This window comes from Trifolium pratense, linkage group LG6 (assembly GCF_020283565.1).
Source record: "Trifolium pratense cultivar HEN17-A07 linkage group LG6, ARS_RC_1.1, whole genome shotgun sequence".
NCBI lineage: Eukaryota > Viridiplantae > Streptophyta > Magnoliopsida > Fabales > Fabaceae > Trifolium > Trifolium pratense.
Window position 1 is genome coordinate 3427945 of NC_060064.1, and position 70465 is coordinate 3498409.

General features: G+C 32.8%; 10 protein-coding genes across 16 annotated transcripts; 2 read left to right on the forward strand and 8 right to left on the reverse strand.

Moving 5' to 3' along the window:
* Window positions 1-3369: 3369 nt before the first annotated feature.
* On the forward strand, window positions 3370-9564 carry LOC123891063 (squamosa promoter-binding-like protein 1). Of its 2 annotated transcripts, XM_045940849.1 has the most exons (11): window positions 3507-3695; window positions 3904-4519; window positions 4637-4818; window positions 5051-5637; window positions 5836-5910; window positions 5998-6105; window positions 6207-6324; window positions 6670-6811; window positions 6953-7097; window positions 8003-8638; window positions 8863-9564. In XM_045940849.1, the coding sequence occupies exons 2-11, from the start codon at window positions 3966-3968 to the stop codon at window positions 9304-9306; spliced, it is 2991 nt and encodes a 996-aa protein (XP_045796805.1). In that variant the 5' UTR covers window positions 3507-3695; window positions 3904-3965; the 3' UTR covers window positions 9307-9564. The 2 variants fall into 2 exon arrangements, with proteins under 2 accessions (XP_045796804.1, XP_045796805.1); XM_045940848.1 differs by having other exon boundaries at window positions 3370-4519.
* A 3000-nt stretch (window positions 9565-12564) lies between these two features.
* Window positions 12565-15132, reverse strand: LOC123891065 (S-adenosylmethionine synthase). The gene is made up of 2 exons (XM_045940850.1): window positions 14770-15132; window positions 12565-13923 (listed from the first exon to the last, which is right to left on the reverse strand). The coding sequence occupies exon 2, from the start codon at window positions 13913-13915 to the stop codon at window positions 12734-12736; it is 1182 nt and encodes a 393-aa protein (XP_045796806.1). The 5' UTR covers window positions 13916-13923; window positions 14770-15132; the 3' UTR covers window positions 12565-12733.
* An 8538-nt stretch (window positions 15133-23670) lies between these two features.
* On the reverse strand, window positions 23671-36928 carry LOC123891066. 3 transcript variants are annotated; one of them, XM_045940851.1, is made up of 20 exons: window positions 36756-36928; window positions 36422-36672; window positions 35602-35719; window positions 35435-35517; window positions 33177-33385; window positions 32974-33088; window positions 32215-32297; window positions 31446-31646; window positions 30939-31298; window positions 29913-30084; window positions 29444-29635; window positions 29076-29282; window positions 28895-28987; window positions 27027-27241; window positions 26387-26944; window positions 26191-26271; window positions 26005-26090; window positions 24672-25379; window positions 24151-24301; window positions 23671-24063 (listed from the first exon to the last, which is right to left on the reverse strand). In XM_045940851.1, exons 1-20 carry the CDS (start codon window positions 36910-36912, stop codon window positions 24000-24002), a joined length of 4104 nt encoding a protein of 1367 aa, XP_045796807.1. In that variant the 5' UTR covers window positions 36913-36928; the 3' UTR covers window positions 23671-23999. The 3 variants fall into 3 exon arrangements, with proteins under 3 accessions (XP_045796807.1, XP_045796808.1, XP_045796809.1); XM_045940852.1 differs by lacking the exon at window positions 36756-36928 and having other exon boundaries at window positions 35602-35722; window positions 36422-36555; XM_045940853.1 differs by lacking the exon at window positions 36756-36928 and having other exon boundaries at window positions 33177-33401; window positions 35602-35722; window positions 36422-36555.
* Window positions 36929-40413: 3485 nt separating this feature from the next.
* On the reverse strand, window positions 40414-42130 carry LOC123891067. Its single transcript, XM_045940855.1, has one exon. It carries the CDS (start codon window positions 42084-42086, stop codon window positions 40473-40475), a length of 1614 nt encoding a protein of 537 aa, XP_045796811.1. The 5' UTR covers window positions 42087-42130; the 3' UTR covers window positions 40414-40472.
* A 1661-nt stretch (window positions 42131-43791) lies between these two features.
* Window positions 43792-44879, forward strand: LOC123891069 (leghemoglobin-1-like). Its single transcript, XM_045940857.1, has 4 exons — window positions 43792-43950; window positions 44084-44195; window positions 44367-44474; window positions 44653-44879. The coding sequence occupies exons 1-4, from the start codon at window positions 43856-43858 to the stop codon at window positions 44779-44781; spliced, it is 444 nt and encodes a 147-aa protein (XP_045796813.1). The 5' UTR covers window positions 43792-43855; the 3' UTR covers window positions 44782-44879.
* Window positions 44652-50295, reverse strand: LOC123891068. The gene is made up of 8 exons (XM_045940856.1): window positions 50156-50295; window positions 49832-50015; window positions 48556-48855; window positions 48246-48454; window positions 48090-48138; window positions 47884-47973; window positions 47595-47657; window positions 44652-47453 (listed from the first exon to the last, which is right to left on the reverse strand). The coding sequence occupies exons 2-8, from the start codon at window positions 49997-49999 to the stop codon at window positions 45750-45752; spliced, it is 2583 nt and encodes an 860-aa protein (XP_045796812.1). The 5' UTR covers window positions 50000-50015; window positions 50156-50295; the 3' UTR covers window positions 44652-45749.
* Window positions 50296-54851: 4556 nt separating this feature from the next.
* Window positions 54852-56049, reverse strand: LOC123891070 (short-chain dehydrogenase reductase 3b-like). The gene is made up of 3 exons (XM_045940858.1): window positions 55910-56049; window positions 55558-55826; window positions 54852-55468 (listed from the first exon to the last, which is right to left on the reverse strand). Exons 1-3 carry the CDS (start codon window positions 55921-55923, stop codon window positions 54957-54959), a joined length of 795 nt encoding a protein of 264 aa, XP_045796814.1. The 5' UTR covers window positions 55924-56049; the 3' UTR covers window positions 54852-54956.
* A 6511-nt stretch (window positions 56050-62560) lies between these two features.
* Window positions 62561-64119, reverse strand: LOC123891071 (short-chain dehydrogenase reductase 3b-like). Of its 2 annotated transcripts, XM_045940859.1 has the most exons (2): window positions 63830-64119; window positions 62561-63692 (listed from the first exon to the last, which is right to left on the reverse strand). In XM_045940859.1, the coding sequence occupies exons 1-2, from the start codon at window positions 63841-63843 to the stop codon at window positions 62930-62932; spliced, it is 777 nt and encodes a 258-aa protein (XP_045796815.1). In that variant the 5' UTR covers window positions 63844-64119; the 3' UTR covers window positions 62561-62929. The 2 variants fall into 2 exon arrangements, with proteins under 2 accessions (XP_045796815.1, XP_045796816.1); XM_045940860.1 differs by lacking the exon at window positions 63830-64119 and having other exon boundaries at window positions 62568-63706.
* A 747-nt stretch (window positions 64120-64866) lies between these two features.
* On the reverse strand, window positions 64867-66296 carry LOC123891072 (short-chain dehydrogenase reductase 3b-like). Of its 2 annotated transcripts, none has more exons than XM_045940862.1 (2): window positions 66234-66291; window positions 64867-66135 (listed from the first exon to the last, which is right to left on the reverse strand). In XM_045940862.1, exons 1-2 carry the CDS (start codon window positions 66245-66247, stop codon window positions 65355-65357), a joined length of 795 nt encoding a protein of 264 aa, XP_045796818.1. In that variant the 5' UTR covers window positions 66248-66291; the 3' UTR covers window positions 64867-65354. The 2 variants fall into 2 exon arrangements, with proteins under 2 accessions (XP_045796818.1, XP_045796817.1); XM_045940861.1 differs by having other exon boundaries at window positions 64896-66138; window positions 66234-66296.
* A 1673-nt stretch (window positions 66297-67969) lies between these two features.
* On the reverse strand, window positions 67970-69610 carry LOC123891074 (short-chain dehydrogenase reductase 3b-like). 2 transcript variants are annotated; one of them, XM_045940864.1, is made up of 2 exons: window positions 69459-69610; window positions 67970-68932 (listed from the first exon to the last, which is right to left on the reverse strand). In XM_045940864.1, exons 1-2 carry the CDS (start codon window positions 69470-69472, stop codon window positions 68152-68154), a joined length of 795 nt encoding a protein of 264 aa, XP_045796820.1. In that variant the 5' UTR covers window positions 69473-69610; the 3' UTR covers window positions 67970-68151. The 2 variants fall into 2 exon arrangements, with proteins under 2 accessions (XP_045796820.1, XP_045796819.1); XM_045940863.1 differs by lacking the exon at window positions 69459-69610 and adding an exon at window positions 69236-69445.
* Window positions 69611-70465: the final 855 nt, after the last annotated feature.

Sequence of the window (70465 nt, forward strand, 5' to 3'; positions counted from 1 at the left end):
TTCATCTGTTACTTCAATCTGTCTCTTCATTCTCTGCTCTTGCACAATCAAACTACTCTGCAGGCTATCAATGGACATAGCTGTAACATCATTTGATTCCTCTATAGAGCAAACCACATAATTGAACTTTGAAGACAAAGATCGCAGGATCTTTTCAACAACTTCAACTTCTTGCAGTGTTTGACCTTGAGCACTCATGCGATTTGCAATTGCAAGAGTTCTTGAGAAGTATTGTTCAACTGTTTCATTATCTTTCATTTCAAGAACTTCAAATTCTCGTTTCAATGCTTGCAGATGAGCACGTTTCACCTTTGCGGATCCTTGATACTTGTGTTTCATAGCATCCCAAATATCTTTTGATGTGTTGCGAACAAGAATCGTTTCCATAATGGAACGCTCAATAGATTGAAAGAGATAGTTCTTTACCTTTAAGTCTTTCAATTTGAGCGCTTCAATTGCTTGCAATTGCTCAGCTGTAGCATCAGGTGGCGCCACCGTGATGCCTTGTTCAATTAAGCTCCATAGCTCCTTCGATCGAATGAGATTCTCCATTAGCATTGCCCAATGCTCGTAATAGCCATCAAATTTAGGAACTTTTGTGTGATTATACTTCGTTTCTTCCGCCATTGATGAAGAAAGAAAGCTTCAGATGAGAAAGAACAAAGAAGAATCTAACTGAAAACGGTTGCTAAAACGGATTTTGGTTAGAAATTGCAATTTCTCTCTCCTCAGGTCCCTAGAATAGGAGAACCTGATACCAATTGTTGTTGTTAGGGAGTAATCAGCTAGTTTATTCATTCACAATGTGGCCTTTTATAGGCAAGGTACAATAGATTGCAATCCAAGCCAACCAGTTGGCTAGCAAGCCTGCAGGCAAGGCAAGGCAGGCCAGGCCAAGGCACGCGCGCGCACATCTGCAGGCCAGCAGGCTTGGCTTGGCTTAGGCTGCAACTAGTTACTTAACATACAAGCTAACGAATCCTAACAATTAGTCGATTTATATATTTTATTTTATTAGGCCTTATGGCTCGCACATGTATTTGAGTTGAACAATCAACCCCTATATTTTTATTTCAGGCAAAAGATATATTTATCGAAAAATGCTTGTTAGCACGAAAAGAAAAGCAAGAATGATAATCATGACCCTTAAATTTATATCACAACTGCAACTTGATTTTCGCTACATCCAAACCTTATGTGTCGGTTCTTTTTATTGTTTTTTTTAATGCCTAATTCTTGCCTTTCGTTTACCAATCCTTCGTACTAAATAGCATAGCTGATATTTATCTTTAGTCCCTTAGTTTAATTTCATGTAACAATTTAATGTTTCATTTTTATGTTGTTTTTCTTGTTTTTGATCCTTCATCCATGTTTGTATATAATTTTTTAAACTTTAAATCTATAATTTTCTTTTACGACATAAAATATAATATATTTATAATTGAAAACAAAAATAAGAATATGAAGCTTGCAATCCATCCATGAAAAAAGACTAAGATGTTATCTTGTCTCAATTAACCAATTAAAAATATAAATATTAACTATTTTTAAGATCTCTACCTATATGATCGAGATTTACTGTCGTGAAAAACCACAGTTTTCACGCAGTATTAAATCATAGCCGTTAATCATAAATCTGACGGTTCAGATTAATACAGTAATAAGTTGATATAATCAAGTTGGACCACACGTTTTAGATCAGACGACTCTGATCTAACACAGTTTGATAACTATGTGGATTTCAACGGCATGCATGAAATCATGTTCCCAACACATATGCTTTTAAAACACATACTATTAACGTTTTGTTTTAGTATTACGTATCCAAACCGCCTAATCTGATTCGAAAATCATTTATGACATCAAATAATTTTAGCTTCCTCCCGATCATAGTTACGAGGATGAAATCGTAACTATGTTTCTTCCTTTGAAGTTTCAGCTTCAATCAAATCACCAATGTACCAAGTATGATAAACACATATTAACATTATCTAACATTTTAGCTTCCACATTGCAAGGCCATAATAATGACGGTCAATCTCTGAGTCAAAAATAATGACGGTCAATCTAAAAGGTTAAGAAAAGAAAATTGAATACGAGGAAGGTGCGTTGAAAAATTGAAAAAGTAAACTAGTGTTGGTGGTGTTAAGGAAGATTCATTTGATTTCACACGTGTGTGAGGCTACATATGATCTTGGATGGTGACACGTGTTGAAGAAAAACAAAAAGTACTAGAGTGAAAATGTGACGTTTTTACTCTCAAAGACAAAGAAGACAAAATAGTCCAACAGCAATAGAGTAAAGAATCAACCACTCACAACAACATGATTATTTGATTAGGAAACCAAAAGCATCTTTAATCTTATCTTATTTGTACTACGTTCAAAATGTAACAACGTGAATGTGAGAAACAACCAACACATGTGTCCCACCACCACTTTGCTGGTGGAGGATGGATGTACTGTTCCCATTTCCCACCACCACCTTCCTGTTCCTGCCTTCATTTCCTAAACTGGTGTACTATTTTTTTTTTCTTTCTCTATAGAGTAATGAGAATAGATTCCCTCTGTCAATTTTCTTCATGTGGTAATTTCCACTCTTAATTTTTCATCTCCCCTTATTTTAACATTATATTTTTATTGAAAATAACTAATGTATTTAATCTATAATATAACCAAATACATTAATTATTGAATGAACCTGAAAAGTCAAAAGTTTAAACTATTTTTCAGATTCATTAAATAATTGATGTATTTGGTATATAATATTGACCAAATATATTACTTATTCAATGAACATGAAAAATGATTTTTGTTTATAATTAAGAATAAATGAATTATAAATTATTACATTATTATTATTATTATTATTTAATGGAAAATGTTAACATGTGCACCAAGGGCACATGTTAAAAATACAAATGTAGTAATATTCTCTTGTAACTTGTGCATTATACTTTTTAAACATTAAATTCTTTTATGTTATTAAAAGTATATTTCTATTTTTAGATACCTTAACATGTACCTTTGGTGCACATGTTAACATGACCCTTATTTAATTACATTTTTTTGGACCTATATAAACAAGATACTATCAAATATCATTAAACTTACACCCATTTCGATGTTCATGTTTGTAGTCCAACTAAAGACGTACAACTCAACAATACCAATCGGTATCCACAGTTTTTTTTTTCTGTACAATAATATCGATATTGACAGTTTTTTTAGTTGAAAAGTATTGATATTAAGAGTTTTTTTTTCAAGACATCGGTTAAACTCTCATTTATGGACATTGTTTTTTTTGTTAAGTATTTATGGACATTTTAAATTACTTAATATATTATTATAATAATTAATATTTTTTCTTACAATATTATTATTCTATCATTTTGTGCGTACACCATAACATAGAATAGAATATCACATGATTGTACTACCATTAGCATAGCATAGCATAGCATCCATTAGCTTAGCTAGCAGCAACATAACATAACATAGCATAGATAGAGAGAGTCTTTTGTTTTTCTTGTCACGCAAAGAAAGAAAGAAAGAAAGAAAAAAAGAATTCACATTTCATTTCATTTCGTTCCATCTCCATCACACATATCATTTTCCTCCCTTCTTCCCTCTTCCACCCAACCGTACTTCCCGCACTTTCCCAATTTCACTCACACCACTCATCAATCATCAAAGGTTCAATTCAACAAAACTTCTTTTCTTTCTCTTAATTACTAGATAGATTCTTTGCAACAAAATTTCATACTCTACTTCACTTATCATGCTTAATTTTACTCTTTCTTGATCTATGGGTAACAACAACATATTCTATCTTAATTTCACTTAATTTTATAATTACCTTACTTCTCTGTTTCTTTCAAATTCTCAATTTTTATTATGGAAGCTTTTCAACTGTACGGTAATGGTACTGGTACTGGTGGTGGTGGTTCCTCTGATTTAAGGCCTATGGAGAAAAGATCAGACTGGGATTTGAATAATTGGAATTGGGATGGTCATCTTTTTTTAGCTACTAGTAAATTGACTCCTGTTCCAGAACATAGACAGTTTTTACCTCTTCCTGTTGGTGGTGGTGGTGGTGGTGGTGGCGGTGGTTCGTCTAATTCGAATAGTTCATCTTCTTGTTCTGAACAGTTAGATCTTGGGATTTGTCAAGGGAACAAGGAAGGTGAGAGGAAGAGGAGGGTTATTGTTGTGGAGGATGATGAACTTGGTTTGAATAAGGAAGGTGCTAGTTTAAGTTTGAATCTTGGTGGTGGTGGTGGTAGTGGTAGTGGTGTTCAGGTGGCTGCTACATGGGAAGGAAATATTGGGAAGAAAAGTAGAGTAGCAGCTGGTGGAGGTAGTTCTAGTAGAGCATTTTGTCAGGTGGAGGATTGTCGCGCAGATCTCAACAACGGGAAAGATTATCATAGACGTCATAAAGTTTGTGAGATACACTCCAAGGCTAGTAAGGCACTTGTCGGAAATGCTATGCAGAGGTTCTGCCAACAATGTAGTAGGTTAGTTCTTGATTTACCAGATAGCATATAGCTGAAAAGTATGTGTTTTTAGCTGTTTTAAAAGTTTGGACTTTAGATTGGATCAAGATTCATGGTATTCTTTTATTTTTTCGACAGGTTTCACTTGCTTCAAGAGTTTGATGAAGGAAAGAGAAGCTGTCGGAGACGTTTGGCTGGCCATAATAAAAGAAGGAGAAAAACAAATCAGGATGCTGTTCCTAATGGAAGTTCACCGAACGATGATCAGACTAGTAGTTATCTGTTGATAAGTTTATTGAAGATACTTTCAAATATGCAGCGTAAGTATCTCTTTAGTCTAATCTCTAAGCAGAGCTTAGTTTGTTTCTTATTCATATATGATGTTGATTAGTGCTTGTTTCTTTTGTTTGAAATGATCAAAAGCCTTGGTATTGATTTAAACTACTTTTGTAATATTCTCTTATCTGTTTCTCTAATTGGTATTTCTGCTATGAACAATATTATGACAAAGGTAATTGAAGGATGAGTAATGATATTTTTTATGAATTATAGCTGACAGGTCAAATCAGACCGCAGATCAGGATCTGCTTACTCATCTTTTAAGGAGTCTTGCCAATCAGAATGGTGGACAAGGGGGAAGGAACTTGTCTAACCTTTTACGGGAACCTGAGAATCTGTTGAAAGAAGGGTCTTCATCTGGGAAGTCTGAGATGGTTTCTACTTTATTAACGAATGGTTCTCAAGGTTCTCCAACTGTTACAGTACAGAATCAAGCAGTTTCTATTAGTGAAATTCAGCATCAAGTGGTGCATACACATGATGCTAGGGCTGCTGATCAACAAACCACATCCTCTGCAAAGCCCGGTGTTTCAAACAGCCCTCCGACTTACTCAGAAGCAAGAGACAGTACTGCTGGACAGGCCAAGATGAATGATTTTGATCTGAATGACATCTATATTGACTCAGATGATGGCATAGAGGATATAGAAAGGTTGCCTGTCACTGCAAATATTATTACTAGTTCTCTTGATTACCCATGGATGCAACAGGATTCACATCAGTCAAGTCCACCTCAAACAAGTGGAAATTCAGATTCTGCATCTGCTCAGTCCCCCTCTAGCTCCACTGGCGAAGCTCAGGTACTTATACTCACCCCTCATGATTGGGATTTTATGACTTTCTGTAGAAATTGTGGGTATTTTTTGGAAACTACAAATGTTTTAGTTGCGGTTCTAGTTCCTAATGTTTGCTTGGGTGACACCCTTATATATGTTAAATTTATACTATCTTGAGATTGTCATTATTCAACAGCTAATTTGTTGGTTTCCTCCATTTAGAATCGCACGGATCGGATTGTTTTTAAACTCTTCGGTAAAGAACCAAGCGATTTTCCTCTTGTAATCAGAGCACAGGTACGTTAAGCTTTTCAAAGCATCTAGGACTAACAGTTACTATTATTTTTCTTTGAAATATAATAATACTAAGGTTTTGCACTCCAGATTCTTGACTGGTTATCCCACAGTCCAACTGATATTGAAGGCTATATACGGCCTGGTTGTATCGTTTTGACTATTTATCTGCGTCAGGCTGAGGATGTGTGGGAGGAGGTAAGCAATGTCCTTCTAAAACTACTATCTGGTCTGTATGTGGTTATTTCTGCAATCAGGGGATACTCTTGACCTTACAAGTCTTATTTGTTCTTTTACAGCTTTGCTTAGATCTGACTTCCAGTTTGAATAGCCTTCTGGATGTCTCAGATGATGATTTTTGGAGAACTGGATGGGTTCACATCCGGGTGCAGCATCAGATGGCCTTCATTTTCAACGGTTTGTTGCTATGTTTCTATTGCTTTTCCTATTTGTCAAGAAAAACAGGAGTTGGAATTTATTACAGTATTCAATTAAATCCATCAACCAGTATTTTGCTCAGTAAATTTTCATCAAATGTTTAAAGGTTAAATCATCTACATCAAGGACTTGTATTGACATCTAATTCAAGCTACTGCCTCATATTAACTTGGTTTGATGGACTTTTATTGAATTTGATCTTATGTTAAAATGGTCTTCTGATGTCCACATTGTTGTCATTGTTATTATATTTTTATACATGTCAAAATCAGTAAGTAGTACTTTTTAAGGACTAGGTATCTAACTGCAAATTTTCTGCTGCAGGCCAGGTTGTCATCGATACATCCCTACCTTTCAGGTGTAACAATTATAGTAAAATTTTGAGTGTTAGCCCAATTGCTGTACCAGCATCAAAGACAGCTCAGTTTTCTGTGAAGGGTATCAACCTGACTCGTCCTGCCACTAGGTATTCTTTACTTGTTACCCTGTTAATTGCAATAACATTGCATGTTGAAAGTTAGATGCAAATTTTGAAAGTTTCTTAGATATACATGTGTGGATGTGTATATTTCATTATTGCATATGAACGTTGTTCTTATTATTTCAGGTTATTGTGTGCCTTAGAAGGGGATTACTTGGTCTGTGAAGATACTCATGAGTCTATGGATCAGTGCTCCAAGGATCTTGATGAGCTTCAGTGCGTCCAATTTTCATGTTCTGTCCCTGCGATGAATGGGCGAGGATTTATTGAGGTGCTCTTTCTTTGCTCTCACAAATTAGTTTAAATTATCACAATAAGCCCTTACCAAGGCTTGTGATGGGCCTTGTCCTCGGAAAAGGGAAAGTTCCTATGCCTAAACATTTTTGTAGCAAAAATGAGTAATTATAATCAATAAATTGTTAACCACTCCCTCCGGTCCCTATTATAAGAAAAAATTTACTTTTTAGGTTCATGGAATAACTGATGTATCTGATCTATAATATAGACCAGATACATCAGTTATTCAATGAACCTAAAAAGTGAAAATTTTCTTATAATAAGGACCGCATGGAGTATTAACATTCATATAATACTGACTAAAGAATAGATTCTCATTATGTAATGTTCTTGGATTTTATGCATGAAATATAATGAAGTATGTGTGATCTTTTCTTTTGGGTGGGGAGAAAGCGTGTTTTGTATATATTATTGTCATTAGATTGGTTATCTGAATTATAATCTCAATATACTGGACCTACTGAAAAATGAAAATATATACATTTTCGGCTGCTTAGTTTCATAATTTTAGCAATCGAATAAGATCCTGACTGGGGTTAGTTTTGAGGATGAGAGTCAGTTGTTACATATCTTTTATTGGTGGTTTGAACTATCTCTTTTAATTATTGATCTTTTAGATTTCTTTGCTATTAGGATGTTGCTGCATTTCACCTATATTATGATATTTAAGTATAGTCTGAAATTAGTCCCAAAAAAAAAGTATAGTCTGAAATGATAAACATCGGCCAACATTTATTCACTGTCCTAGTCCATAATTAAATTGTCATTGGATCGTTATTGCCATTTATATGCTTCCTTACAAATTGTCATAACCATCCATGTCTGCATCAATATTATATATCTGAGCTTTTTATTTTATAATTTTTGTGAATATGCCAGATTGAGGACCAGGGTTTGAGCAGCAGTTTTTTTCCTTTCATAGTTGTGGAGGAGGATGTTTGCTCTGAAATCTGTGTGCTTGAGCCTTTATTGGAATCAAGTGATACTTATCCAGATGTGGAAGGGGCTGGAAAAATTCAAGCAAAAAATCAAGCCATGGATTTCATTCATGAAATGGGTTGGCTTCTCCACAGAAGCCAGATAAAATCTAGGACGGTTCACTTGAATTCTAGTGTGGATCTGTTTCCATTAGATCGATTCAAATGGCTCGTGGAGTTTTCTGTGGACCATGATTGGTGTGCAGTAGTTAAAAAGCTATTGAACCTCATGCTTGAGGGAACTGTGAGTACAGGAGACCACACGTCCCTCTATCTTGCACTTTCAGAGTTGGGTCTCCTTCACAGAGCTGTGAGGAGAAATAGCAGGCAGTTGGTGGAGCTTCTTTTGAGATATGTCCCTCAAAATGTTTCAGATAAACTAGGACCTGAAGACAAGGCGCTGGTTAATGGAGGGAATAAAAACTTCTTGTTTAGACCTGATGCTGCCGGTCCTGCTGGTCTGACACCACTCCATATTGCAGCCGGGAAAGATGGTTCTGAGGATGTACTTGATGCTTTGACTAATGATCCTTGCATGGTAAGAATTCTTCTATCTTAAATTGAGAACAGAGGGTGATATTGTTCCATATGGATCTTCACTGCATTTTCTTGCGCAGATTGAATCCCGTTATGCCTAAATTATGCATTACAACTGTTATTTATACTGTTTTCACCTTTCACCCTTCCTGTTGGAAACCACAAGCATTGTGTTAAGGTTAGCAATATTTAGTATTTGATGATAACCTGGGCCTTTTAATTCAGGTGGGAATTGAAGCGTGGAATAGTGTTCGTGACAGCACGGGTTCAACACCTGAGGATTATGCACGTTTACGTGGTCATTACACTTATATTCACTTGGTGCAGAAGAAAATCAACAAGAGACAAGGAGGGGCTCATGTGGCGGTTGACATTCCTAGCAATCTGACAATGTTTGATACAAGTCAGAAGAAAGATGAATCATCCACCACCTTTGAAATTGGAAATGCTGATGTTAGAAGTCTCCAAAAGAACTGCAAACTTTGTGATCGTAAGTTATCGTGTAGAACTGCTGTAAGGAAGTCTTTCGCATACAGACCTGCAATGCTGTCAATGGTGGCCATAGCTGCGGTCTGTGTCTGTGTGGCTCTTCTGTTCAAAAGCTCGCCCGAAGTTCTGTATATATTCCGACCTTTCAGGTGGGAATCGTTGGAGTATGGAACAAGCTGAGACAGGTTAACCTACAACGTAATTTGACAGACAATTTAATAGGATGCCTTCATATACTGTTTCTTTAAATGACTAAGTTGGGTTATGTTATTTACAAATTTATTATTGATATGCTTCATTGTGAGACTGCATGTGTGGATTTGCTTGTATTGTCTTCTCAAACTCCATTTGGCTAAATCATTGTACAATAGTCTAATATTTGTATGCTGCAGTGCAGCCTCCTCTTTTTATAATGAGGTTATTATTATGCGGCGTGTACTTTGAATCACTTTATAAGTCGACTGCAAAGGTGATCTATGATATGAATATGATACATTGTTTTGAACCGGTAATTGTTACTTTTAATCTTTTTTTTTAAACCAAAACTAATACGATTAAGATATAAAACCATTAATGTATCATAACATTAAGAAAATATTCAAGACAATTATGCGAAAGATCGCATTTAACAACAAAAACATACGAAGAAACAAACTACGATCGGTGAGAATAACTGTCTACTTAGATCTCTGTCTCATCTTTCGGCGCTTCCTCTTCAACCTCCTCGTACGCTTCTTCTTCCACTTGGCTCTCATCTTGAACGGTGCTGTCGTAACCCTAGTTGTTGATGGCAGCTGGAATTGTTACTTTTAATCTAATAATATTATTAAAATTGCAAAAGAATTACTCCCTCTTTTCTCTGCCGTGGCCTACTAGCCGGCAGTCACCCTTGGTCATAAAGGAAGCTGCAATGGGCAGGGTGACACTCCTGGCTCCTCTGTCAAGTTCCTAACACAACCACAATCTGTTGGGATCCCTCATAGGCATAGCTCATACAAATGTTTCGTTGTGAGTCTCCTCTGGTTCTTTTGCCCTCCTAACATGGTTGCCCTTCTTCACCATTAGTAGTCATTCGATAACTGAAATATGTGCATATTTATCTCTTTAAGTCGTGCACTAACCTTATAAGCTTATAGTCAAGCACTTGTACCAGCTAAACAATTTATGATTATTTTAGTAGTAGTAAAATTTGTTGTTTAATTGAAAGAAGAAAAAAAGTTAAATTAATATCTAGAGTTTACAAATTATACTTAATTTTTACTTATGGTTGTTTTGAAAAGATTTAAATATTAACCAGAACGTAAGGAAAGTAAAATAATCAGTCGATTACATTGTTAATTAAGATTTTGTTGAAAAAAAATTGTTAATTAAGAAATTAATATTCATTTAAATCAATATGAACACACTTTATGATTGGGAATTGGCGCAACAGCTAAAGACAAACAGCAGCAGTAACGCAGTCACGACGAGGCATACGTGGACCAAACCTCCGGTAGGAGCACTAAAATGTAATATAGATACAGCATGCTATGCGGAGCTGAACATATATTGTACAGGGGCATGTGTGCGTGATGATCAAGGGAAATTTGTGCGTGCATACACGAGAAGACTTGACGAAAAACCGGAGATAGCAGAGGTGGAAGCACAGAGTGTTCTGGAAGCACTTCAATGGTTACAAAATGCTAATATGTCAAATGTTCAAATTGAAACCGATTGCCTCCAAGTGGTACAAGCTATAAATAAGAAGTCTAGAAATAACACCGAGTTTGGTGTTATTATTGAGTCGTGTCGTAGATTATTAAATATGAGTCAAAACTGTAAGGTCAGTTATGTTAGGAGATAAGACAATCGAGTAGCTCATGATCTTGCGCAGGCAACTCGTTTTAATGCTAGTCCCCAAATTTTTGATTATTGTCCACCTTATATTGAAACTATTATTATAAGGAAAATGCTAAACAGTGCCCCCGGGCACTCTTTAAGCATCTTAAATAGTAAGTTTTTGTTAAAATTTTATAGAAATGTGTGAAGTCAACGCCTCGAAAATTGAAATATTCCACTTTTTGAGTAAATTATTTCTTTAAATAGAATGCTTATAGAGTGTCCCGGAGGCACTGTTTAGCACGACCCTTATTATAAATGAAATGCACTTAAGTTTGTTTGCTTAAAAAAAATGTTTTTTGAATAAATTATTTTTCTTGACGTGTATATAACATTTTTAAGAAAATGACAACAAACATATTACAATATACTAAAATAATTTCAACCCGTAAGATCTAACTCAACTGATTGTCAATATTATTAGACCGAACATCTTCACTTATATTTGTGTGTGAATTTCTGATAGGAATTGTCACTTCATTAAAACAAGAAAATTAAATAAACTCAACCATATTTGCACCACAACACCTACCAATGAAGAGCAACACTTGCTTGGGCACAAGTGTTTGGGCACAAAATATAGGCACACACACACAAATCAAAAAAATTAAAAGAAAAATAAAATTGTCACATCAAATTATATTACTTTAATTATTTTTTATTTTTATATTTATGTTTTTTGGGTGTGTGCCCAACAAATCATATTTATGGTTGTGCCTATTAAAGAATTTCTCACCAATGAAATGCAGTTTTTTTTTTTTTTAACAAAATCAAATGCAGTTTTGCTATAAGCCTATAAGATGAAAATAATACAAATTTGAGATTGTGAGGATCATATAGCAGCCTTTGTGAAACTCAAACAAGAAATGTTGAAATGGTTTTATATTTCTTTATAGAGTTTTGTTAGTGCGTCTTTAAGGATTTTTTATATTTACGATGAGGTTAATGATCGAACCAAAAAAATTTCTAGCATACTCACCGGTTAATAATATATGATTATTAACACCTATTTTTAGATAACTTTTGGCAGTATTACTAGTCATTAGGTGAGTCACTTGTTATAAGTTAAGTCGAAAAATAGCAAATTTTAAACTTAAGTTTCAACAAATTGAACACACTACACCACTTTAAATTTTCTTTATTTTTTAATTAAACATCAAGATCCTACTGTATTGTGGTTACTGGTTATGCCCTTTGCAAAGGTGAAACATTTTCATACCACTTTGTCAGAAAAAAGAAGTTTTTATACTACAATGATGAGGTTGAAGTACCTACTACTAGTACTTACCTACCTACCTACCTACCTACCTACCTACTACATAATTTCTAATTGCAGACCTTAAAAAGGAAGCCCCCTTTTTCTAATTCAACACTGCATTTAGTAATTTCTTGAAACAAATATCCAATTTCGTAATTTCTTGCGAGGAAAAAAATAGCAAACAAATATCCAATTTCGTGAGAATGATATTTTGGACTTACTATTAGATAAAGTAATACATAATATCAGATAGCCTCCTTTTTCAGGATTTCAAATTCCTGATGCAGTAAATTGGGACAAAATTCTGATAAAAACTTTCATTGTACCAACACGGTAACAATAACATTCCATAATAAAAATTGTAAGTAAAAACGACAACAATTAACTAAACACACAAATTATTCATCCACACCTAGTAAGTAAGACAACAAACATTGAAGGGACAAATATAAAAATCCGACAACACAATTCTTAAGCTTGAGGCTTCTCCCACTTGAGTGGCTTCACAACTTCCCAGGTGAAATCAGGATCATCCCTTCCAAAGTGTCCATAAGCAGCTGTTTTAAGAAACCTGTTGCCACCCCTCTTAAGGTCCAAGTTAATGGTGATCATTCCGGGTCTGAAGTCGAAGTTCTCCTTCACAATTTGAAGAATCTCCTTGTCGGGAATCTTTCCAGTTCCGTAACTGTCAACAAAGACTGACAAAGGCTCGGGCACACCGATGGCGTATGAAACTTGAACAATGCATCTGCGAGCAAGACCGTTGGCAACGATACTCTTTGCTGCCTGCCTCACAACATAGGCACCACTTCTGTCGACCTTAGTTGGGTCCTTGCCTGAAAAGGCACCTCCACCGTGAGCTCCCCATCCACCATAGGTATCAATGATGATCTTTCTTCCGGTTAGACCGGCATCACCATGAGGACCACCAATGACAAAGCGGCCGGAAGGGTTAAGGTGGAAGATGGTCTTCTCATCCAAGTACTTCTCTGGAATTACAGGCTTGATAACATGCTCCTTAAGATCAGCGGCAATCTGGTCGTTACTGACAGTCTCATCATGTTGTGTAGAAATGAGGACAGTGTGGACACGAATTGGAACCATAGCACCATTCTCATTGTAGTACTCAACAGTAACTTGTGTCTTTCCGTCTGGTCTCAGCCAAGCACAGGTACCATCCTTCCTAACCTCGGTAAGGCGAGCACCTAGTTTGGTAGCAAGGACATGGCTCAATGGCATAAGCTCAGGGGTTTCATCAGTGGCATAGCCAAACATGTGACCCTGGTCACCAGCACCAACCTCCTCAGGGCGCTTGGTGAAGTGGCCATGAACACCCTGAGCAATATCAGGACTCTGTTGCTCAATGTTGACCAAGACCTTGCATTTGTCAGCATCAAGACCAACATCATCAGAGATGAATCCAATGGTTCGGCATGTGTCACGAACAATCTTCTCATAGTCTACGTTGGCCTTGGTTGTAATTTCTCCAAAGACCATGACCATGTTAGTCTTGGTGCATGTCTCACAGGCAACCTTGCTGTCAGGATCCTGTTCAAGACAAGCGTCGAGAACTGCATCGGAGATCTGGTCACACAGCTTGTCGGGGTGACCCTCGTTTACTGATTCAGATGTGAATAGAAAGGTTTCCGCCATTTTTCAAGCTACACAAAACAACAAACCATATGTTTAGAATATTACACTCCATAAGGTGAAAAAAAAAAACTTTATTTAGTGCTCATCAATAGACGATAACCATAACCGATAATATTCGAGATCAAATTGCAAAAGGAATAAAGCCTCAAATCCAAAAACAAATTGAAAGGATCTCTGAAAACTTTATGTCATGAATGATTAAAATAATTTTTAAAAAAAAATTGGTCCACACCACATAAAAAATTGCAGCCAAGTGGATAACATATCAAGATTCCCTAATCACCAACCAAGATATGACAGAATATTGAATTTCAATAAAAATGAAAGCACAATATCTCTCTAAAATACTAGTATAGTACTAGTATTAGTTTCAAACTCTCAATTTCAAAACTCTCCATGATCCTTGGGATGCAAACTAAAAGTGTTCAGAGAAATTTTTTTGACTAACAATAAGAACTTCATGTATAAGTAGTAAGAAGCCATAAACAAACATATATACATAAAACTATTAGCAGCCAGAAAAATAGATCCAATCAAAGAAACATAGAAACAAAACTGAACAAAACGGTTAGAACATATAAAAATATATCAGATCTATAACACAAAACGCCAAGGTTCAACAAAAACCGAAATGAACAGTTGAACTTCCTAACGGTAACAAATAACAGTAGTAAGAATCATACAATAAACTAAACCATGAACTATGAAACTATTCTATAAGGAACAAAAATTCAGATCTAGAATCTAGAACTGTTACGTTAAATTTACAAGAGAATATAATGAATAAAGTTTATAGAAAGAGAACAAAAGCATGTAAATGGTAGGTAAGGTAAATGAAGAGAATAGTGATGAACCTGGAGCGAGTGAGGAGGTGTAAGTAGAAATGGAGAAGGAGGTGCAAAAAACAACACTCGCTCAGACCAGAATGACGGGGGTGGGTGATTTAGGCAACGACTCTATCTTGTGTATTTATAGTAGTTGATGCTCAATATGACTGGTTACCGGGTACTTCGGTTAGCCGTTAGATTTGACGCTAAAATCAAGGGGTTGGTGAGTTTTGTTTGTGTCACTGTCAGGGGATAGAGAGAAATTTAATAACTGGATATTGCCGGTCGTTACCAAACCTTACCGGTATCAGTCATCAGATCTGGTTTAAGGCGTGTCGTGTCGGTGGTAGATCTGCTGTTCTCTTCAATCCACCAATCTCTCCTCATTCTATTTTTTTTTTCCTTTTCAAAATAATAAAATAAAAAACATGATGAAATTTTATTACCTAAAAGAGAAATGATAAAATTTTATCATTTTTTTTAAAACTTTCACCATGAGTTTATTATTTCAGAGTCAATTTTTCATCAAGTGATTTCGGCTCCTTTTGATCGTAGTTGTGGGTAATCGAACTGTGTCATTCATACCAAATTTAGCGTCAATCGCCCAACTAATAATTGGTTTTATCAAAAAAAAAATATGAATACTCCGGCACATATCTCATTTAATATGTATCGGTCAGAGCTTCCTGACTAATGGAGGGCTGGAGGCCCCGTTCGAATATTAAAAATGATCCCTAATAAAAAAATACAAAAAAATGCTTTATTTAAATGATAAATAACATAAAAAATATAATTACCATTGTATATAACATAAAAAAATAATATCGTAATCGTTGATTAAAATGACTAGAACTAAAATCATTCAAAAAAGACATTGTACTTATTTGAACCAATGACCTTGCACTAAAAATATAAGATTACCACTAATCTAGTGATACACAGACCAAAGAATCTTACCTTTCTTATTAACAATTCTACAATTTTATAATCTATTCAAAACCTAATATCGGTGTATTAATTTATCCTTGTCTATTGTAATATAAAGAATATGTCACTCTAATTAATGCATAACTTTGAAATGGATTAATTTGATACAATTTAATAAGGGTAGAAATAGAATTGTAAAAATAAATTTAATGATTGTTTCTTATAAAAAGGATCACTTTTTTTTTCTCCAAATTATTTCTTATAAAAAGGACCGGAGGGAGTAACTATTCTTATAGGATCTCAAAATTTTGAACTATGGTGTTGCCGTACGCCCGACACATAGGTATGGGCTGGCCCTGATACATGTACACCGTTGTGATGGATAATTTTAATAAATTCAAAAATTAATAAATATTATTTATAAACTATAGCAAAATTACCTGTGCATATTAAAATAAAATATATACCAAATAATATATTCACTAGTTTCTCTAGTGAAATTGTGAAATTAAATTATTATTTTTAGGATGCATTTGCTCTGCTAAAAACTAATGGATCGAATAAGACAACTTCAATTGTAGTGTGTCTAATTTTAAAACTGTTCATTAGACCGGACAAACACAGGCTAAGAGATTGGACAAAAACTAAAATTTGTCTCCCTTTGAACCACATATAACTTTTTGTCCTTTTGATAAACTGTCTAAAATACTAAACTAACCTTTTGTCTAAAAAAATCATCATGTAAAACAAAATTTGTTCAATACCTTAAATTTTATTTTATGTTGTTATGTCCTGTATTGTTTTATCTAAAACTTATATTTTACGAATAAAATAAAATAATATTTTACTAATTTTACTTTACACTGATGCCTAACAAGGATACCTTCGTCCCTAATTATAAGACTCTGTTTGGCCACTGCACGTACGTTAATGCACAATTTTGATCACTGATATTTTTAATTGTCTATCATCAGTAAAAATTATAAAAATTTAATATTTTGAAAATACTCATCAAAACAAATTGAACAAGATCTTAAATGTTAATATTTATATTTATATATTATTAAAAAATACGATCAAAACAAGATAAATGAATAGTCTATTTTTTTCAAACAGAGTCTTATAATTAGGGACGGAGGTAGTACATATATTAGTTCTTATAAAATTATAGTAGTAGGGTGTGTTTGGTAACACAAATAAGCTAGCTTATAGCTTATTATATGAGCTTATAAACTTGTTTCAAAAAATTAGAGGTGTTTGGTAACAAGCTTTTTTTACTAGCTTATAGTTTTTTTTCAGATGCTATTTCAAGTAGCGTTTGAGCTTATAGCTTATAGTTTTTTATACTTTTATTCCATTTTTACCCTTTAATTTAATAATTACCCACTCTAAAAAAGAAACTACCTAATAACAATTATGTCATTTTATATTTATTAACCATTTTAAAAGCTAATTTTACCAAACACTTTAATTTCAATTAGCTAGCTTTTCAGCTATCAGCTATAAGCTATCAGCTAGCTTATAGCTTATTTTTACCAAAGTCATCTATTGGTTATAGATTTATGCATCAGCTTTGAAGTCTTTGGTTCGAAATTGTTAGTAATAAAGAAACTTGTAGGGTGCGTTTGATTTGCTAAAAAATATGGGACAAAATAACTTTTGCTGTACCCTGTTTGATTTGAAACTGATTATGAGACTAGACAAATTAGGTAACAAAGGATCATGACAAAAACAAGATTTTTTGTCCTTCACTAACCACGAGACAACTTTTTGTCCACAGTACAATTATAAAAAATACGAAAATACTCATTTTATTTTCGAATATAAAAATATTATCATCCTATATCTCTCCTGTACAGTTTTGTCATTTCATTATTATCTTGTTCTATCTTGTACTGTTATGTCTAATCCTTGCTATTTTACGAATCAAACGCACACGTAGTTTTATAATTTTACACGAGTAATAGTAAGATGAATAGACAAGAAAAATATAAATTGTATAAAAATCAATGAAATTAAATTAACATCTCCAACAGTGAAGAAAAAAATTTGTGTCAATGTGATTGGTTGATATGGAATATTAGTGTATTTAAGAAAAAAATTATGAAAAATTTACTATTTTTTTTTAAAATAAAAAATGGATTTGTTTAATATTTATGGTTAACTATGGATTCTGCTTTATATATTAGGTAATTTGGTAGTATATGGTATACTAGTAACGCAGTATCGATATTGACTGTTTACTAATTAATTTTCGTGTTGAACGATTTGCTTCTTGTTTCATCATGCATATGGAAAATCGAAAATAAACATAATACAAAAATGAATTCATAAAAGTCCATTCAACTTGGTTGATTTTTTATTTTTTTGACTAGAACATTTTAATTTCAGGAAGATGGCGAAATAATTTTGACCAAAAAAATGAAGACAAAATAGTAATAAATAAATACTATTGTCAAATTTAAAAATAATAAAGAAATGCATAATGACAATATTAAATTTTAAACGTGGCAGTAGTGCCTTTGTGAATGGTGTAAGTGATCTGACGTTATGCTGTGCTCTCTGGAAGATAAATGGCACGATTGCGTACCATACCAACTAACACGTCCAAATATGACCATTATATTAACCTAAATTCATTTTGAAAACTTGTTTTTTAGTCAATAAAAGGAAAATAATATATGCAAGATTATGACTTTGAGTCTTTATGATAAGATACATAAATTATCATAGTTCATAACCTCATCTAATTTATATAAGGTTAATTGTTCTGGATAAGTCTAAAGTATATTTGCTTAAGGTGTTGCCATGTATCCAAAGTAAGGTAATTGATGTTTAAAAATTTGATGGTTGAACTAAAAGTACACTCTTTTTAAAATGAAACCAAGGCATATGAGTCATTTCGGGCATTTGTGAGTGGAAAAATGTTTTATCAAACCAGATTTTACATTGTAACCAAGCCACCGAGGCATTTATGTCTTTTTCAGTTTGAATGAAACTAAGTCATCTAAGCCACAAACATATGTGACATCTTTTCGCTTCTCTCAATGTCTCACCAAATTTCAAATTCAAATTTTTTTCCCCTCATCACTTATTCAAAATTCTATATACACTGAATAAATTTTAACTATCGTATACAGATTCTATCTAAAAAAAACTATCGTATACGGGATAAATTATCACTGATACAAAATCCAAAATAATTATCACATGTGAGACAAGTTATAACTAATAAAAATTTTAAAATAATTATCAAATGTGAGAAAGTTCTAAGCAATTACAAATAAGTTCCAACTTATATAAATTTCAAATAACTATCATATATGAGACAATTTCTAACTGATAAAATTTCGAAATAATTATCAAACGTGAGACAAGTTCTAAATTATAAAAATTAAAAAAAAAAACTTTTATACGGGATAAGGTCTAACTTATATAAATTTCAAATTAATTATCATATACGGGACAAATTCTAAATTGTAAAGATTTGAAAATAATTATCATATGTGAGACAAGTTCTTATAAAAATTTCAAAAAACTTATTTTATACGGGATAAGTTCTAACTTATTTAAATTTCAAATTAACTATCTGTACAAGATAAATTCTAACTGATAAAAATTGAGAATTATTTATTAAATGTGAGACAAGTTATAAATCATAAAAAAATTATAAAAAAAAAAATACTTTATACAGGATAATTTTGAACTTATATAAATTTAAAATTAATTATCATATACGAGACAAATTCTAACTTATAATAATTTCAAAAAACTTAATTTATGCAGGATAAGTTCTAACTTTGTTTTCCAATGTTCTTTTGGTTAACAAGAATGATGTAACTATTTAAAATCTTATGTCTTTTATGGGCATGTTCAAAGTGAATCTTATGTCTTTTCACAATTTTACACCACATAACCATTTTTACCTTTAAAACAAATCAAAATTCATAATTAATACTTTGCAAAAAATATATTTGTCTGCATATTTCCAACAAAATTCTAAATACTTATTAACTACATCTAAATTTTAAAAACATTTGCTTCCAATTTTGATTATCAAACTATAACTTAAAAAAATATCGTCGTAACTTTACGACCCGTGCGATGGCACGGGTCTATTACTAGTTTAAATAAAAGATTTATTTCGTAACAATTTTTCAAAAAAAAAATTTATAATTTATTTTACTAGTTTATAGTTTATTTTTCAAACATTGTTTTAAATACTAGTTTATATCTTACTCCTTCTGGTCTCATGTATAAGAAAACATTTACTTTTTACATTCATTATTATAAAATTGATGTATCTAGACTGCAATGTTGTCTGGATACATTAACTTTAAGAAGAATCTAAAAAGTAAATTTTTTCTTATACGTAGAACCAGAGGAGTATCATTTTTTCTTCCAAATTTACATCAGTCATTTTGAAGAAAAAAAATTGATTAAACACATATTTTTATGTCATTTCTTACTTATAAGCTAGTTCAACCATTAATTTTATCAAACACTACAAATTCAATCGGTTAATTTATTTGCTATAAGTTCATCCCCAATAAATTAACTTATCAGTTATGCGCTGTTTACTAAACAAAACCTTTGTAAATTGGGTTTCTATATATATTTTAAATGTGTAAGTCTAGTATTATTTAATTTTCCTTAATACTTTAAAGTTTTTGGTGAAGATGTGACATTTTTTCCTCTTGTGATCCTGGAGCATATTTGACACGAAGTTTGTCCCGAACTTCCCGGACTCTCCAACAATATAGAACCTTTTTGAATAAATGAGGAAAATTAAATAAATTGATTGTAATATTGAATTTATTGACAATGGATTAATATTATTTTATAAATTTATCCTTTAAAAAAATGAGTTATAAAATTAAAAATTGCAGAAAAATAGCAGCTGCTACTTTTGGATTTTATTTGTGTAGGTACGGTACCATTGTCTCACCAAATATTGGGGTTAGTTGGGAAAGTATAGCAGCTGCCTAGTAATAGTTTCACCATGATGTTGACAAAAACAAAATGCTATAGATATATGTGAACAGGATGATGAATATAGAAAGAGAAATGTTATTTCAACACAATATTCTAACAAAAATATAACAAAATTTTACTTTATGCTTTTATTAATATTTTTTGCACATCTCGATAATTGTGTTGTGAGTGGAGAAAGTTTGTATCGTATTTTTGTCCGATCTTTTTGTGTTCATATAACGCTACTCATATAGAAATATGTAATATATATATATAGTACATGAGAAAATTCTACGGTATACAAAAGTTGTATAGTCAAAGGTATCAAGTCAATATATTAATTAATTAATTAACGAATAAAATATCCAAGTTAATTAATTGTCACATATTATTCTTGCAAGTGGAAATAGCACACAACAAACAAGTATGTATATGTATGATTGTTGTTTGAAAAATGTGGTAAGTAAGGATTAGGAGGTTGGTGACCTACCAACATATATAGCAAGAGATGAGTAGCTTTTATTTTAGGCAATTGTGAGTTGTGACAATATATATTAACTCAACCAACCTAACCCATTATGCGATCATATATTCATAGTGCGCACTTCCCGTAATCCATTTTCAAACATATGATTCATTAATTATGTCATTTTATATGAGCATATTCCTACGTAAATTTATGATGTTTTCATAATAGTGTTGAATTGAAGGCTTTGCTAAAAGATTCTCCTGCTATTTTTTGTGTTAGAGAAAAAACAAATAAAGGCTAGAGAGAGTATAATAGTATGGTTGAACTTGAAGGTTCCTTACACAGAAGTTGATCTTTACATGATCAAAACAGTTGTGGATAGTGGAACGCCTGTTCACTACGGTGGTGGTGAGAGGCGGAGGGTACCTATAAGAAACATGGACATTCAAGTCTGTATTTGGGTAGAGTGAGAGGTTAAGAGTAAGAAAATAGAATAGATAATCCTTCTAATTGAGAAGGATATATGTCGGGGCAAATTTGACATCCTCGATATTAATAATTGTCAAAATAACGGCGGAATTTTTTTCTTTCTTTCACACATTACATGGGGTTTATATCTCTATATTCTCAGATTATAGTCCTATTATGTCATTCATTACTTCAAGAGCTAGCAATACACATATTAGGTATTACCAATCGTTAGTTGGTTTAGTGGTGATTGACGCTGAACTTGGTAGGGAGGACCACGGTTCGATCCCCCGCAACTGCGATCGGGAGGGGGCTGGAACCACTTGATGCCAGAACTGACCCCCGAACCAGATTCAACCGGTGGTGAAAAACCAAAAAAATACACATATTAGGTATGTATGATCTTTTATGGGACCACGTGAATTTCAACCAATAAAAAAGAGTGTGTTTGTTAAAGAGTGTGTTGCTAGCATTATTCTTGTTTCATCACTTGATTCTCCGTTTTATTGTGAGTGTACGTAAGATAAATACTTATAAGAAAAATATATGGGTAAAAGTAAAAATAAACTCTCAATAGCTTGATTCTCCATACTAATGAACTCTCGATGATCAATAGCTCATTTTGACCCCTTGAAGGATTAGAGAGGCCGTTTTGATTTTCAGTGTAACACGATATTCTTTCCTTTCATCAAACGAAATAGATCATCATGTGCAGTTGTGACCCTTACCCAAAAGCAAAAATAAAGAATTAAAACAGAATCAGAGTAAAGAGAAAGAACATCTCTTACGTGCATTATGGGATGTGTTTGTTTTCTTTCTCTTTTTTAATTGTGACGTGCAACTAAAATAGAGAGAAAAAATAATTCTACTTTTCATGCACTGTAATTCTTAGTTCTTACACTCATCTCTCTTTATAATTCTCTTACTTACTCATCAATCACTAATTATATTTCACCTTTTTCTTTTACAAATAAAAATATTCAATATATTAATAAATATAGAATAATTACACAAAAATGAAAGACAAATAGATAATGTCGATACTCTTTTTGAATGGTAAAACCAATTATCTTAAAATCAATATTCATAATCTTTTGAACACAACAATGTTATGCATGATTTTTTGAACTTTTTGCAAAAGACTCACAGACTCAAGTTCTAGAAAGTCAAGTGTCAAACACAAATGATATAAAAACATGTTTGATTATCAAATCATATATTTTTTTTCTTCATGTTTAGTCACTTTACTTAAAAACACATTTTTTTGGATTTTAATTAATCATATTACTATATAATTACACACATATCTACTATATAATTTCTTTTCTTTTTTAAAGGAAAAATTTGTAAATCTAGTCACTTGCAATTTGACAACAAAAAAAATTAACGGTAAATTTCCTTTCTAAGCTTGAAAAAACAGTAGGCCTGCCACCACCACATGTATACACTTGAGAAAATCTTTTCAAAAAATAAAAGCAACTAACAAGAGGTAGGAATATGAACTTTACAATTTGTGTGTGAAAGATTCCCAACCTCATTGTACAGCTGCATCAATCCTGAATTGGTATATACAGCTGTAATTGGTAGTATTTTAGATCCATACATACCTCACTTGGATAACATAAGCTGATTATGATGAGGCAGTTGCAACTTTTCAATGCATAAGGCTGAATCTAAAACAAGAGATATGCTATTCTGGACCTAAACATCATAAATGCAAAAACGTGTATACTATTACATACATATGTAGAAGACAAGTTAGCACAGCTTGCTATTGCTATCACCAGCCAACCACACCTTGCCGTCATATATTTGTTTATCATTTTGAAAGACAAATGAGATTTATATTAAAAAAATACCCACAATACTTTTACCTCATATATACTCCTTCTGGTTCTTTTTATAAGAGACAGTCGTGTCAACAAAAATCGATGTATTTAGATTATATTATGAACCAATTACATCAACTTTTGTTGACTCAATTGTCTCTTATAAAAATGACCGGACGTCATATTGTTTTCAATACTCTTATGACATCAAGACAAACAAACTATTTAAAATTGTGCTGCTAAATTAAAGTGATAAGCACGATATAAATAATTTAAAATAATTTTAAAATTTTAAAATAATTTATAGTACAAGTTACAGTTAAATATAAATAAAATTGGATTGCATATTGCAGATTCCCAACATCAATAGATGTACATGAACAACTACACTGATACCAATACAATTTTCGGAGGCATGGATCAACCACAGAAAACTTTGCGAATACTACTAGTAGTGAATACCAGCAGCAGGACTAGAATAGATACATCTTTACGAGGTTGAACAAATTGCACCTCCATAAATTATTCTGATGTAAAAATTGAATAAAATAACAACAATCACTTCATCCACACACCAGTCATCAGTTATGTTAGCATCCTGAGAAGTCCACTATTTGCATCCCTCTTCCAGCAACAGCAATTTGATAATGATTCCTGAATAAGACGCGATCAAGAGTTAAGAGAAAGAACATTATAATATATTCATCACTCAACCCGGTCATTCACTCATAAAATAATCACCTGCTATAAGCCCTAGCAGATAATGCTTCTGGCTCCGGCACACTAACTATTAGGTGTGCACGTTCTATTAGTTTATTCTGCTGAAGATGCCAGCATCTGACCCGCTGATCAAGTCCAGTCGAAAACACCCAAGATCCATCCGTCCAGACACCTTCATAAAATAAAGGTTGATAGTCATGCAAAACTGAAAAACTTTTATTAAAAAATATCCTAAAAGTTCCAACTTTATATACTAAGCTTCAATTTGATAGTGATTCAAATGGATTTGGTTTGCAAAGTACCATTAACATTTTATCATTTAGCAGAAGAAAAGCAGATGCAAATCTCTAGAAAATTTGCATTAGAAATTCTTATAACAAGGAACATTCTATGGGGATAAATAGGTTTAAGATTCCCAGGGGGACAAAAAGCTAGATGAAGTAAATGAAAAAATTAGTAGAGACAACCAACAAAGCATTATATAAACAGTGAAGACAGGTAGATAGACAGATAGATAGAGAAATTTAATTGTGTGGATTTACCTTTCACAGAAGAGCTGTGGGCCGAAGGAAACTTTTCAGAATTTAAGAATCTGATATTGTAGTTTCTACTCTGATTTAGAAAATTGGAGTCCTTTATATATTCAGGTTCAGTGACCAAATGTGTTACAGTTATTGTTTTAGGTGATAACTCAACCACAAGATGATGAATTGATTGATCATCACCCCCACTAACTATGCTGTACAAACAAGTATCATTATTTTGCCCACCTTTTATCTCTGAAACATGTAGACAATTGACACCAGATTGGTGAACATTTTTTAAAAGGCGTAGAGACTGTATTTCACATATTTCCACTGATGAATCATCAGTCTTAGTTTCTAACTCTGGGGAAGCTGTATGCATAGCTTGAGAACAAACCATATTGCTGTCTTCAGATTTATTTGGCACTGAAGAGGTCCCATTTGTAGTAGAATTGATGCTTTCATCATTGTTTTTTGCTTTTGAAGTCGCCAAATTGTTATCTTGTCTTTTCTTTGATAACCCAATTCTTAAAGATCTCCACTGTCTACCACCCTGACTCCCTCTCCCCGTGCGTGGTCGTTTTTGACAGTCAAAAAGCTTCTCTACATCACAAACTGAAACTCTCTGCATAAAAGCTTCCACACTGTCAGTCAGATCCCAAAATGTAACATTCCCATCAGTAGATCCACTAATCACAATGTAACCATTTCCAACTTGTATGTTATCTGCAAAAGAAAGTTTATACATATTAAAGCAGGGAAATAGATCATAAACATATATAGGACCTTTAAATTTATTCTTCTACATATTTTAAGAAGTATGAGAAAGTAATAAGGCATTCATCTTAACAAATAATATCTTTCATTTCATACACTAAGAAACAAGATGGAGACAATTTCTCCATGAGACGGACGCACTAAAGAGGTACCTATCAAACTATTTTATTTTATAGTACTGCCTTTGGTCTATTAAAATAAGCCATGATAAACCAAGTGATTGGGCTTACCTCCCGACCGAACTCTGGCACCAGAACCCCTTTCCCCCAGGAACCAATGATTAAGACAAAAAAAAAATGATCATAAGTAAAACCAAAACATTGAGACAGTCTTTCAATTTAGGCTTGGGTGATGAGTGCATCATACATCAAGTCTTTTCACCATTAATTGTGATATTAGGCGACAGGTAATTGCCACCTTAAATTATGAAGAGACTTAAATTATGAAGAGACAGACTTCAAAAGAATTCTATATTAGTATTACAACAGAACTTCTACATCAATGTGAAAAAAGGAAGGGATTAGGTGGTCCACAACTCTCGCAACCAAACACTGAAATGGAGTGCCAGACAAACCTTTATAAGGCCTACGAATGGGAAAGATGATGTGTTGCAGTGACAAAACAGGTGCCAATAAAGGAACAAGTAATGCGATGTCAAACCTGCCAACAAGTAAAAGCGAAAGAGTTGTCATATGCAGTCGGAAATACCAGAAATCCGAGGAAAAAACTCATAGAATTTTATGGAAATAATAGTTAATACCATAAGCGAAAGGGCAAAACTAAAGCCCGTAACATAACTGTAGCATCTGAACAAGCAACAACAACAAAACAGACAGATATCCTGAAAGATATACATAATAGAACTTTAGTTTCACTTTTTTTTTTGGGGGGTGAAATTAGTTTGAGTTCAAAAAAATACAGAATCAAATAAGAAAAAATCAGGCATCTCCTATAACCTGGAACCAGCACATTTAACAAGAAAAGCAGTGACTGCAAGATATCTCCAGTCATCCTCATGTTGATCTCTGACCAAGCTCATCATTCCGCCTTCAGAAACCAGTGATCCAGGTTCAGCGCCAACTTTTATATTAGAACCATTTTCAGCAACACCAACTACTTTATTTTCTGCATATCTGTGTGTAGTTGAATATTTGGTTCGCATGTCAGTGGAAAGCCACTGGAACGTCATTGAAGAGGACAAATTTGACAAAATTTGATCATCAACTTCTTTTGAATTATGCTGATTATCAGTTAGTAAATCAGTTTTGTTGTCCCTCTTACTTTTAAGTAACCAAGAAGTTAAGACACGCTTTGCACCCACAGATATTAGTAAAGTTGGATTATCTTTGTCCTCATTTGCAGCAATTAGTTCGCTCCTCTCACCAGGTACATTGCTTGTAACTGATGGAATGGTGTGTAGTTTTGAGACACAACAAATTGATCGTACAGCTGATCCTCCAACATGCTCACCAAGCAATTTTGACATGGACCAATTCTTAATACCTGGAGAGTACCTAAATCAACAGACAGATACACATTAGGAGTTAACGACATACTCAAGCGAATTCTAAAGACAACAGAGATAAATGGTTTTACCAAGTCAATCTCACAGTCCCATCTTCACATCCAGTTGCAATCCAACTTGATTTAGAAAATAATGCATGCTTATAATTATCTCCGAGAAGCATATCTTCATATATAAAGCACAAGGAATGTATTTCTCTCCCATGGAATTGCATATGCAAACTCATAGGGTATATCTTCCCACCGTTATCATTAACCCAGTGTCTATGTATATATATAATTTCATCCTGAAAATATTGAAATAATTTGTCCAGGATATTCAGAATAAATTGAAAAATATATTTGTGATAACAAAAACAACAGCCACCCAAGACAAAATAGGCCCAGTGCCTAATGAAAAGGTGGGTATTGGTAAAAGCTTAAAAAGTAGCTACTGCTAAAATTAGAAATGAAACTTGATGCTAAAAGTGTAGCAATAGTTTTAGTACTTTCTCAGGCTTCACCAACACCCATGTATTGATGCAATAAATAATTAAATAGAGCTAAACATTGAGTATGAAATCTAAAGACTGCACATAGCAAAAGGGCAATCATATTTAACTGACTGTTATTCAAGATTTGGTTTCTTTAAAGTGAAGGATGTACTTAAAAGGATTAAATCTGGATTTATAACCATTGATTGAAAATTCAAAAGTTGAGATTCAACTAACTTAATAATTTGTTATCTATGCATGTATTTTATCACAATAAAAATTGGTTTTTAAACCAATGGTTATCATTGCACTTTATTCTCTAAATTGGGATCCTCTTAAGTGCATCCCCGCTTTAAAGGAGGCAAATCATTTTATTTAACATTATCCAGTCCATCTTGTTAGGTTCAACCAATAAAAAAAAAGTGAGGCATTATACAGACTATGAAATTTACATTGTTCTTATTCAAGCCAAACACATAAAATGATCTCAAATATAGAGAATTGTAGTCACTGTGAAGATTTTTTTAAAGAGTGTAACATTTTTTAAAGATTTGGTTTCTTTAAAGTGAAGGATGTACTTAAAAGGATTAAATCTGGATTTATAACCATTGATTGAAAATTCAAAAGTTGAGATTCAACTAACTTAATAATTTGTTATCTATGCATGTATTTTATCACAATAAAAATTGGTTTTTAAACCAATGGTTATCATTGCACTTTATTCTCTAAATTGGGATCCTCTTAAGTGCATCCCCGCTTTAAAGGAGGCAAATCATTTTATTTAACATTATCCAGTCCATCTTGTTAGGTTCAACCAATAAAAAAAAAGTGAGGCATTATACAGACTATGAAATTTACATTGTTCTTATTCAAGCCAAACACATAAAATGATCTCAAATATAGAGAATTGTAGTCACTGTGAAGATTTTTTTAAAGAGTGTGACATTTTTTAAAGATTTGGTTTCTTTAAAGTGAAGGATGTACTTAAAAGGATTAAATCTGGATTTATAACCATTGATTGAAAATTCAAAAGTTGAGATTCAACTAACTTAATAATTTGTTATCTATGCATGTATTTTATCACAATAAAAATTGGTTTTTAAACCAATGGTTATCATTGCACTTTATTCTCTAAATTGGGATCCTCTTAAGTGCATCCCCGCTTTAAAGGAGGCAAATCATTTTATTTAACATTATCCAGTCCATCTTGTTAGGTTCAACCAATAAAAAAAAGTGAGGCATTATACAGACTATGAAATTTACATTGTTCTTATTCAAGCCAAACACATAAAATGATCTCAAATATAGAGAATTGTAGTCACTGTGAAGATTTTTTTAAAGAGTGTAACATTTTTTATTATGAGCAGCAAGACCTAATGTCATGTAATTTAGGAAAGATAAAGCGTAAAGGAATGTAAATTGCTCACTAAATTTTTTCAATAGTGAGTGTTCAAAGCAAAAACAAACCTTAACAAAGGCAAAACAGTTCTTCATCTCAGGTATGTCACCAAGAAAATAGGAATGAGGACGCCGCCAGCCACCACATGGAATTTTCATCACCTGATAATACCATAAGACTTGATGTCATGTATGCAGAAACAGATAAATATTAACTAAGTAGAGTAAAGAGAAAAAATAGTAAAAGTACCTTATTCTCATTGGCTAAGTTCCATACTATGAAATCTACAGATGCAAAACCTGCTGCATAGCTTCTTGATGATGCATCTTCAGAGTTGTTATCAACAGAAACATGCTCAATCAAAGTCAATTCTTTGACTTGTTTCATCCCCGTAAATTGAAAATTCTGCATTTCTCTATCATATTCCAGATAGCATATACAACCATCTGCTCCGGTCTGAACATGAGTAAAAGTCAACAATTGAAATTAGAATAGAGCATACTCATAACTTTACTTGCCAGATTGATATTAACTGTGTACTTGATGTTATTGTTTGGAAAATGCTTATGTCTGAATTCGATTGTATCACAATTTGAAGGATGAATAGTTAAACATACTGAGCGTATCTCGATTTGATTGTAAACAAGCTTGGTCACAACAACACTAGAGACACTTGAAATCCCGTGAACTCCTTTAAAATGATTTACTGGGGTTATTTTCATCTCTTGTGCAACAGATGTGCCCAACACCAGATTCTTTAGCAAAGGAAATAAAACCATATTACCACGTACATCTCCACATGCTAGGACCTGCAAAGACATTGATATCCAATTCCAAATGAGATTCAATTTTTAAGTCAGTTATATTTATATGAATTATAATTGCATATTAAAAGTAACAAAAAAGCAGTTTTAGAACAATGTCACTGTTCCTCGCAATTATATCAAGCCCCCCTTTACATAAAAGCAGTTTTTGTTAAATTGGTAATTTAATTGTGCATATAGTCAGATTCCATCAAAGAATACCAAACATAACTCACCCCCAAAAAGATTAAAAAAAAAAAGTAAAAAGGGAGAAGATGAATACCTCTTCCTCCAAGCATGCATCCAAACACATTATCCGCATTCCATAACTTGATATGAACTCTGCTGCGTGTGAGACAATGTTATTCCTCACGGAGATCTGACTATTAGATTGTGAAGGGTCAGGCAACCTCCAGAGTTTCAATCCTCCTCTAGGGTTAGCCGTAAAGACATACCTACACGATTGTGTCACCAAAGAATGATAAAATTAAATTTCATTTCATTAGTTTGAAACAAGTTATAGTGTTTAGATAAAGTGGGTAGAAAAAGATGAAGGACTTGATTAAGGTTTGATATGAATGATAATACACTAAACTATAACCATTACTTATAATAATACAAGACTTCAAATCCTAATTAAATAGGGAAACAATAATAACAAAGAAACATGGAAGCTAATTTGAAGAGATAGTCTAAGATACTCTATGCTAAGAAACTAATCCCATGAGACAACCTAAGATCTTCTAACAAAAGCAAAAGAAGTAATAATAATAATAATAATAATAATAATAATAATAATAATAATAATAATAATAATAATAATAATAATAATAATAATAATAATAATAATAATAATAATAATAATAATAATAATAATAATAATAATAATAATAATAATAATAATAATAATAATAATAATAATAATAAATAAGAGACTGATATAAGAAACTGAATGGGGTAAACTATAAAAGAGAAGAAAACACTAGGATCTCCCAATTTGATCGCCGCATAATATGATCTTAATGGCTAGTCAGCCAAATAGGGAGAGATGGCTTGAACTACACTACACTAGCAATAGGTTTATTTCTTTTCCCCGGTAAGTCTCATAATGTGTGGATAACATGGGAGATTCTTTATGAATTAGACGCATTTTGATAGAGGGGCCGGGAAATTTATCAGGCAGTGAGTACAAAAGAATTGGTTCACACCGCACCAACTTGCATAACTTATCTGTGCATGGTTTAAGCTCAAAGTATCTTGTCAAGAAGTAGATGAAATTATTGAAAGATAAGATAACATTATTCATTACCTGCATCCCAAAGATTTGCACCAATAAGTACCCAAGAGCTGTCTCTCCACTTCAGCTTGCCAAGTAAAGCTCGATATAACTGTAGGAGTACAATCATTCTTTGTAACTCCAATAACTGTCATGTTTCCTTTACCATCTCCAACAGCGATCCAATCCTCCTCACCACATCCAAGTTCAAATGAGTCCTTGGACAATAAATCCATACAGATAATTGGAGCCCCATTGCTGACCTGAACAAGCTGATTCCAATGAGCGCCTCCGGCCTCACATAATTTAGCATGGTAGAGATAACCATGATTGGTAGCGACGTAAAGAGAATCCTGAGAAGAAAAACGCAAACAACGAACGTATTCACTCTTGCTGCAACAAATAAGTAGGCAAAAAGGCTTAGTCAACATGGAATATGGTAAAGACAACTGATTATAGACAATGGTATCACAAAATCTATTAAAAAATTGTAATGTTACAGGGAATACAAAGTGAGCTCATCAAATTTAATAATCCTACCTGTCCATCAATCCAACATGCTCCAACACATCAGGGATGCTAATGGAAAATATCTCTGTGCTTTCAGGGGACAATTGTGCTGCTGCCAAACCCCTGGACAGACAAGCATGAGGCCTATGCACCTTGATAGCAGAGTCAAATCCAGCAGTTATAACAATTGACAAATTTGGGTCATACAGACATCTCCATATACCCCTTCCTCTGTACATAGAAAATAATACACACATTTCATTAATCACCAAACTCCATTGACTAGTTAGATAGTGAAAATCTTAAAAAGATATGAAACTGAGAATTTGATCTCAAAAAACCAAACAGAGAAAACAACTCGAGTAGTACACATATTATGGCTCTTGTGAAACAGTAGCACACAAGAATTGCAAGATATACAAATGGAAAAGTTCACAGTTACCAACTAGTGAGTAATCACTCTTCTAATCATCTTCGGCATTTAGAAAGGATAGAATTCGAACATATATATGTAAGAAAAGTCATCATTCAGGTTATGAATTTCTTGGTTCATTTAAACCTCATACAGTACATTAAAGTGAATCAAGGAAAATCAATGAAAACTGTTATTAGTTATTACAACTGCAAGGGATTCAAGATATTGCAAGAAACTGTTTCCTTTAGATAATCAGCTCACATGTTGCCAAAAAGTCAACAGTCAATTAGAGCCGATATTTATCCGATCAGATCCACAGAAATTCAACACCTTGGCAATTAGAAATTCAATACACAACAATAATAATTCATGCTTAGAACTTACATGTGCTCCCTAATGACTTGCAGCTGTTCACCATCAATTCCCCATATACGACATGTACAATCCTCGCTGACAGTGACAATAAACTGCAGAAAAATTATTAAAAAAGGGATATTTCAATTGCATGGGTCAACAAACACAATACAAATCTAATGTTGTCAAATACATGTGAAACAATGCTTTTGTGGCTAATATATACAATTGCGGCTAATAATTGAAGACATATTTACCATATTGTGAAGAATGTATAGTAATGAAACAGTCATGATACAAATAAAAAGACATTAATGTGTAAATCTATTCTTTTCTGCAAAGACTACGAAGGTTGGTAAAAATAATTGATAATGTCAGCAAATGCTCACAACTTAGTAGAAAAAAGTAAACATAGATGACAAAACTGTAAAATGATACAATGATTTTAAGTTAGCAGCACATGAATATCTTTAGAAATATTACTGCACATTACAACAGTTATGCTGTTATTGGTCAGTGAAGTGAACCAATAAAAAATAAGTGGCTAAGCCACTTATCTTGATGAAAGCAACACCAATAAGGGAGACAATTGGCATTAAAAATCTGAAGTCGTGACGATAGATCTGTCTACAGAGAGGCTTTTAACTAAAAAGACCCAATATGGTTTTCCCATTTGCGTTGGGTGTTGGAAGAGCACGTGATATAATGAACAAAAACTAGAGTAAACAATATCAATGGAGATTTATTTTTAAGATTAAGTTTTTCATAAACATGAAATGAATGGCTTACATTATCAGAAATACAGCAGTCCCAAACTCGAGCATTATGTCCAAATAAGACAATGGCAATGGGATCATGGTACAATGAATCTTCCCTTTCAATAGGAACATCCCAGACACGTGCGCTGCATTATAAAAATAATCATGGACGTGTATTGTTGTCTCTAACAAATATAAATAAGTGATACAATAGGAATTGAAAAACTAACTCACCTACGGTCATCAGAAACAGATACCAGTTTTGATCCAGAAGACGACCATGCTATTCGGAAGATTGAACCTTCATGTCCAACAAGTTTACATATGTGAAAAGCCTCATACAGATTGTCTTTTAGTGAGCTGCAATTGGAGCCCTGATGGTCATGGTTTTCTGGAGTTCTTGAAGATTTATCATGTTGAGGGGCCACTTTCCAAACAACAATCTGCCCGAACCAAACTCTTTAGAGTAATTAAAAGAAAATCGGAAGGTGGACACATTAAACAACAGGTCAGAAAGAAATTTTTACAAGGATGATGTCAAGTATAAAATAATTACAATACAATAACTATATGTACAGACCAAACATAAAGGGTCCGTTTGGCCTGACTTTTTTAGGTCTTAGAAGCTATCTGAAAGCCAAAAGTGAAAATAAGAGCTTTTAGGAAAGAGTTAAAAGTTGTTTGGTAATTGTTGTGTTTTTAGCTTCAAAGTTATTTTTAAGTTAAAAATTGTTTAGTAAAATATATTTTTAAAAGCTTAAGTTTTTAGGACAATCAATCGTATAAATAAATGAATATTTTAAAAATAAAAGATAAGTATGAATAAAAATTCATAAACTATCATATAAAAAAGAGTTCGAAAAATATTGCATCAAAGAGAAATTATCTAAAGAGAGTTTACTGATATTAAAATACTTTAACAAATCATTCCCGATTAGAAAGATACAAACAATTTAAAATATATATATATATATATATATATATATATATATATATATATATATATATATAATAACAACTAATACTGCAATCAAAACAAACTTAAAAAAAATAATAACAACTAATCTTTTCTTCGATACGCACAATCAGTCCTCCTATTCCCATATCATTAATTTTTTTGTTTTAAAACAATGTAATTGTTTATCTAACGATAAAAATCAATTTATACATGATGCAGTTTCACATATATATTATAAAATATTAGTTTAATAAAATTAAAGAAAATTAGTGTATATTCATAGAAAAGAAAAAAAAACCATGTATAGCATGCAAATAAAGTTGATAATATATTTTAAAAAAGACAATTGTGTGAATGTATCAATTTGTTTAGTTAAAAGAAAAAGTTTCGCTGACTTTAAGGACAATATGACTTTATTGTTTGTGGCAAACAAATATTGTTGCGTGAGCGTAATAATATATAAACAATTCAGAAAAAAGAAAGAAATGTAGCCACAGGGAATCGAAGGGAGTCCAAAGAAAAAATAAGCTCCGGATTTTTTTTCCAAAAGTAGGTTTCATCCTCTTCTCCTAGAAGCTCTTTTTATTCAATTTTGCACATTGAAAAAAAGCTGCTTTTTATGGTTAAGAGCTTTATTAAAAATGTGTTTGGCCCAACTTCTCATTTTAAAGAGAATAAAAAGCTAAAAAAAAGTCGGGCCAAACGGATTAAAAGTTTCATTAAAGCGTGTATATATGTACAGTGCAGAAAATTGAGACCAAACATAACTGATGTAGTGTCATATATATTATGTGTACAGCACCAATTATGTTGCAGTGCGAGTGATTTACTAGTCTATGACTATGAATATATTATCAATCAGCATGTACAAGGACTTTGTTCAATCATTGTTATGGAGGTTTTTCCTGTCACCAGCTTACTGGAGCGGCAGAAGCCAGATTTAGAATACCGAATTTGAAAGCAGGCAGAGATTATTTAATCTGTTATTAGGCTTCTGGGCTCAAAATCAAGGTAATTGATAGTGAAAATGTCACCATAAATGGAGGCAATGAGGGAATTTAAATTACTAATGGTTTAACGAGTGATATATGTTCACCTCTTATGACACATCCATCTTGGATCTTCATGTAAGACTTTCAATATTTGAGTCTTTTAGACTGCATAAAAAGGAAATGGCTGTATCTTTCCAACCATTGTTTGACATTCATCAAAAGCGTGATCCCAAATTTCTTGATTATGGTATGCCTCTCTTCCATAAACCGCGTTTGTTAACATTTTAGGACACGAAGCATTCACAAACTTTTTCTTGGGGACAGAAGGTCTAGGGAAGGAAATTCCATTTGGTAAAGTATGAGGAAATACTTAAGCTGAGTCAGAGATCTAGATCATGATTTCTCTATAGTTATGACTCAACAAGACTATTCTGGGGAGAATCAGAATCAAAGAGAAACTTAAAGCAGAATGTTTAAGACAAATTCAACACGATTTACAAGGTGAACAACGAACAAACATCAAGTATCAGTAGATTCCTCACCTCATTAAATATTGTACCGGATGCAATACGGAGAACGTCAAGATTGTGACCCCATAATCTCATTGTGTACAGAAGGCATTGTACTATGATCCAAAGACAAATAGTATCTCATTAGGTACAAAAAATAAAGAATGAAACCAATCCCATATAGTAAAATTGAAACCAACCTGGTGATTGAACCTTGAGAACAGTTTTAGAACTGGAAATGTCCCATACGTGAACTGAATTGTCACTACATCCTATAGCCAGAAAATCACTCTCCACATTCGAACAAGGTAAACAACCCTACTACCAAGTGGCAAGTTGCAAGCAGCAAAAAAATCAATAAATAAAAGTTTTAAAAACACAATTTTGAACTTGGAACAAAAGAAGCATTCATTATTCAGAACAAAAATGATATTTCCACACACAAATTTGACAACAATTTTGATCACCGTCCCAAATTATAAGTCGCTTTGAGAAAGAAATAATTCATCCCAAATTATAAGTCGCTTTACAATACTAATGAAGCATTTAATGCTACTTTTCATATTATACCTGACCCTTAACTATTTATTACTCTCTCTAATTTCAACTCTTAATTTATCTTTCCTTACCATAAAATGAAGGATAACTTTGTAAAAAAACTCAAAATTTCTCTTTTTCATACAAAATTAATTACATTTTTAATTTGTATAAAATGGTCAAAACGACTTATAATTTGGGACTGAGATAGTAGTTAGTTAGTTAGTTAGTTAATAAATATAACAAGGTGTTGTAACGCATTAATCATTCACTATAACTTTGAACACCATTGACCCCGAATTTCCATCACCTTATTCACTAAACGCAATTAACCATAATTTTGAATGTCTCAGCCTTAATCACCTAATGTAAATAAACAAGTATTTTAAGAGCGTTAATCATCCAAATTATTGTCGAAAATTGTTACTCCAGTCAAAAACATCACAGCTCATTAAGAAATGAAAATGAGTGAGTATTATTCACCTTGATGAAGCAAACATCCAAAACCCAGTGACCAAATTTCGGCAACGAATGAATCAACGTTAACAGTGGCTTCCCAGAATCATCATTTTCAAAAGTAGAAGTAAACAGTTTAACTCTTTTTTCTCCAAACACAGCAATTACAGATTCAGAACTAGAAGTAATCCCGTGAACACGAACTCCGTCGAAAACGGAAAACGATTTCATTATGTTTCCAAGTTCTAAATCGTATAACAGAATTTCCGAACCCAAACCTATAATTTTGAAGTAGAATGAAGCAAATGAATAATAAAAGATTATTGAATTGGAATTGAAAGTGATGGGAAGAAAAGAATACCAGCTAGAAGAAGAGGAAGAGAGTGATTGGGGAGATGAAGAAAACAGAGAGCTGAGATGTCGCCAAGGTAAGGGCCAGGATGAAGACGCCATTCAGTTAAGCGTTGATCTTCTTCTTCCATCACCATTGTTGCTTCATTCGCTGAATCGATTTGCATCGTTAACGATACACTGTGATGTGAGAAAGTAGGGTTTAACAAATATTTAACGCTTCGCTAAAAATTTTTTTTTTTTTTGAAAAAAATAAAAATAAAAATATATATATATATATGAGTCATGATCCAACTATTTATATATGAGTCATGATCCGTTGAAACCAGGTGTCAAAATTTAGTTTGACACCAAATCTCATCCGTTATTTTGTTTAATCCAAATGTTTGTATTTATTCAATTAATAACAATTTTATTCCATAAAACACACAATTATTGCTTAAAATAAAAAAGATATGATTTTAATTAAGATGCAGATATTGTTTTCCTTCTAAAACTCCTCACCATTATCTCTCTCTCCTCATGTGGTATCTCTCCATAGTCGTAGATTTTTACTTTCACGTATTGATAAAAAAGTTTCTTTAATTTCCACATTCATACTCAAAACAATTACAAGTTCTAAGACTTATTCAATGGAAGATGTCAATATTCCGATTGGATATTAAAAACTATGAATTAAAAAATTATTTATCAATTTTGAATTATGCAAGGGAAGTGTTTTTCTTGCACAAAAATTCAATTAACATATCTATTAGTTGAGCTTACGTTTGGTGATTTGATTAAAGTTTTGTATGTGTTCCATTAGAGTTTTGTTTTTGTTTTTCTTTGACGATTTTTTATTGATGTTGTTGTTAAGAAGATAATAGAAAGTAAACCGACATTTCTATATAAAAAAATAAAAATAAAGCAAAGCACATTTTTCTTATCTGGGTTCTATAACAATAATGACTAGAGAGTTACCAATTCAGGGATTACAAATTGGAGTTAAATGATTAAATATAGTCCATTAGATTAAAGAAAATGAACGGATCAGATTTGATGTCAAACTAAACTTTAACATCTGGTGCCAACAATCCTGACTCTTTATATTGTAACATCCCATTTTAATTAATAGTAATGATAATTAATTTAGAAAGTGTTCAATTAAATCAATAAGACTCTTTCACGACTTAAAACAACTTAGCTTGTGGACCTCACTTCTTTTTAGCAAGACTTAGCCTAGATTACTTATCCACCTCTTATTTTTCTTTCTCCGCGAACTCTCAGAACTCTCATCTTCCCTCTCACGCCCTTGTCTCTCAAACATCAACACCTTCACTTCAATTCCATAAACCCATTACCCCATGCTCCAAAATCACATGCAATTCCTTCTATGGCTTCCTAATACCATTAGGAACAAGGTAAACACTTGAAAATCTCTCATATCCCTCTCTTAAGCCACGCCAGCAGAAGCAGCGCTAGCAGAAGCGATGGTGTATAATGGATCGCAAGATGCAGCGCTAGCAGAAGCGATGGGGCTTCGTGATGCTCTTCAGTGGGTGGAATCGCAGATGATGGAGCGGGTTGCGATCGTCAGAGCTGTGAACGCGGGCGGGTGTTTATCCGATTTGGGGTCAATTGGTTCAAACTTGTGTTAGGGATTTTGACTGCTACAAGTATTTGTATTTTCAACCTCTGGCCTCCGATAAGAATTCAAATAAATAAAAAAAAAAAAAAAAAGATTTAAAAGATTGTATTTCAACATGATTTTACAATTGAATAAAAATAATTCAGAATAATTTTATGGTAGAATCAAAGCTTAAATATGCAAAAGGTCCCAACACTTACGGGTCATTTGAGTTTTAGTCTCTGCATTTTAAAATCCTTTCATTTTGCCACTGCACTTTCATTTTACTTTAAAAATGGTCCCTGAACTCATTTTTTGTTGAAGTGGCACATTTTTTTATAATGTGTCAATTTTATTTTACTTTTAAAAAATTACTTATTTAAGGGTATTTTGATTGATTCACTGCAAAATTAAACGAGTCATCAACTCTAAAGTCCAGTCAACAGTGACAGATCAGCAAAAATGTGCCATTTCAACAAAAAAAAAATGTCTGGGACCATTTTTAAAGTAAAATGAAAGTGCAGTGGCAAAATGAAATGTTTTTAAAATGCAGGGACTAAAACTCAAATGACTCGTAAATGCAGGGACCTTTTACATATTTAACCCTAGAATCAATTTTAAAATTAATTTTTTTTAAGTGTTAAGTTTTTTTCAAAGCACATATATCGTAGTATTCTATATCAAAATTACATTTTATATGTATCTACTACTAATATATAATAAAATAAAGTTAATTACTATCAAATTTAATAAAATGAGGTTTGATCTAGTAGTGGGGGATTTTGGTAATATGCATGAGGTCTTAAGTTCGATCCTCATTGCCAACATTGTAAACAAAAAAAAATCATCAAAAATAAAATAAATAATATTACTTCTAAGTTTACTACTAATTATTAATAAATAATAAAATAAAGTTAATTACTATCAAATTTACTAAACTACCCAAGATATTCCTAATAAAATTTCTAATTTTGGATTAAAAAATATATACAAGACTATTATTTGTCCCTAAAACATAAAAAATTGGATAAATAAGTTTTACAAAAAATAACACAATAGTTTCACTTATATTTAACAATATTTTATAACAAATTTTTGTGAGTACAATTTTTATTTTTTTTTTGACAATTGAGTACAAAAATTTGAATACATTACATGATATAAAAATGCATGTCATAAAATTCTTTAAAAAATACATACTACAGTACTATTTAATTTTTTTGTTATTTTGCTTTTTTATGTGTCCAAATGTGTCTCCATAAGAATTATTTTTGTAACACTTTTTAAATATTTTAAATAGTAATTTTTTGTAAAAAAAATTTAAAATCTGTGAGGTCAACACGTTGGACATTTAAATATTTCACTTTTTAAATAAATTATCTCTTTAAATGGAATGCTTAAAGAGTGTCATTTAAATATTGTGTTTTTGTTGATTTACTTATAAATTGAATTTTACATGATTATCTCTGAATTGGTAATTAGATGAGTAAATTCTCCAATCAATGCATTGATAACTAGATGACTAAGTTTAACAAAGTAAAAAAAAAAAAAATATGCTGTTTATAATTTCTTGAGTTTCTCTTTCAATTAATCTGTTATTGAACCTCGTCAAAATTAACGCTTTCTACATTTTAACCCCATAAAAAAAATTAAAACTCCGTTGCGGTCACCCCAATATGTTAGTCTACCTCCGCAACTAGAAACAAACAATGCAACACATTTGATATGATTCATAAGCTTTTGAATTTGACTTTAGTCTTGCCAGTAGCAATTGCAAGTGTGTATCGTGTTTTTCAGCTATGAAGTTTGTGAAGAGTCAGTTATGTAACAAAACGAGTTATCGGTAGTTAAATGATTGTCTTGTAATTTTTATAGAAAGAGATGTTCTAAGAACAATTAACAAAGATGTTATTTTAGCTCATTTTCAAAAAATGAATGATAGACGATTTTCATCGTAAATATATTGCATTAAACAATATCATTTCTTATTTTCAATATAATAAAGTTTATGATTTTTTTATATTTGGCCACACCATTATTAAATGTCAGGATCCACCCTGACTCAAGTGTATACAAGAGAATCATACTGTATGTTTTAAGTCTCAACATATACATATTTATTCAACAATGAATTATTTTAGCGTAAACACGATGTCGCCGCTCTCTTGCATAAATGATCCAAAGGATCAAAGACAACATGACACCAACAGATGCTACGACTAATCCGTCATAAATCGATCGACTGTTATTGCGCAGACCGGGACAATATTTGTTGCTTACATCTGTGAATGTTTCTCGAACAAAAGTGCAGTCTTGTAGCTCAACCAAGAAAGGAACATAATGATATAAGGCATAGCTTACATTCACTGCAGCTTCCATTTGTGAAGCAATAGCCGGGGTCATCCGACCAGGCGTCTTACAAAATCCTGCCGGAGACAACTCACATGTATAACTCTTCCAAACCTCAGTAGCATTGTCTAGTGCAACCTCCCCTGAACCACATGTCCGAATTGTGAGGTCGGGGTTATACGGATTACAAAGAACAGGCATGAGGGGGCCTGATTGATTGTAATACACAGGTTGTCCAGCTTGAGCCGGAACATTTTTATTTGCAACATCGGTAATGACTTTATCAACCAACATAACTAGTTGTCTCGTCACATCCCTGCTTTGTATAACGGTTTGTTGGGCAGTTGCAGTATCCACACATGGAAGAATTTCATCTAAGGCTGTATGTGCAGTAGGGTTCTGAACCCACTCATCCATGGCAACACAAGTATCTGCAACGACATTGTGAAGAAAAAGAAATACACCACAAAGTATAAATGTGCCCGCGACAAGAAACCATCCGAAAAATATCAAAAAGTATACAAGACCTTGTAGCCCAAATATCAAAAATAAGAATCCAAGAAAAGAAACAAAGAGCATGACAGCAGCAATAATAACCAGAGCTAATCTCATTCCATCTAAGCCATCTTGTATATGCTCCGCATTTTCATGAGCCTTGGTGGAAAGTTCGACGGCAGAAGACTTAATCTTGATTTTTATGGTATCTATGTTCTTTTGAACATCATCGGGCAAAACTATAGCATCTACTCCAATATTCTTGGCTGCATCAAGATAATTTGACACATTCCTGAGGTTTTCGGCGGTGAAGTCAGCTTGACTGACAACATATTTCAGTGTTTTTGAGGTGCTTTCATGAAACTTCCCTTGAGCATTGTAAAGTACAATGCATCCAGCTATTGCTGCAGAGGTGAAGAGAATGAGGAAGATCAACGACAAACTATAGGCCAAACGTGAATATCCACGAGGCTCTCTACGACAACAGCAGTAACATAAACATATGAAGCACAAAGTAAGCCCAAAAATCACAAACCATATTGCAGCAACAATAAATAATGGAACTGCAGTAAAAACTACAGAGGCTATGTAATGTTGATTGCTGATATTCCAACCACCATTGTAAATGTTGTAATGATCAAGAGGGTCCTTTCTTGTTGTCTGTTCTTGAGCCAATATTAAAGACGTGTTTGGCAAAACAACATCTTCCGCCATAGATCTTCTCGTTTTCCATGGTAACACTTCGTCGTGGTTTCTCTCACCATCAACCTCAACACCATCTGGAACATGTAAGGAATGTAAATGAAGAGTTTTTGAATTGGTGGAGAGAAAGAAAAGGGAGAGAGAAAAAAGAAGGAAGAGAAAAGAAGAGTTTGATGTGAAGTATGACATAATTGGAGTTTTGTTTTTGTTTATGAATGTGATGTGATTGGGTTTTATAAAATGGTATTTAGGTTTGTATTTTTTCTTGCAGTTACTCTAGAGTTTTTGGTTTTAAATAGATGAACAAAGGAAGAAAATGGTTTTTGGTTTTACACTTCAAAAAACAACAAGACATTTAGTTGGATCGATCTATCTCTTTATTTTATCTAAACTACAGCTAAAAAATTCAATATTTAACTATGTTTAAAAACTATATACCTAATTTTGTCCCAAAAACAAGTACCAACCTAAAACAATAAAAAGTATATATGGTTTTAGTTTTTCTATTTTAGCTTGCTCCTGTAATCAGTCTCACCATTTCAAAACACAATTTTGGTTTTTCCATCAAATTTTTGGACTCAATTTGACATTTTTAAATAATGTGACACAAGATTTGATGATGAACACCCAACTATATTAATGAATGACGCATTATTAGTTACATAATAACAAATTAAAAAAAATTATTTCCAAACCAAAAAAAAATATCCACTCAAAAAAGATAATTCCATAAAGAGTTGCAATGACTATACCTTCATGAATAATATTTGGATTAAATATATTTTGGGTCTCTATAAATATATCAAATTTCTTTTAGTTCTTATAAAAAATTTCAACAAGTTTTGGTCCCTCAAATATTTTCTATCATGATTTTTAGTTCATATTTTTCAGTCAACTCGTGTATGTCATTCGAAACTTAAAATTTATTTTCCACAGTCATGTTTAGTACGTTATAGGAGTCTCTCTTGCAGAGTTTTTTTTAATAAGGCATGAATTAAATATAAGTTTTTTAGTTTTTTGTGCTTAAAAATTAATAAATAATTAGTCTTATGTTAAAAAGTTATAAATTTTGTATTAGAGGTTCTTATAATATTATAAACATCAATAAAAAATCATTTTAAAATATGAAAGTACAAAAGAGTTGATTAAAAAGCATAAATCAAATTTGTAGCAAAAAATATTTGATCAGTGACCACTGACCATAAGTTGTTGAAATTTTTTATAGGAACTAAAAACAAAATTCGAGATATTTATAGGGACTAAAAATTTATCTAACCCATAATATTTTGACGGATCGCAAAATATTCATAAATCAATAAAAGACCAATACCTTTTTTTTTTCTTTCTCTCTTTGTAGAAGAGATTCTTATAATATTATTAAGGCTTAATTAGTTTATTGGTCCCTTAAAGACATTTTAGGTTTCACAATGGTCCCTTAAAGAAAAAAAGGCCTGGATTGATCCCTTAAAGACACATCTGTTTCTGACATTGGTCATTTCCGTCAATTTTTTACAAAAAAACATTAGTTTTAGTTGACTGAATTCTTCTAAGATTAAATGTTAGTTTTAAACGACACTTAAATAGTAACAAAAAATTCTTCTAAGATGACAATTAAAAAGGAACGGGGAGTATATTGATGAGATGAAAAATTAATTGTGTTTATATTTATTTATTTTTACAATAAAATGTATTTATATTTTTTAACTTTAATAATTTAAACTTTCGTATTACTTTTTTTTTTTGTTGTATTTTTATTAATTTATTGAGAAGATTCTTGTCTCTTAATAATGGCAATGGCCGCTTACACGAGCCAATAGATTATAGAAAAATAATCACCACAAGTAAACTCTTCTCTTTACACCATTTAACTTTCTATATAAACAAGCATTGGAACTAAATTCTTACATTGCAAATTACAAATACAAATAAGAAAGCAAAAATAATAACAAGAAAAAAAAATGGTTTTCACTGAGAAGCAGGAGGCATTGGTGAATGGTTCATGGGAATCTTTCAAACAAAATCTTCCTCAATATAGTGTTTTGTTCTACACTTTGTAAGATTTCTCTAAAAGTGTTTTAGTTTTGTGTCTTCCTTATTTGTTTGATTATTTGGTTTAATTAAAAACTAAAAATGAATGGGATAAACTAACAAGAATATTTTGTATTGCTTTGATTAAATTCAAATAGTGTATTGGAGAAAGCACCTGCTGCAAAGGATCTGTTCTCTTTTTTAAAGGACACACCCAGTGTACAATATAGTCCAAAACTTCATGCTCATGCTGAAAAAGTTTTTGGATTGGTGAGTGCAATCTAACATCAATTAATTTCCTTTTCATATATTCTTAACATAATTATTTTGTCATAAGATATGCATTTTTTTTTGCTCTAATTTATTACTAGAAAATAATTACACATGAAACAAAAGGTAAACGGACAATAAGATATGCATTTATAAAAATTTAAATTATAGGTGCGAGACTCGGCTGTCCAACTCCGAGCAAAAGGAGAGGTAGTCTTGGGAGATGCTACATTGGGTGCAGTTCATGTTCAGAAGGGAGTTGCTGGTCCACATTTTGTGGTATGATAATATGATAAAATATTTTTGTTGTATTCATTCTCAAAATGTAAAATAATAAATTTGTATTACATTTTTCTATTATACTTATACTTATGTATGAAAATAAATATTTTTAATATACATTTACCTAGAGTGAAACTGCTAATTATTTTTAATTTTTATATATGTTGTTTTAAAGGTGGTCAAAGAAGCATTGCTGAAAACAATAAAGGAAGTTGCTGGAGACAAATGGAGCGAGGAATTGAGCACTGCTTGGGAAGTAGCTTATGATGAATTAGCAACAGCAATTAAGAAAGCAATGAATTGAAATTAGAATCTATATTATAAATAAGATTTAAAATAAAATGTATCACTATAACTTGTTAAACAAGTTTCTATAATAAATACTATTATTCAACAAAATCAGTTAATAATGTTTGTATTCACGTTTGTGAATTTCTAGATCAAACCCCATACTCAAACCAAAATTCAAAGGTGAACACTTTGGCACATGTTTTATTTGGATATGTACCAATACACCGCTGTTGTGGATAATTATAATAGATTCACAAATATTGTTTAATATAAAAAAATTAACAAACATTTGCCCACCTCAGTGATGTACCGACACACATTACCGAAGAGTTCACCAAATTCAAAAGGGACCAGTCTCACCATCTCTCAACCTCACCAACACCCTTCAAGCATACTATGTGATTCTTGGAGGACCACCATGTATTCATTTGGAAAAGCCTCCAAATTCTTTTTCTTATAATGAAATGAAAAGCCTCCAAATTCAGTTGGCTACGGTCAATACTTCAAAATCACTGAGTTTGGACACACGATTATATCAATCAATATATCATCGTATATTGATGCCCATGTTCGTTTTATAAATATTTAGATTTCTCTAGTACTGATGTCAGAAACCAAGCCGACATGAATTCTAATATCTATGATTCAAACGTAAATACTCAATAATAACAGTAATAAAACAAGAACGCACCATTTGAGTACAAAGCAAAGAGTACACTTGGCGCCCACTTTCATATCAACACTTGAACAAAATATACCCAAAAACCAAACAAAATCATCCCATTCAGCCAATGGAATTCAGCCTTCAACACGACAACAAAAATTGCATGCCAGCTTGCTGTACTTGAAATCTAAACTCAAATTGGATACCATGAAATGTTTAAAGCAAAAATGCAATTCCTTATGTTCAATCCAGTTTAACTATGGTTTTTGCAAGCCATCTCAAATGCGCTTGATTTTCAAGGCCACAGTCAAGCAGAATTAGGGGAAGAGTTTTTGACCTCCACCCTTTCGCCAAACACCTCGCACGGGCAGCCCAACTCCAGAATCATTCTGATTGCCATCTAAACTGTCTGTTCCAGGACCAGATGCAGTCTGTGAGTTTTCAAGATCTAGAAGGGCCGAAGCAGAACCATCACCAAGGCGCACTCTGAGAAACTTCGAAGCTTTCTTGCGTTGCTTGTTCCCACCACCCCCATCCTCTTTATTTTGATGATTAGATAAACTGTCATTTGACGTTTCAGTTTGCCCACCAAGCTTCACCTTATTTTGACTGCTAGAGTTTGTACCGATCTGATGCTCGATTTTAAATTTACCTTTGTCTGTGCGATAAGCACCCTTTGATAGCACCTCCAACTTCTCTTCTGAAGGTTTATAATTTGACTGTAGTTGATGTACAGTGTTTAAAAAGCTATCTGCTAACCTCTCGGTGGAGTTACTCCGCCTAACCTCTAATGACTTACCTTTACCTTTCTTGTCGACATTATTGTCCTTACGCTGGGTGCTAGCACTGCCATAAACCCTGTCATTTTCTAGAAAAGCATTTCTATGCAAACCAGCATTGTAAGATTCCACAAGTTCTTTCTGCTTCCGCGGATCCGGGCATAGTCTTGCCAACTCAGGTACAAGTTCAAACAAGCCAAACTGCTGCACATAATCCACATATGTATCAGTATCTATTGTGCCTTGGCGATATTGAGCAGATATGTCTTTAAATATTGTGTATCTATCTTCATCAAAATCAAGCGCACTGCGAATTTTCTCAACCAAGGACTTGTTGGCAGACTGAACACTTTCCACATTCAATGGAGGCTGGCTACTGATAGGTAACTTGCTCCCTTGTGCAGCAGAAACTGGAGGAAAATCAGAAATTGAAACTCCAACAGGGTTGTTCTCAACGAGGTTTGGAGCTGATGCGGAATGAACGATTCTACCATTAGCAGTTCTCTGTGCAGCTTGAATAGTATTAGCATAACTTGATGGTGGAATTACGTTGTTGATTACTGTCTTTGTCTGGACAGAATTCTGAGACCCTCCAAGAGCACGATTTTTTGACTTTTTAGATTGCGAAGGAGTACTTGATGGTTGTACAGGTCCACGGCCTGGTACAGACCAGGCATTTCCAGAATTAATAACAGATATATTTTTGTTCCCATGCCGACGTAAACGTGCTGCCAAGGTATTGCTTGATGAACCTTCAAACTCATGTTTGGACCCTTGCTTGCCATTGCTGGAAGTTACAGGAAGTGGAGGAAAGGAAGAACCTGCCAAAGGTTTAGAGCTGTGCCCTAAGGCCTGATTGCTTGATGAACCTTCAAACTCATGTTTGGACCCTTGCTTGCCATTGCTGGAAGTTACGGGAAGTGGAGGAAAGGAAGAATCTGCCAAAGGTTTAGAGCTGTGCCCTACGGCCTGACGGTATCTTGAAGTTGATTCAGAACCTGCCGTAGCTAATGATTCAAATGGATTGATGATGGAATCAATATCTGCATCCCTGTCATCATAAGAAATTTGCCCATTACTTGAAGCTGGCTCACGATATGTTTGCTCAGCATTAGCAGTCTCCAAACTGGCTTCAATGGCCATGTAAAGTTGATTTTCAGAATGATCACGACGAAACGTACGGCCTCTTCCACGACGTTGATCCTGTTCATTATTGTGTCTATATCGAAAACTAGTCGGTATCTGTAAGGAAACAATGAAGAGTAACTTCTGTAAGGTACTGAGAAGGAGCTTGGAAATAAATATTTGTCTGTGGATACTGGCAATACCAACAGACAGACATGAGAAGTGATTTCGAGAAGAAAATATTGTGATTGTACATGCCTGAAGAGCAGCATTACGCTTTGACCGTGACATACGCCCTCCATGTTCCATAGCATTATGTCTCTATGTCATAAAACAAGGAAAAAGAGGTTCAACAATGAAAGAATAACCCACAGCAATAACACATCTGATATTGTTACAGTAAGATAAAAATAGTCAGCATCCAAATGAACAGGCACTAGGAATCATCAAGCAGGTAAATGTACTACACACAAGACACCTTCCAACAAACCATTAACAAAAAAGATGAAGAAACAGGAAAAGATCACGTTCTGAAGTAATTAGTCACCTTCATCTCTGATTCAGATTGAAAAACAATAAATTTCTTGGCAAGGCAAGCCTCATCTTCACATAAGAAATGCTGTTGTCGGAAATGGATCTGCATCAGAGGACATTTGCCCATAAAAATACTATCCGGTCAAATAACATGAAACGTCTAGCAAAGCCTTACTTTCAGATGAGAAGAAGTAAAAGAAGCTGACGAATATATCTTACCTCTAGGTCATCGTAATTCTTATAGTATTCATACTGTCCTGGATGCTGCCTGCAATTAAAGCACAGATATATAATAATGAACATTACACTTCTAAAAGTTCAGACCAAAACAAAGATATGCCTATTAAGCACGTGATTAATTAGTTTAATTGTTACCTTTGGCATATATGACAAGTATAATGTTCTGTAGACATGTGTGTGTACAGTTCATTGTCCCCATAAAATGGGGTTCTGCAAAATTCACACATAGGATGCCCCATAAAACCACCTCTGTCACTCTCACTTCCATCCACCTCGGAATCACCAGTGCTTATGTGTTGATTCAACTGGGCTCTAGTATACAGTTTTTGCTCACATATAAATACCTATGTCATAGAAATAATGGTATAAAGAATAAATCAATTAAAAAAGGATTACAAAAACCGTCGTTACAAAAAACATGGAACGCAAAAGATAAATATTTCACCTTCCTTCCCTCCAAACACAAACTGCACATATGCAACTTATGACGGTGGAATAAATGACCCTTCAGCTGCCCTATATTCCTAAACCTTTCTCGCCGCCTTGGACCATCATTTGGTTGGTCCTCCATCTTGTCACACTCACTGCATGAAAGTCTGCACATAGCCTTGGTCATCTTGTAATGGTCCACATCATCAAAAAATCCATTGGTATCCTCATGATACCAATATGGTCCAACCTTGCCTTCCTTTACCTCAGACGGCAGGGATGAAAAATCTATCACCCTTGTATAATCTCCTAGAGCCTGGGAGTATGCAGCAAAATTGAATATTAACCACATCAAAAGATAGCTACAAAAGATCTATATAAATTTTAAAAAAAAAACGATCCCTAATGTCAAAGTTTTTCTCAAACAAAACAAGCTTAAAAGCCGTAATCTTGAGTTAAAACTATGAATTTCCTAGCAAAGAAAGTTTGCATTTTGCAAACGGCTTTGTTCACCAAGTTTGATTATGTATTTTCTAATCAAATAAGTTCACGAGTCACGAATGAATTAGGATTAATCTAGTTTAGAAACAGAAAGATGCAAACAATTCAATGACAAACATGTTATCCTGGATGCATTACTCACAAACTATTGGTAAAGTAAAATAAGCAAAGCAAATATTTAACTTCAAATAACATATCTAAACTTCATTACATCAGTTCAATAACAAAATCCCATAAAACACACATGCTAAATGCAACTTCTTCATCTTCTTCTTGAAATATCCGTGCTCGGAATATTCACAATATGCTAGAAATTAGGAATAAATCATATCATTACATGCATATACAGCTCATGACAGTTGCAAACTAAAGTTACATAATGGATACTATAAGACGATCATCACAGTGAAAACAAACATAAACGCAGAAATCAGATTTTGGGCCCGTTTGGATTAGCTTATTTTTGAGCTTATGCAAAACAGCTTATGCAAATAAGTAAGCTTTCATGTATTATTATAAGCTTTTTAAGGTAGTTTATGAGAAAACAGTTTATAAAGATACCATTTTTGTTTTTTGAGTCTTATAAAGATACAATTTTTGTTAGTGAAAACTTAAAAGTTGACATAAAAGTTTATTTATTTGCATAAGTTACTTTCATAAGTTTAAAAATAAGCTGAATCCAAATGGGTCCTAAGTGATTAAATTCAAAGCACAAAAATCAGCAAAATAGACTCATGAACTCAACAATTTGATCAAATCGACAAGAACTATTGGGCAATAATTAGGGATACCTTTGTAACAAAGATGAGATTGCATTCGGTCTTACAGATACAACAACGGCGATCATCGCAAATGAAACGGAGACGAGCGACACAAGTGGAACAAACTTCACGGTGGGAACAAGGTCCGTAAGCAACCCATTCCAATGGCTCGGCGCAAACAGCACAACAATCATCCATGTCTTCTTGTTGAACCCTAATTTGAGTGGCGAAATCAATAAACGATGATGTTAGATTAGATTGCAATAAAAGGGAAAAGAGAAAGAGAAATTGTGTAATTTTAGGGTTTGATATTGAATTTGGGAATTGTATGAATTGAATGAATGAATACTGAACTGTGAATATATGAAAGACGTTGGATGGATCGGAAGATTATGAAACGGCGCCGGGAGATTGGAAGTTCAGAGACGTGGAGCCGAAGGGTTGGAATTGGAATTATTATTATGCGAATAATAATAACAATTGGAATTTCAGATAAAAAAAATAAGGGGTTTTCTAACATAGACCCTAGTTAGGTCTAAGTTAGCAAGGTGCACCTTTTTAATTGGACCAAAATACTCATTTTTTTAATTTTTGAAAGAATAGAGCAACAGGGGCATTTCTGTAATTTTACCAACCATATACACGCGCCCCACCTTCCGAAACCATTAATAGACGCGGATCCAGTGTCGCGCGCGTACCGCAGGACCATGGTTACAGACCGTTGATTTCCATCAGACAGCCAAGATCTGATCTCATCAAGACTGTCTGATCAATCAGACAGCCCAGATCATCCTGATCCATCAGATTCCAGCGCTTGCGCCACACTGGATTACAGCCTGGAGAGAGAAAAATTTGCTTTTAAAAAGTAGGACATGTGTCACACAATGGTTGGCTGGGCGTGATTTTTGTTCATTTAATACTTTGAACTCAATTATTTCGTTGTAAATTAATTTTTTATTTTTATACCAAAATTCATAATTTTTTTTTGTCTACAAATAGAGACTTGGTTCGTTTGATTTGGACACAGAAAAAAAAAACGCAATTTTTCACTACCTTAATCTCATTTTTTGTCTACTAAATACGTTACTTGTGTGTTGTAATTTAACACGCACCACTCAACCAACTCACTGAAACCATTATACCAGGAAAATAGTAGATAATATTCTGGAACTTTTGTTATATTTTATGAAATTTTTGGAGACCTGAAACTATTTTTAGTTAATTAAATGAGATAAAACGGTAATTAAAAACTAATGTTTGCTTCTGAAACCATTTTACTGGTAGAATGGTTGCACATAGTTGTATTCTGAAACCATTTTACTGGTAGAATGGTTTCAATGAGTAATTTATTAATTGTGTTTGCTTCTGAAACCATTTATCTGGTACAATGGTTTCAGAGAGTTGTAATCTGAAACCATTTTGCTGGTAGAATGGTTTCAGTAAGTTGATTATTAGTTATTTGCTTCTGAAACCATTTAGCTTGTAGAATGGTTTCAGAGATTTATACTCTGAAACCATTTTCCTGGTAGAATGGTTTCAGTGAGTTGATGTAAGGTAGTGAAAAATGAGATTAAGGTAGTGAAAAATTGGGTTTTTTTTTCTGTGTCCAAATCAAACGAACCAAGTCTCTATTTGTAGAGAAAAAAAATTTATAAATTTTGGTATAAAAAATAAAAAATAAAAAATTAATTTACGACGAAATAATCGAGTTTAAAGTATTAAATGAAAAAAAATTAACGCAGCCAACCATTGTGTGACACGTGGCCTTACCTTTTCAAAAGTTTTCTCTCTCCGCCCATCCTTCAGACCACGCGCGCCTGTCGGCGCGTGTGATGCACGCGCTTGGATTTTGTCCACTAACACGCTGCCACGTGTCCTTGGGGTGGGAAAAGAAGGTGGGGGCGCGTGTACTTTTGGGTAAATTACAGAAATGCCCCTGTTGCTCTATTCTTTCAAAAATTAAAAACATGAGTATTTTTATCCAACTGAAAAAGGTGCACCTTGCTAACTTAGACCCAACTGGGTCTAAGTTAGCAGCCCCCAAAAAATAAAATTATTATATGGTTAATAATATAAAAAAGATTTTATTATCTTTTAGTCAAAAAGATGATAAAATAAAATACTTATATAAAATAAATCTGCAGCCACCGCTACACCAAACAAGATTTTTTTTTTTTGAAACAACTACACCAAACAAGATTTGTACTTGTAAAAAAAAAAATTTTTTACCTACCCCTACATTTATCTCTTTACCCCAACATATTTTAAACTATTCACATTTTACCTTTATCTTATTATAGTATATTTTATTATTTGTTACTTTGTCGTTTTCTCACTTTTATGTACACCCCTTCAAACACAATGTTCCAGTAACCCTTTTTTTTTCCGGTCTGTTAATTTTACCGGAACAGTTTTCAAAGGTATTTCGGTACGATATTTTCCGGTTTACAAAATTTTTTAGAATTTTCATCGTTTTTACCGGAACACTTATAACAAGTTTTCCGGTTTGTATTTTATTTAGAACCTATTATAATTGGTCACCGGAACACCTTAAAAATGTGTTTCGGTATAGGAAAAATTGCAAATTTTTTTTGTGGTTACCTAGTCTTCCGGTATGTTAAAGAGCCACATTTTACTTGTACTGAAATATTTCCTAGGGCAGTCCCGTACAGCTACCTCGATTGAGATCACAACTAATTTTCATACTTCCAAAAGTACAAAAGAGCAAAACGTTATTTTGTTATCAATACAAAACTCCCCAGTTTCTGATTCATTAGCAACAATTGCAGTCAAGCCAGCAGTAGTAGCCAGCAGATGATGATCTCCCATATGTATACAGAGATCTGGGAACAATGTTTGAAGTATACTGGAAATGATAAACTAGCACATATAAGATAATCAATTCGGATAAACTAACCATTATTTAACCAAATTAGAAGAAAAGGGGTAGTTCTTAAGAAATTGAGACTTTGCACAACTTGAATCTCCAACAACACAAACATTTATGTCCCCTCTAAGGTTGATGCCTTCATGAGTAGATTTGTGGACACCACCAACAAGCAAAAGAAGGATTGCCTGCTTCACTTCTCGATGACCAAAAACCGTTGGAGCAATACTATCAATAAGTTTGACAAAGGAATCTTGAGTACTCTGTGCTCCTCATTCGTTGAACTTCATCCAGTTCCCGTGCCTATCAATTACATCAACCAAATATAAGTTTAATTTTTTCTCAGATACCCGGCACAAATTTGACCGCAAAAATTAAGTGTATGTGTTGGGAAACAAAAAAAGTGTATAGTTTAACATACCGGAACACTTATAACGAGTGTTCCGGGGTCAACAACAAAATTTCTCCAATTTATCTCATACCGGTATACATTTTCAAATTGTTCCGGTGATCAATTATAATAGATTCTGAATATAATACAATCCGGAACACTTGTAAGAAGTGTTCCGGTAAAAACGATCAATTTTTATTTTTTTATAAGCAACGATGAAAATTTTGCAAACTGGAAAATATTGTTTCGGAATACTTTTAAAAAGTGTTCCGGTAAAATTAACATGCCGGGAAAAAAAAGACTTACCGGAACATTGTGTTTGAAGGGGTGTACAGTTTACCGAAAAAATGAGGAAACGACAAAGTAACAAATAATAAATTTTTTTTTTTTTTTTGGTACATAACAAATAATAAAATATAGTATAATAAGATAAGTGTAAAATGGGAATAATTTAAAATATGTTGGGGTAAAGGGATAAATGTAGGGGTAGGAAAAAAAAAATTCAAAAATCTTTCACATAATCTAGTCAAATAATAAAAAAGTACTATCGTTATTTAATTAAATATTATATATAATTATTTTTTTTCAATTAATCTAGCTGCTAGAAAATTCACATTGAGATAAGTCACCGATGAGGAGTTTGGATAGCATCTATAGATCATGATTTCGATCTTCGACTCATTGTAAAAAAAAAATCACATTGAGATGAATATATATATATATATATATGACCCATGCATATATAATTTCTTTTTGACTAAATAAATTAAATTTATAATTACTATACAGACGCGTTCTGTGTTGTCTATGTGATATATATTTTCTATTATGCAAAGTTATATAAAAAAAAGGACATGTTTTATGTTATGTTGAATTTGTTAATAAAAAAATTTTGCTCTAAAAAAGAAAAAAAAGAAATGTTTTATGTTATGGTGAGTTTGTTAATAAAATAATTTTAGTGCTAAAAAAAAGTCAATGATATTATTGGTATTATGAAAATTTCACACAAAAAAATTTTGTATGCTCTTTTGGTCTGTTTGGATTAACTTATTTTTGAGCTTATTTAAGTTATTTTTATGTATTATTATAGGTATTGTTTGGCCTGACTTTTTTTCCTCTTCTTTTTCCTTAGAAGTAAGAAGCTACGCCAAACAACAATTTTTAAAAGCTCTACTAAGAAAAAAAACAGTTTTTATATTTTAAGAAAAATTATATTCCTCCGTCCCAAATCTTTGGTCTTTAAGAAACCAATGTACAATTAATGATATTTTACCATTTGTACTCTTACTAAAGTTAAAACATTAATTAAATATATTTTCTTTTTCTTAATAAAGTAAGGGTAAAAATTACTTAACTTATCGATCTTTATCATTTCTTAATCTCCGTGTAAAACTCTAAAAAAACTAAAGTTTTGGGACAGAGGAAGTAATATATTATCAAACATATCTTTTAACCTTATTATAATAAAATAAAAAATAACTTTTAACCTTTTTTAATAAAAAAAGTAAGATTTACCAAACAACTTTTATTTTAGTTTTAAAGCTATTATTTATAGCTTTATGATTAAAAGAGTTTCTCCACTTAAAAAAAGTTGGGTCAAACGATAACTAAGTTTATCAAGATAGATTATGATAAAATAACTTATAAAAATACAATTTTCGATAGTATGAACTTATATAATAGCATAAAATTAAATTTATATTGCATAAGTTTAAAAATAGGCCGATTCAAACGGATATTTATATATATAGATATAGATTAAAATACACGGCTAATAATATAAAAAATAGATATGCCGTTGTAGCCTTGTAGGAATAAAAATACATATTCGACACTTTTATTATTTTGGTCACACATATAATTCCATAAGAAATGGCTTATTTTTTAATACTGGGAAGACACTGATTAATAACTGAGAATCCTCCATCAACCACCAAGTTGTGTCCACTAATATAAGCTGATTCATCAGAAGCAAGAAACAAAGCAGTTTCTGCAATATGAGTAGTCTTCAATGTAATTCCTTTCAAATTTGCAAAATCATTCCCAATAGCTTCAACTTCACTCACCTCCATGTCCAGTCCTCTACATGAAAGAGGTGTGGCAACAGCATACGGTGAAATTGAATTCACTCTAATTCCATAAGCTCCAAGCTCACTGCACGTTGAGCGAACGAGTCCTATAAGACCGTGTTTGGATGCTGTGTAATCATGTCCTGCACATCCAGCAACAGAGCCAGCCACACTAGCGGTGCAAATTATGGATCCGCGTATTTTTCTTTCCACCATGGCACGCGCAGCGTGCTTGATAGTTGCAGCTGATCCACGAACGTTAACGGCCATGGTGTTGTCAAATTTATTTAGATCAAATTCTAGTATGCTAGCCAAAGGACCTGCAATTAGAGTGTAAGAATTAGACGACCAATCAACTTTATCTGAAAAACCAAACCAAACCAAACCAAACCGGTATGTTATCCCTTACCTGGTACCCCAACATTACTGAACATGATGTCTAAGCTACCATATTTCTCCAATGTGAAAGCAACTACTTCCTCAACTTGTTTCTCATTTCTCACATCACAATGGTGGTAACTCACTTTTTCTAAACCAATTGAATTTGCAACTTGATGACCCAATTCATCATTAACATCAGCTATAACTACAAATGCTCCATTTTCCACAAATGTCTTCACTGTCTCTGCTCCTATTCCACTAGCTGCCCCAGTTATTATAGCGACCTTACCCTCCAACCTATGTTAAAATTAAGATTGATTCATCATTAAATAAAAATAAGAAGACATTATTAGAGAGAGTCTATTAATTAAGAGGCACACCTTCTTTTTGACATGGTGAACTACCTTTGAATCTTGAAATATTTGCTCTCTATCTTGTATGTAGTATATGTTTATAAATAAAAAGTTTCATAATGTTATTTATAGGCTAAATTCTAATCCATGTGACAATATTGATATTATTAGATTTAAATATATAAATTTCGATTATATATGTGTAAATTTCAGTAATGGTGTTTGCCACTTCGTTTATATATAAAAAGGGGTTTCTAATAGATGGAAGGTGTTTTTTGTTTTTTTGAAAAGGCAAAAATATACTCCCTCCGATCTTTTTTATAAGGAACACTTAGGGTAAAAAATTTGGTCCTTTTTATAAGAAACTTTGACCAATTTCCAAATATTTTAAATGTTCAATTTCACTTATGCCCTTATTTATTATGAGAGAGAATTTAAAAATAAATAAGTTAGTTGAATAAAGAGTAATTAAATAAGGGTATACATGGAATAAATTTAAATTTATAAGAGTATTAAATGAAAATAACTATGTTAAATGTGCTTCATTGGTCTGTGTAATTTTTTCAAAGTGTTCCTTATAAAAAGGACCGGAGGGAGTATTATTAAAGGAAATGGATTGTCTCCAGTGGAGATTTCACTGGATTCTCTCAAGTTTCCATCTCAACCCTCTATTACTATTTGGCTATTTTAATAATTAAAAATGCTTATTGTGAAAAAAGATGAGTGGATGAGATTCCACATGACAAAAATGTCACGTGAGAGGATCCCCTCCCATTATTAAATAACCAAAGGACATTGTACAAGGAGTACAAAAGCCAAAGGACTTCTAGATAGAGAGAGTCATATTTTGACTAAATCAACTATCGGAAAATTCACAATTTAATCATTTACATTTTTTTTGACAATGAGTAAAAAAAAAACACATGTCAAAAAATTTAGGACAAATGTATCCGGAAGTCTTTAAACTTTGTGTATATAAAATATAAGTCCTTTAAATTTTTTAGGTAACAAATAAATTTTTTAAGTTTATAATTTATTGCAGTGTTGTCTTTCAAGTTATTCTTCGTTACAAAAAACCATGAGGTAACTTAGTAAGGTGAAAGTGACCACCGTGTTTTGGTTTCCAAATAACAAGAAGCAACAACTTTCAGTACAAGTTTAACGGTTACGTTAGCTCTCTTGTAATGGAGGCTGAAAGGGTAACTATACAATAAATTAGAAACTTAATGGACCTATTTGTTACCTAAAAAACTTAAAGAACTTATTTGTTACGTAAAAACTTAAAGGATCTATGTATTACAAACGTGAAACTTAAAACATCATTGAATGCATTATACTAAATATTTAATACTAATAAGGTGGTGTAAGTAGTAATTTTTTTTTTTAATATTTTAAGCAATTGGCCTGGAATATGAAGACGTCTTCCTACCCGTGTTTCTTTTATATCCCTTGAATTTTCAATTTTTCCCTTGCAAAAAATTTCGGTTTCTACAAACCGAATTTTTTTTTTGCCTTGAAATTTTTTTTCAGTTTCTAGAAACCAAATTTTACTCTGAATTTACACTAGAAAAAATTCTATTTCTATAAACCGAATTTTTTTACAAGGGCAAAATTAAAAAACAAATAATATTTTGAAAGTATTAGACCGCATCAAGACTTACTTATAGGTAGGTCTGTATGTATCTGTGGATCCATGTTTTCAATGGATCGATGGCGTTTTTTGTTTTATTTTGAAAAGGGAAAAATATTATTAAAGAAGCAAATGGACATTTATGTTATTAAAGAACCAAAAGGACATTGTACAAGGAGTACGAAAGCCAAATGATGGATGGTGTCATTAATTTTTTTTGTTTTATTACATGATAGAGTGTCATATTTTGACTAAGTCAACAATCGAAAAACTCACGATTTAATCATTTACAATTTTTTGACAATAAGTAAAAAAAAATAAACATGTCACAAAATTTAGGTCAAATGTATCTGAAGGTCATTTAAGTTTATAATTTATTGCATTGTTGTCCTTCAAGTTATTCTTTGTTACAAATGCTGAAGTAAGCGAGTGAAATTGAACACTGAGTTTTGGCTTCCAAATAACAAGAAGCAACTTTCAGTGCAAGTCAATAGTTATGTTAGCGCTCTTGTAACGGACGCTAGAAGGATAACTATACAATAAATTAAAAATTTAATGTACCTATTTGTTACTTAAAAAACTTAAAAGACTTATTTATTACGTAAAAAACTTAAATGATACTTATATCTGTTACAAACGCGAAATTTAAAGACCCCTAAATGCATTATACAAATATTTAATACTAATATGGTGGTGTCTAAAAACTCTGTAAATAATATTTTGAATCGTCTTAGACTACATCAAGACTTACTTATAAGGTAGGTCTACATGTAGATCAATATTTAAAATTATTAGAAATTTTAATGAAAGTTGATAATAATACTCTTTAGAAGTAAAAATAATGATTTTTTTTTGTCTTTAAAACTAAAATAGTGGATATGATTGACGTTACTTCAATACGAGTTATATTTTTATTTTTCATTATTTTAATCGAATTTATATCAATTAAATCACTATCTTAATGGTAAAATAAAAATATTATTAACTTATACTTTCAAATAATAATATATATCATAATTAAAATTTTAAATATTTTTTAAATACCGATCTAGAATAGACAAATTGTTAATTGTGAACTGAAGTGTCGTATTAAAATTTGCCATTACATATATCATACATACATATATAAAACATTCGAAACGTGTTTCTATTTTTCATACATTGTTGTAGTAGAGATGAAAGGGTTTTGAACCTCTAAAATAAATAATATGTAAAGTGAAAAAAAAAAAATTAGAGTTGTTATCTCAATAAACTTACTATTTCTTATATATCTATATTATATATAAAGAAAATACATGAGTTTTTGTGTAGACTTTTCATAATACCAACAAATACCCTTGATTTTTTAGTAGCAAAAAAATCTTTTATTAACAAACTGACTATAACATAATACATATCTTTTTTTTTTTACATAAGTTAGGTGAACGCACATGCCTGACCCACTAATAGAGGTGGGAATAGGCTAGGCTGAGCTAGGCTTTGCCAAGCCTGGGCCTGGCCTGTCAAAAAATCTAAGGCCTGAGCCTGGCCTGTGGCCTATCATAGGCCTAATTTTTAGGCCTGAGCCTGGTCTTTTGAAAGCCTGATGTGGCTCGTTGGCCTGTTTAAAAGCCTATTTCATATGAACATATTTAAATAAATAATTATATTTTTTTTTAAATATACTTATGAACGAATAAACCAATGTTCCTTTTGATATTTAACATAATATTTTAGAAATTTTGACTATATATGTCATCATATTTTAATTCTAGTTTATAATAATACATTTATATATGTTAAAAACGAATGTAGATTAATAAATTTAAACTACTTAAAAAGTTAATAGATTTATAATTTAACCAAAGTACAAATTTTAATATATAAATTATAATCTTAGTAAAAATATCAATCATATTAAGTTAAATAGGCCGGCCTAATAGGCCTCAAAGGCTTTTTTAATGGCCTGCGGCCTGGCCTTTTTAGCTAAATAGGCTTATAAAAAAGTCTTAGCCTGCTCTATTTAAAGAAATAGGCTGGCCTGGCCTGAGCCTGTGTAGGCTGGGCCTTAAGGCCCGGTAGGCCGGCCTGGCCTGTTCCCACCTCTACCCACTAATATATAATATTTATCTTTAATTTGTTAATCAATAATTAAGATTATTTATTTTACACTATAAAATAAATGAGAGCAGCTTTGCTCCATTTCTAGTTGCTCCTTTTATTCCTTTTCTAGTTATAGATGTGTGACATGTGGCAAAATTTAATCTAAGGGCTGATATTAAAAACTAGTTGTTTAATAGAAAAATAATGGAAAATAGAAGAAAAAGAACTGAAACGGTTTCCACGTTACTCCCTTTCTTCTTGCTCCCTCTGCCCTGTGCCTCTCATCACCGCCACTATCGCCACCGCCGTCTCTCTCCGTTCGCACAACGGCAACACTCTTTAGGGGGAATTTGATTTCTTTCAAATTCTGTGATTCAAAATCTTGTAGCAAAGGAGAATTTGATTTCTTTTGATGTTAATAACAACAAATCTGCTATAAAATTCTTGGATTATTCTTCCAATGATTTAAATGGCGCTATTGAGACTGGTTTAGGAATATGTTTTATTGGGCCAGCGCGGCGGCGAGAGCCTTGCTCTGGCTGCGAGAGTTTTCTCCGAAATGAGGGAAACATGTGTGGAGCAGAAAGATTTGGCCAGCGATGACAGCATCACTGATGGAACAGACGGAGAAAGCGGCGGCGACGACAGCTATGAGTAGTAGAAGAAGAAGAGGTAGCGATGACTCTATCCAGTTGCAACTTTTCTTCTGTTTTTACTTTTTACTAAACAAATAATATAGTACACAAAAAATACGGTAAAACCTTGATCTCAACCGTTCCTTTTTTTTCTTCCACATGTCACCAATCTCTGCAATGAAAAGGTATAAATGGAGCCTCCATAAAAGGAGCAAAGCTGCGATTGCTCACTATAAAAAAAAAAACGAATTCAAAATGAAATAGATCGACCTTCTCCAAAATCACAACTTATAGGTAGTGGGTAGATAGCCGGAGTACACATATGGTTGAATGTCTTAACGCACCGCTCTCTTAGTAATTCTTTCAAAACTTGGCTTAACTACACATTTGATCCCTTACGTTTATTTTAGGTTTCAATTTAGTCCCTTACGTTTAAAAAGTATCAATTTGGTCCCTTACGTTTATTTTAGGTTTCAAGTTAGTCCTTTCCGTTAGTTTTGTCACTAACACCGTTTGAACAGTACACGTGTCAGCGTGTCCAAGTGCCACGTGTCAGTCCACATATGCAAATTGACTGCCACATGTGACAAAATTGACGGAAAGGACTAACTTGAAACGTAAAATAAACGTAAGGGACCAAATTGATATTTTTTAAACGTAAGGGACCAAATTGAAACCTAAAATAAACGTAAAGGACCAAATGTATAGTTAAGCCTCAAAACTTCAACCATTCACTCATAAAAAATTTAAAAAATTCAATTGTTCTTACTTCTTAGTGTATTAACTTTGTCCTCGCTCGATCCCATATTATAAGAGAAAAAAAAATCACTTTTTATTATCTCAAATTATAAGCAAAAACAATTTATTTTTATCATTTTCAAAATTTACCTTTATTTATTCTCATGAAATTATGCAAATTATCATATTCAACTATTCTTAAAAAGTGGAAAATATTTTTTTGGCATAATATGGGATGGGACGGAGGGAGTACTTATTTATTTGTTTAACTATCGCAATTGTCATTTGCAATGATGTAGCCGAGAACTGCAAGGATGTAAAATGCACAGATTATTTTACCTTCAACAATTTATTTCAAAAAGTTTTTTATAATCAAGTTAGCATTTTTTTAATCTATACAATATTCTTACAATGATGAGTAATCTTACAATATTCGTACACGGATAATAATCTTATAATAACGAATAATTTTGTAACGGAATTAATTTCGTACTATACAATATTCGCCTAAAAAAATGCGGCAACATCGCGATTTGTGCGTAAACACGGATATTATACTAGTTTGTATGAAGGAAATGTTGATAATTTTCCCATAGACTAGTTGTTATCAAGGTAGAATTCACCTTAGGTGAAGGCTAGTGAAGCTAGGGTTTAGATCACTTTTTAATTTTTATCATACTACTATTATCATTTTGTCTTATAATTAAAGCTGGAGAAAGAAAAATTCAACTTTCACATTTATTGAGAATGATACTCCTTCATCAATCGTAAGTTGGTTTACTGGTGGTTGACGCTGAATTTGTTAGGGAGGACTACAGTTCGATTCCCCGCAACTGCGATTGGGGAGGGGCTGAAATAACTTGATGTCAGAACTGACCCCGAATCAGATTAAACTGGTGGTAAAAGCAAAAAAAAAAATAAAAATACTCCTTCATCTTTAATCTTTTGATTTTTTTTTTTAAATTTGTGCCTACATATTATTTTTTGAAGCATTGTGCATACATATTAAAAAATAATAAGGGTTCGTTTGACCCAACTTTTTTTAGAGCTTATGCAAACAGCTTAACGACCTATCCTGTTGGGCCAACCCTAGGTCGAGGGGTAAATAAGTAATACTAATATATACCCAAAAAATATAGTAATACCAGTAATCCCAAAACTAAAAATTGGTATAATTTTTATCATTTTAACTAAAATAAAGATATTTATACGTTCAATTTGATAGAATACATATATAAAATTCGAATCTAGAATAAATTCACAACATACAAATTATTATGCATTATAAAACAATATATTAATGTCTACAAATAATGCCACAAGTAAACATAATGCTCATTTTGTCAAAAGAAAAAAAGTACTACTAGTAAATAGAATACTTATTGGATCTATGCATTTTTTTACGAGTTTATTATTGGTTGAATGAATAGTGGATGTATAAAATTGAGCAAGTAGTTCATATATTAGTCAACTTGAACTTTGTTTAGTCAATAAAATATCTAAACACAATTAAAAGCATCTACATTTCTGGTTCCCCTGTCTCAGTGTTGTCGTTTTTAAGCTAAAATATCTAAAGCACTGCATAGGATTTAGACCAATAATTATAAATAAATCTTACAAAACAAGAAATTGGTGGCACAAGATGGGTACAATAAAAAAAAAAAAAAATCTCATCGACCAAATACATTAATTATGTAATGAACCTAAAAAGATAAATTTTACTTATATTTTGTCACGGAGGAAGTAGTGAGTAGTGAGGGGCCGAGACATTGTAGCTAAGAACCTTCGCTTTAACCCAAGAAAATAAATTACAAAGCAAATTAAACATGAAAATGGAAAGTTCTAGTCATATAGTTTGATGCATATAACATTTTGATGCATGTTTGGAATCATATTGAGTATAACGAAATCCCGTAATTTTATTGAAACTTCAAAGTGTAACTTTTTGTTAAAATCACGCCGTCAAGCACTACGAACCACGGAGAAACCACCATCAACCACCAAGTTATGACCACTGACATAAACAGCTTCATCAGAAGCAAGAAACAAAGCTGCTTCTGCAATATGCTTAGCCTTCAACACAATACCCTTCAAATTAGCATAAACACTACTAGCAGCTTCAACTTCTTCAGATTCAAGATTGTAAGCTGTACATGTAAGAGGTGTTCCAACACCAAAAGGTGATATACTATTAACTCTAATTCCATAACCACCAAGTTCACTACATGCTGATTTCACAAGTCCTAAAAGAGCATGTTTTGATGCAGTATAACCACTAGGACCTGTTCCACCGATAGAAGCCGCAACACTAGTAGTACATATGATCGATCCGCGGATATTTTTCGCAACCATGGCACGTGCCGCGTGCTTAATTGTAGCGGCTGCACCTAAAACATTTGTAGCCATGGTTTTCTCAAATTCATTTAGATCAAGCTCGAGTATTCCAGATAAAGAGCCTAATATTCCTGCATTACTAAACAAAATATCGATGCGACCATGTTTTTCCAAAGTGAAATTAATTGTTTCTTCAACCTGTTTTTCGTCACGCACGTCACAATGATGGTAGGTTACCTTATCTAAGCCTACTAAAGATGCAACTTGATGACCCAATTCATCTTGAATGTCGACTGCAATAACTAATGCTCCATTTTCGGCGAACAATTTCACCGTTTCTTCGCCAATTCCACTGGCTGCACCTGTTATTAGTGCCACCTTACCCTCCAACCTAAATTTTGTCATCATATATTATTCAAGAAAAAAAAAATCAAAAAATCAATACTAAACCAAATCAGAAAACAAAATGAGCAATCTAACAAAAAAAATGGTTGAATTAGAGACATATATATCAAACTATAATGATACCTTTGCTTCATCATTGGTTACTTGACGAGCTTTCCTCAAAACCTGGAAATAATGTAACCTTTATCTTTGTAAGTATTGTTCCTAACACTAGCTAATCTATATTTATAAGGTTTGTAGAGTGCAAAGCTCAATAAAAAAAAGTTAGCTAAATGTTGATAATAATCATCATTAAGTATATTAAACAACTTGTCTTATTGATCTAAAACATGGAAAATATTCTAATCACATATTCAATCTAGCTAATTGCACACCTTCATTACTTTGGGGTGATGCATTTCCAATGTAACTATATAATCAATTTTATATATATATTGTGAACTGTGGTGGAAGAAATTTGATTATGTCATGTGCATTCATTGATTATTTAGGTCAATTACATTTACACGTTTCCAACTAGGCTTATAGCATATAAAATTGATTTCACTATTTTGAATCACATGGCCTTCATCGTGCTTTTATTGTATATAGTTGAAATGTCAAGCATTCCAACTCGTACATTCTACACAATACAGTATTACTTTTTTTTTTTATTGTAATCATACAATTATACAAAAAAAAAAAAAATACAGTTAATTATATTTTACATTTTGATATTTTTATTGTTCATAGTTGTTTATTACTTTCTCTTCATTTTCTCATAGATTCTCTTTACGGAAATAATCATATTTAAGATGCACTGCACACTATATGCGAATATCTTTCCCAATCAAAATTTAAATCTCGATTTGTCAAGTTGTGAGAGTCTAATATCTTCTGCCATACTTAACCGTCGTCAAAACTAGTTGCTTATTACTTTAATGATTTTTTATTTTATTTGAGCCACATGCACCATAACCATAGGACCAGACCAGATTCCCTACAGTTAGAGAAATTCCGCAATCAAGCAGCCGGCATGTTCAAAGTTGTCCGATCTTAATCAGATGATATAGATTTAAATTTGATTTCTTTTTGATTTATCAAACAAAAACCAATTATGTATTCTTTTTAGACTGTCGAATCAAGATGCATTGCGGAAAGTTATGAAACTACAATATGCATTGCACTTGAACAAGTAAAGTAGTGAAATTCTTACCAAGAAAGTTCATTATTACTAGTAACATACCCGTGCTATCGCATAAGCTAACTAGAAGTCAATCTTCTCAAATATGAATTGAATGCGTTGCTGATGATGGAGAAAACGTGCATGAAACCAGTCTTCAATATTTTTATTGTTTTGTCTCATTTCATTTCATTTCTATTTAGAATATGTAGTACACAAATTAGGGTGAAAATAAGTCAATCCATGCTTTGAGTAAATAGGTTTCAATATATATTTTACAAAAATTTGAGTTATGAGATTTGCCTTTTTCTTGACATAAACTATTTTTAAAGTTTGACACAGCCTTCTAAATAACCATAACCAGAGATGTGATAGTTTTTTTTGGGAGACATCAAGTACATTTTATTTTGGGAGTTTAAAGATTATGCACCGTCGGTGCTTATTTTTTTCCCTCTTATTTTGATTACATTCAAAGAAATAAATCATTTATTGTGTAATACTGGGAACTAAACTATTAATGACAGAGAAACCTCCATCGACCACCAAGTTGTGTCCACTAATATAAGCTGATTCATCTGATGCAAGAAACAAAGCAGTTTCTGCAACATGAGTAGTCTTCAATGCAATTCCTTTCAAATTTGCAGAATCATTCACCATAGCTTCAACTTCACTCACCTCCATGTTCAGTCCTCGACATGCAGAAGGTGTGGCAATAGCAGACGGTGAGATAGAATTGACTCTTATTCCATAAGCTCCAAGCTCACTGCAGGTTGAGCGAACGAGTCCTATAAGACCGTGTTTGGATGTGACATAATCATGACCACCACTTCCAGCAATAGAGCCAGCTATACTGGCCATGCAAATTATGGATCCGCGGATTTTTCTTTCCACCATGACGCGTGCAGCGTGCTTGATAGTTGCAGCTGATCCACGAACATTCACGGCCATGGTGTTGTCAAATTCACTTAGATTAAATTCTAGTATGCTAGACAAAGGACCCGTGATTCCAGCATTGCTGAACATGATGTCAAGGGTGCCATATTTCTCCAATGCGAAAGCTACTGTTTCCTCAACTTGTTTCTCATCTCTCACGTCACAATGGTGGTAGCTCACTTTGTCTAACCCAATTGAAGTTGCAACTTGGAGGCCTAATTCATCATTAATATCTGCTATAACTACAAATGCTCCATTTTCGACGAATGTTTTCACCGTCTCTGCTCCTATTCCACTTGCCGCCCCTGTCACTATAGCAACCTTACCTTCCAACCTACTAAATATAAGATTAAAGATTGATTAATTCATCATGTATAATAGAAAGAAGAACTCATTTTATAGAGAAAGAGAGAAATTTAGAGACATATTTACCTAAGTTTTGACATTGATGATCAAATGAATTAATTTTGGCTTTGAATTATGAAATGTGTTCTCTCTATAGACTATATATATATACAGTATCTTGTAAGTAAAGGTTTGTTAACTGTCAGATGAAATAAATAGACCTTCTCCAAACTTATTTCTCCAAAACCACACAACTTATATGGATAGCATGATCACAAGTAGAGCAATTATAGACCACATTGTTGGGGTTCAGCCAAGTGAATGAGTTAAATACAATAGTAAAAATTTGCCACCACCTATATCATAGCTTACGGTGGAAAGTATTGTGCTGCAAAACTTGAAAATTGTGAACCAGCACAGACACAATACGAGTATCACAAGCATATATACTCAATACGGTGATACGACATTCATTGAAAAATATGTGTGTGTATATATGATCTATGCAATTCAACGGTCGATTTTATAATACGATTATCTAGTAAAGAATTATCGATGATGTGATAAAAAAAGTTTGACACCTTGGTGTTATTTGATCCTGGCCCATATTTATTATATATAGGTATGTCTACCAAAAATCAAATTCAATATAGTACAATTTAATATCTTTATTGTTGACAGAGTCCAATATTTTTAACAATATTGTCTTCCAAAGATCAATATGTTCAGAAACAATTATGGAAGCAAATTAGATATTAGTTATAAAATTGACTACTAACTAACAATTTGCATCCACATAAACAAAATTATTTTCACCTAACTAAAACCGATTATATGAGATGAATCTCTTTTACCCTAACCCAAAATCTTGAGTTTTATCTCGAGTTTGTCGTCCATTTAATAATATTCAGACTATTGCGCTAAAGACTAGAGAGGATAATAATCGACTATATGTGTTTTCTTTGAGAGTGACATATAAGAAAAGTTTCAAGTGAAATATTAAATAGGTCAATGAGCTATCAAACTAACAACCATTTAGCATACCAAAATCACATCATCTGTATCGATATGCATTCGGGTCACCTTGCAACCAATATGGGCGGCCCATGCAATCGTGGAGTATGCTCCAATACTATCTTAGAATTGGGAATTGGGTTTAACTGAACCCGACAAAACCAACTTTTAAGGTGAGGATTGCCTTTACTTTGTAAACACATATTCGGGTCATTTCGCAACCGATGTGAGACTTCTTAATAGTTAAAAGATCCATCATAAATGAATAGGGATCAATGTGAGCAATATGAAAAAATAGTAACTATGTCAGTTGCTAGCATGGAAAATTGTCTCATCTGGTCTGGTCTACAGTCTACTACGGTGGATCAAAACTTCCAAGACGTCGATTAATGTCGCCAACTTTAGGTAGAAGCTCAAAATCCTCAATATCCATATAACTTAACTACGACAATCATCTAATCAGTGTTGATTTGGCAAAAAAAGAGAGGATGAATATAAGTTGGGTTTTGTTTGTTTTTCGTCGAACTGACGCCAATTGGATCACCATCGATGATCTTCTACTTGAGGAACAACATCGGTCCATTTTAGAGTTTTAAACATTGGTCTATTGTAAACCATATGAAACGCTTATACACCTGAGGAGCCACTTGCAGCTATAAGCTTGAGAAGTTGAAATACTCACTAGTAGGATCTCCAAATGGGACACAAGAACTAGTTTCAATCTGTTTCTCAATCACTTATTGCACAACGTTCACTTTAAAGATTTTGAGGACATTTGTGTAATAGTACTGTCAAATATTTGAAGGTTCTACTTTGCAAGGATTTAGTGACCTGTTTAATAGTTTAGAATAATAATTTGAGAGTACATAATACTAATTAGATAGTACATTAATTGAAAAGAATAATAATTAAAACTACATTATTGTTGGCAGTGTTTTTTTTGGGAGATATCAAGTACATCTTATTTTGGTTATATTCAAAGTAGGATGACTTATTTTGTAATACTAGGAACACAACTATTAATGACAGAGAAACCTCCATCGACCACCAAGTTGTGTCCACTAATATAAGCTGATTCATCTGATGCAAGAAACAAAGCAGCTTCTGCAATATGAGTAGTCTTCAATGTTATTCCTTTCAAAACTGCAGAATCATTCCCTGTAGCTTCAATTTCACTTACCTCCATGTTCAGTGATTGACATGCAAGAGGTGTGGCAATAACAAACGGTGAGATAGAATTGACTCTTATTCCATAAGCTCCAAGCTCACCGCACGTTGAGCGAACGAGTCCTATAACACCATGTTTGGATGTGACATAATCATGACCACCACTTCCAGCAATAGAGCCAGCTATACTGGCCGTGCAAATTATGGATCCGCGGATTTTTCTTTCCACCATGACGCGTGCAGCGTGCTTGATAGTTGCAGCTGATCCACGAACATTCACGGCCATGGTGTTGTCAAATTCACTTAGATTAAATTCTAGTATGCTAGACAAAGGACCCGTGATTCCAGCATTGCTGAACATGATGTCAAGGGTGCCATATTTCTCCAATGCGAAAGCTACTGTTTCCTCAACTTGTTTCTCATCTCTCACGTCACAATGGTGGTAGCTCACTTTGTCTAAGCCAATTGAAGTTGCAAATTGGTGACCCAATTCGTCATTGACATCTGCTATAACTACGAATGCTCCGTTTTCCACGAATGTCTTCACTGCCGCGGCTCCTATTCCGCTTGCCGCCCCTGTTACAATAGCAACCTTACCCTCCAACCTATGATAAAATTAAGATTGATTCGTCAATCGTCATGCAATAGAAATAAAAAGACAAATAAAAAATTAATACATAATAATGGCATAAGATATGCCTCAAACATTCAATACATGAAAATGAAGCTAACACTAGAACACACTGAGTACAAAGGCTAGAACAAAGGCCCCTAAGACACAATCTGTACCCCATCAGCCTGAAGTAAACCTAGCACCTCCTTTTGGACAAGCAGAATGCAAATAAAAAAGACACCAGACTAGATATTAAACCAGAATGCTAATCCCCAATTCTAGTCAAAGCACATACCAACCAATCATGGGCACACAATGAGCTTCATAACTTGAAAAAGACTCCGGACATCTAAAGACTCCGAACTTGAAAAACCTCATATTTTTATGGGGGGGCCATTTTCAAAATGGTTTTTGAACCCACGTAAATTTCACCAAATAAGATATTGAGCTTTGAAAAGAGAGTTAGTAAATTTTGGTACCACTCCTCTTATGAGAGTAAGGAATATTATGAGTCATACCTTAGTTTGGACATTGATGATTAAATGGCTTTGAGTTCTCCAATTCAAAATACTTAGATATTGTTTTGAATTGTTTCCAAATGCATCAATTAATAGATAGATAGATAGATAGATAGATAGATAGATAGATAGATAGCCTTATCCCAAACAGCACATCTATAGACTTTTCCACAGACTTATTAGGGGTGGCAAAGTGGGCATGCCCGCCCCGTTTAAGCCCGCCCAAAAGCGGGGCGGGACAACTTAGGTGTCCGGGTTCAACAACTCAAGCCCGCCCGTTTATTGGCGAGTTGGCGGGTTGGCGGGCCGGCCCGTCAAATACTTTTTTTTTTAATAGTTTGAATTATAACTTCACAATTCTTACCTCCTAGTTGATGTAAAAATAATACTAGCAGATTGCATTGAGAGAAGATTGTGAAGTTAAGCAGGTTGAATTATAACTTCACAATTCCTTAAAATTCTTACCTCCTATTTTTAAACTAACAGAAACATCAACTAAGTTAATAAGTAATTCATTACAATATAAGATAAAAGGATAAATACTAGCATAAAGGGAGCACGACGGCGGATGAAATGAATGAAACAAACAACCCTAATTTTGGCAGAAAAAGAAACGTGAAGTTTTATATGAGAGAAAAATATTACTGGATTGAGATTTGAGCTCCTCATTCCAAGCCCAATTTTCAGTTAAAGTAAAAAATAAAAAAAATAAAAAAGCCCGCGGGCTAACCCGTCCCGCTCCACCCCGCCCCGCTTTTTAGGCGGATTAGGCGGAGGCGGGCCACCTTAAGGTAGCGAGCCGAAAACCTCAGCCCGGCCCGCCAAAAATGGTGGGTTAAACGGGTCGGCCCGGCGGACCAGACCCTTTTTGCCACCCCTTACTTATCTATTTGCAATTAGTTATTTAATTAAATCAAGAATATATTAAATGAAATCACATAATATTGTTAATCAACGTGAAGACATCTCCAAAAAAATAATTGTGACTTGAATATATCAAATATTTG

Coding starts and splice junctions, on each gene's coding strand:
- LOC123891063 (XM_045940848.1), top strand. CDS start 3,897: ATGGAAGCTTTTCAACTGTACGGTAATGGTACTGGTACTGGTGGTGGT. Junction 4,819..5,050: donor GATACTTTCAAATATGCAGC/GTAAGTATCTCT, acceptor TATGAATTATAG/CTGACAGGTCAAATCAGACC. Junction 5,638..5,835: donor GCTCCACTGGCGAAGCTCAG/GTACTTATACTC, acceptor TCCTCCATTTAG/AATCGCACGGATCGGATTGT.
- LOC123891065 (XM_045940850.1), bottom strand. CDS start 13,915: ATGGCGGAAACCTTTCTATTCACATCTGAATCAGTAAACGAGGGTCAC.
- LOC123891066 (XM_045940851.1), bottom strand. CDS start 36,912: ATGCAAATCGATTCAGCGAATGAAGCAACAATGGTGATGGAAGAAGAA. Junction 29,283..29,443: donor ATCAAATCGAGATACGCTCA/GTATGTTTAACT, acceptor ACTCATGTTCAG/ACCGGAGCAGATGGTTGTAT. Junction 26,272..26,386: donor GTTAAATGTGCTGGTTCCAG/GTTATAGGAGAT, acceptor TATATCTTTCAG/GATATCTGTCTGTTTTGTTG.
- LOC123891067 (XM_045940855.1), bottom strand. CDS start 42,086: ATGTCATACTTCACATCAAACTCTTCTTTTCTCTTCCTTCTTTTTTCT.
- LOC123891069 (XM_045940857.1), top strand. CDS start 43,856: ATGGTTTTCACTGAGAAGCAGGAGGCATTGGTGAATGGTTCATGGGAA. Junction 44,196..44,366: donor CTGAAAAAGTTTTTGGATTG/GTGAGTGCAATC, acceptor TTTAAATTATAG/GTGCGAGACTCGGCTGTCCA. Junction 44,475..44,652: donor TTGCTGGTCCACATTTTGTG/GTATGATAATAT, acceptor GTTGTTTTAAAG/GTGGTCAAAGAAGCATTGCT.
- LOC123891068 (XM_045940856.1), bottom strand. CDS start 49,999: ATGGATGATTGTTGTGCTGTTTGCGCCGAGCCATTGGAATGGGTTGCT. Junction 48,139..48,245: donor ACTTGTCATATATGCCAAAG/GTAACAATTAAA, acceptor CTTTAATTGCAG/GCAGCATCCAGGACAGTATG. Junction 47,658..47,883: donor AATCTGAATCAGAGATGAAG/GTGACTAATTAC, acceptor TTTATGACATAG/AGACATAATGCTATGGAACA.
- LOC123891070 (XM_045940858.1), bottom strand. Junction 55,469..55,557: donor CAGTAATGTTGGGGTACCAG/GTAAGGGATAAC, acceptor CTCTAATTGCAG/GTCCTTTGGCTAGCATACTA.
- LOC123891074 (XM_045940863.1), bottom strand. CDS start 69,318: ATGAGGTTTTTCAAGTTCGGAGTCTTTAGATGTCCGGAGTCTTTTTCA. Junction 68,933..69,235: donor TGTGTGCCCATGATTGGTTG/GTATGTGCTTTG, acceptor ATTTTATCATAG/GTTGGAGGGTAAGGTTGCTA.